The following is a 68,440-nucleotide window of genomic DNA, read 5'->3' as shown; positions in this document are numbered from 1 at the left end:
ACGTCCACCTGGAAGAGTGTTCGTTGTTTTCTGCTCAACAATATAGGTTTTTGTTTAGTTTTACCTCTTGCAGCACGTACGAAGCCTAAACGTTTGGCATAGGAGTAAAGATAGTAGGGAGATGAAATGCGAGGAGGGACACATAGCCTCTGGGTGTTGTTTGGTTTTTCCTCGCCCAGCTAATCCCTACGGCCATTTCCACACACAACTAGCCCCAACACATCAACAGCACACCATCGTGGAATCTCCTTGAGCCAGCTCCATTGAACAGTAACTTTGAACTATGGCTTTTTTTTGTACTGCCACTGCTTTTTTGAAGTCAATTTTAGTATAATAAAAATGTCGTAATTAAGTGCGACTTCAGTTACTTGATTTTTAAGAGATATGCGTGTTCACTCTTCTGTTTCCTGCATTGAATTCCTATTGAAAAGAAGCATTGGACAGGCCAGCAGTTTTGGATCTTTTACAGGCATTGGAAAGGCATTAGTGAGGAAATGTCATCAGTATGCCATGCCTATACAAATGTCAACAACATAGCAGCACTTTAATGACATCGCAGCACTCAATTCATCAATATCTGAAGGATGAAGAGCTGAAGAGAGTGTTTAAACGCCAGAGGAAAGTCTTTTCGTGAAGCAATATTTCCTCTGATTAAGATTCATTGCTGAATTTCTCTTTTGTTTTGCAGGAAGTTGAAAACGTTGTCTTAGATGCATATTTTGGGGCAAAACTGACCAGGAATTCCTACACTTTGAAGCGCATGGAGGGGTATCAGGTGAAGTTCCGGGTGGGCGAGGTGTGGACGCAGGGTACTGCATCCTTAGGCTCTCCAGATGTTTTGGGAAATCACTCCCATCAGCCTTAGCCAGTCCATAGTCAAAGGTGCATGGTAGTCCAGGACATCCTCGGGGCTCTGTTGGAGGGCGCTGCTGTGTTGATGGCTCACAATGTTTAGATTTCTATACCATTTTTCTCTTGTCTTTGTATGGTGCTCTGCTGCACTTGTATTTTCGTGTACACCTAAAAAAAACACAAATAAATAAACTAAAAACGAGCTTGTACTCCTATGCAATGTAAATTCATCACCACAGTTGCCCTCTATCAGGAATCCCAAGCACATTACATTAAGTCACGTTGGAAGCTTACACTCATCGGCTGGGGTTTAACCTTGCCTTCTGCAAATATCTAAAGAACCTTTTAAATGAAGCCAAAAACCTTGCATCCTCTGGGACCTCAAGAGCAGGGTGACCAGATTTTCAAAATAAAAAACTCGTGCAGGGAACTGACCTAGAAGTAGGACTACACTTTCAGTGATGATAAACACAAAAGAAGGACTGAAACACAAACAGGCCTGTTAAAAATGCATTTTATTTTGCAAAGGCAAACTCTGCTTGGTCATTCCCTATTTGCTCCTATAAATAAGTGCACTAATGAACATGCCAGCAGATAGAAGGGGACCCAAGCTGATAGGGAAGATGTGGAATTGCATGAAGTAAAAAGGCATGCCCGAAATGGATGGTCTCTGCTGGGACAAGTGGAGAGCAGCCTTCATCCGTTCCGTAGAGAACAAGATGAGCAATCTCCAAGCTGTCTGTTTTCTTCTTGCTGCTTGATTGTATCCATTAGCAGTGATTTTTGGATACCGAGGCTTGTGGCTCATTAGTCCATCTTCTCGGGTTGAGTGTGTAATCTTGGGTTAGGATTCTTCTTGATCTGTGGGGACTTGTCACAGTAGGGCTGGTTTCACAGGGTCTTCGCCGTGATGGGCCGAATAGCAATCCTTGTGTGCTATGTTCTTTTATAGAGCGGACAGAGTAGTACTGCCAATCAACATTCAACAAGAACCTCAGGATGGTCCACAATGCCTTGCGTTCCATTCCAATGGCGAATATTTAGTGACGAAAAACATTTATGACGGCTATGTTATTTATGTGATGACATATAAGTACAATTGATTTCCACCATGATGGATTTAGGGGATGACAAAAATGAAAAAGGATTAGAACGTTAGATGTACAACGAAAAAGGGAAGGACTCGATGTAAGGGTTAGATTTAGGGTAGAGTCAGCTTTATAGGGTAAGTGAAGGACAAAGGACAGAGGGAGGTGGATGTATGTGGTTTATGGAATAGGGACATTTGAAAAAGTGTGGAAGAATTAAATGCAACAAAAAAAATCACATGAAAAGGGTCAGGAGATGTAGACTAAAATAAGTCATCGTTTGTGCACCATCTATGTATAGAAAAGAACGCAGACGCCCACCTAGGGTGCAGCCAGCCCAGGTATGGCACTGTATCAGGCATTTGGAGAACAAAGGCTGCCCTACCAAATGTTAAGGCCAATTCACAAAGAAGTTACTATGCTTAAACTCTGTCTTACCATTGATTGAAAGCCGTGGAAGGCTATTTGTCAAAGTAGTTACTATTAGTAACTCTGATATAGTCCTGACTTTTTTGTGTAAGTCAGTTGTAAGTCAGCGTTACTGCTAGCAAATAGTTTGAGGCTCAAATAGCCTCTACAGGTTTAAGTAACTATGATTCAGTTCTGATGTGTCTAATGTTCAAGCGATTCCAGGGAGAAGCAGTGACTTATGTCAGAAAACAGATTTAACCTGTAACCCTTTGTCTGCATTGTTGTAAGAGGAGCCCGTTAGTGGGGGCCCTTGTAAACAAGCATTGGTAATGCCAACAGTTTGGGCTTTTGTGTAGTCATGGGAAAGGCACTTGCGGGGCTCAGACGTAGCAGTATTAACTGACCATTGAAGGTAGAATGTGCAAAACGGTGTGAATACCTGGGCGTCTAATAGCAGTGCCAGTGAATGCCTAGCAGAAACTGTTGGCTTTGCCAATGCTTGATATTAACAGGACTTCAGTGAAGGACACACATAATCCTTATAATTCGAGTGGCGGATTTACAGGTTCAATTTAGTCATTATCTCTCAGAAAACTGCTTAGAGGAAACTCTGGCAGGCACTTTGAGTGCAAAGTTTGATGGTAAGGCTTGATTAAAGGTAGCTCAAAGAGTTCCCATGAGGAAGTGTTTTGGGCGGGAAGGGGCAGGATCTGGGCAAGAATGGCCATAGGGTTTTGGGCGGGCCATGACCATGGGCAATCAATGGGTGTGCAAATAAACACGCACACGCACACACACGCACACACCTTGTTTGAGTCTACGTTTAGTATAAACGTACATTTCTAATTGTTCCCATCGCTTACACAATATTATACACACACTCACACCCACCATGACAAATATTTGCGCGCACACACCTTGTTTGAGTCGACTTTTCCAAATGTTCACTCTCTTACAGAATCTTACCCACCCCCACACTTTACGGATTCTCAGAATCCCTTTGCCATTGAGTCCAACTGTCCCTTGCACATGCGCACTCCACACACCGCACGGTTGCGCGCCCTGTTAATATGGAGGCCCGCGCTAACTTCCCATTTGGTCGCACTCTCGCAGAGCTCGTTCACAGGCACATTGTCTCGCGCCTCCGCCACCTCCCTATTACTTCTTCCTCTTTCACATGGCGCCCTTTCTCCAGCCCTCGTGGAAGAGAAGCGCTTCTTATATGTGGCCCATGGCCAGTTTCTCATCCCAGCTTGGCTCTCTCACTACAAGAACAGAAAACAAACACCGAAGAGTGAGAACATCACAACCATCCTCCCCCACCGGCCTGAGAGGCACACAGCCAGGGAGGCGGGTGGTGGGGGCTGCAATGGGCTGACCCTCCCCAACATCGTCTGCCCCACATTTGGAAACCTTGCAGACTACAGGGACCATTTGATCCTGGTCTGGGAGTTAAACTGATTGGTCCCGTCTAATGAGAATTTCCCAGGAACATTCATTAATGTTAGTCTAACCTTTTCGGAGTAGGCTCTCTCGCCAAAATGCACATCTGAAAGCAATCATGCTTCGCCCCGCCTAGCTGGGGAGTAGCCATTCCGAAGAGCAAGCGCAGCACTGTACACGCCGCGTGCTTCCTTGCAGTTCTCACTGGGAAGCAGGCTCCGACTGGGCCAGAACATCGGGCACAAATGAAAAGGTGGCCCACAGTTGCAAATGGCAATTCATTCCTTTTGTGAACACTGAATATTAACCCAGGGGGAGTTTTGTTTATAAAGTGTGGTGCAGGTTGCGCATTTAAAAGAATATTTATTCAGCAAAACTGGGCAAAACCACTAGCCGCAGAGTGAATTAACTCAGAAAGTGGCCCAGAAAGTAGCCCACTTTGACAAATAAAACGGGCCCACACCACCATTTTGTGTTTTTGTTCGACCCTTGGACCATTGCCCTATAGGCCAGTGCCAGCCTCACAAGTCACAGCTCTAAGACACGGGCTTTGGTGGCGTGAATGCCACACGTACTCATTGGCAAGTCTAGATATTACATCAGAGAGCTACCCTGACACTATTGGTGCGTACACTAAAATGTGGAAAATAACACTTATTCCCCGCCCCCAATCCCCTGTTAGCATCATTCTCCCTAAACCATTTTTGGAGTCAGTAGTCCTTACCCACCGGCAATGGCCTGACAACCTGAGTTAAGTGGCACAAGTGTAGCAAGGACATTTAACTAGTGCTTACTGCACTCTTACCGGCTAGTGTGGCGCGCTAACACAAGTACTAATCACATTAGCTTTTGCACAAGAGCAGCTATACCAGTAAGTGTGTAATTCACTGAAATCAAAAGGGAAACTCTTGGCCATTGTAATGGATGCCAGTCTACCCTCTACCATGGGTATTATGAATAGGAGCGCATGTGTTTGTCGAGAGGCAGATGAATACATCATTCATCGCGTCTGACCCTCCCCTGCCTCCATATCGTAGACTCGAGAGGACTACGTCATTCGTGCCACCGGCCCCTTCCCCAGCTTGATACCACAAGTACAAGAAACGCTATTTACTAAGACAACCCTGCCGACCTTGTCCTGGAGCCATAGAAGAAGAAATGGATCTGCAAACTCTAGAAAAAATGAGCACGCTGTAACCGAAGCTGACAAGAACAAGTGGCAGCACTAGTGGCAGCACTACCAAAGTGGCCCACTTAAACCCACTAGACATGAAGTAGATATGCGCTCACCGTCAAGCTACGCAGACACTAGGTCAAACGTCCATTTAGACATGAAGAATGTTGCCTGCACCATATGTATATTAGTAATAAACATAATCAATGTATACACTGCACTGCAAGATGAACAACACACATAAAAATAGCTTGCTAAATGTAGAAACACAACAATAACGAGTGGCCATTTTGGATAAAATCAATGACAAAGCCACGTTAGAATGAATGTGGAAAACCTTGAAGAGGCATCCAAGCTGCAAGAAGATTCAATGTACTGAAATTAGCTAAAATACAAACCTGTGAGGACCAGACAGTGGCATCTCTCCAACCCTAAAATCTCTCCACTGACTCCCGGTTACTGCAAAGATCAAGTTCAAGACCCTCTGCATCATCCACAAGGCTTTCTGGGGCATGGGACCCCGCTACATCCAACTCTCTCTCCCTAAATACCTCCCTGCTGGTGCCTTTCAGTCTTCTAGCTCCAGCTCTCTGGAGATCAGACACTTTTCCAAGCAGAGAGTGGGGGTGTGAAAAACCTGAACGCATCTTCCCACCTAGTCCCCTTCGATCATCCTCTAGCATAGCTAGGGAAAAGCCATAGCTTTTGGATCCTGAGGGTAGAAATGCAAGGGAGGATCTCCTGAGTGGTGGGTCCTTCAGTAGTGGGGAGAGGATATCTTTAGATGAGGCATGGTATCCCCCTTTCCATTGTGACAGCACCCCTACCCTCCCCCTACCTTCAAAAGTTGTTTCCAGTCCTTTCCTTTTATTTCCCCTCAGTCACACCAATCGGTACTGAGACGAGGAAGAAGCCTGGAAACTATTGCATGGGTCAGGCATGTTATGTTATGTTAATCAGTCTTCTATAGCACATGTACACCAGGAGGCATCATGGCGCTAAGAGAGATCCAGTGAGACACAGGTAAAAAAGATTGATGATCACAGTTACTGAAATAAAAAAGTTTTCAACTGCTGACGAAAGGTCGGATGGTCAGATATGCTTTGGAGTTCCAAAGGAAACTGATTCCATAAAGTGGTGGCGGTGACAGAAAAAGCTCTGCTGTCTAACCTAGCTCGACAAATTCTTGCCACTAATGTACAACCGCCCAGAGAAGAGCAGAGTGGACGTGCCGCGATATAGCAACAGAATTTATACTGCAAATAGTCAGTGGGTAGCATTTGCCCCTGGGCAGTGGCGTATGTGCGTTATGATGTATTTGCATACAGTAATAACAATGCGCGATACCTGCATGTGTGAGACAAAAAGAGAAGAGAGCATGCACGTGTTTACACAGTGTGGTGTATATTACAGATCTCTTTGACAATGTCCTTATTTTGCTGTCAGCGGGTGCTTTTTAGTTAAACTTATTTCTCCAATTCTATTGGTAGTTTCTTAATCAAAATAATTGTATTATTCAGGCGTGGGGGCGTATTTGGTCTGTTACCTTGTGACCATAGGGTGGGCTATGGGTGGTTGGTCGTTTGTGTCTTATGGGGTATCTGGTACTTGTGCTGTGTTGTTGTTGTTAGTCGTCATTGCTGAAGCGTTGGCCCTGTTGCTGTAGACATGGGGGCAGGTCTGTGCTTTGTAGGGCTTGATGTCGTGAATGTGTGTCCAAACGTCCTTATTGGACAATTTGACGGCCCTAGGGGCCACCTTCTGGACTGTTTGGGGCCCTGTAAATCTAGGGGCGTTCCACTTTCTCCAATAGTTTTTGTGGCGATCTTTGTCTCCTTCTTTCATTGTCCACTCCGCTCCTGTGCCACATTGGTTGTTGTTTCCTGTTGGTTGTTCTCCGACCCACCCTGCGTCCGTTAAATCTGTTGAGAGATAAAGGTGGCACTAGTAACCAGGGAAGAGACATACTTGTGGATTTCTTCACCGAAAACAGTACTTGTTCCATGACAGTCACTCATTGCCCTTGATGGTGGTGTGAGGGGAAGGCGCATCTGGTGTCTGGTAACCACCTCATGTGGTGTGAGGTGGTGGTCTGAACCTGTTTTATTCCTCAATTCGAACAAAGCCAGAGGAAGGAAATAGAGCCAGCTCTTTTTGGTTGTTTGTTGGGTTTTTATTATCGCTTCTTTCAGGAGGCCATTGAGGCGTTCACAGATGCCATCGACTTGTGGGTGGTATGCAAATTTATGCTTGATTCCTAGAAGGGCACCTACGTGCTGAAATAATGCATTGGCAAAGTGGGGACCGTTGTCTGACCTCAACACTTTGCAATCTCCCCACCTCGGTAAGACCTCCCTTACTAAAAATTTAGCTGCTCTAAATGCATCTCCATAAGAGCACGGGCCGGCCTCAATCCACCTTGAAAATGGGCATACTACTACAGTCATGTATCTGTATCCTTGACATACATTGATCATGTCGACATAGTCAATGTGTAGGTACAAAAAGGGTCCTTCAGGCCGGGGAATTGTACCTTTGTTCACTTGCAGCGTGTGACCGGCCGTGAAATGTTGACATGTGAGGCAATTGCTAATGAAATTTGCAACATGTGAGTTTAGCTCGGGGCAGAACCACGATTCTTTTATTCGTGCTGCAATTACCTCTCTCCCTGTATGGGTGGGGTGGTGTAGTTGGGCCAGAGCTGTTTCCAGTAGGGCCAGGGGCATCACAACTTTCCCTGTATTATTCTGTTGCTATAGTGCATCTGTGGGAGACATGGTGCATCCTCTTTTAACCCACAGTTCCTTTTCTGCCAATGGGGCTGCTGTCTACAGTTCCATAGTCTGTGTCTCTGGGATGTGTGTGTACCCATCCTTCATTTTCATCTGTCTTGAACTCCGCTTATCTTTTTATTTTTCTTGGAGGTCCCATGTCTCGCCAAAGAATGCAGCATATTTTGCATGTGTGTCTGATGTTTCATTATTGCTTGATATTGGATCTTCTCCATTTGTGTGTGCCTGACACGTCACCAGGGCTACCTCTGCTGGGTATGCTATTACTTCTATTAGTTCACCCAGGAGGAGAGCATGTTGCACTGGAGTACCATCTGCTCTCCTGAATCCACTTCTTTGCCAATTTATTAATCCTGAATGTACTGTTGAGGTGACATTTGCGCTATCAGAGTATATTGTTACTCTTTTCACATTGCTTTCTTCTAAAGCTATGATCAGTGCCGCCAACCTTGCTGCTTGTGCTGAGTATTGCTGGGGTAATCTAACACATTTGACCGGAACGTATATCCAATCCTCCCTCAATCGTACTACAGCAGCTCCAGTTCTCCTCACACAATCACTTTGGTCAATTGTTGATGAACCATCAATGTATAAAACCTCACCACCCTCTAGCACATTTTCTTCTACCTTTCTGGTGGATGAGAAAAATTAATTTGCATGTGTGCAGTTGTGTACATATTCTCCCTCGGCCACTTCCTCTGCTATGAACTGCGCTGGGTTGAGATTGCTATACCTTACTATTTTCAATTCAGATCTAGAGAGAATAATCTCATACCCTGTTGCTCTCTGAGTGGTCAGTGTGGATTTTGGTTTGGTTAATATCGCGAAGAGGGCGTGTTCCACAAATAGTGTCGTGGAGCACCCCATAGTAATGAATGATGATTTTTCTACTGCGTAATCTGCTACAGAGCCAAGTGTTGGTCACACGGAAAGTGTCCCATCATTACTGGATCCAAATGGCTGCTGTAAAATGCTACAGGTTTGTGTCCCATGCTTGTCTTTTGTGTTAGCGCTGCTTTCATTACTGCACCATTGCAATGTGAGAATATGTAGAACTCATTATCATAGTTAGGGGTACCCAGAACTGGTGCCATTGAAATGGCCTCTTTTAGTTCATTAAATGCATCAGTCATCTCTCTTGTCCATTCCAAATTTCTCGCCGCCCTCTGTACCTCTTTGAGAGCCTCTAATAGGTGTCCTATATATGTGCTGTAGTCGAAAACCCATGCTCTACAATAGTTGCATAGGCCAAGAAATTGTTGCAGTTCCCTTATCGTTTGTGGCTGTGTTGTGTTCTTTATTGCTTGTGCCCCTTGTGGTGCTATGTTCCTTCCCTTTTGTGAAATGATCTGCCTGATGTATAGTACTTGCTCCTGACAGTACTGCAGTGTCTTCTTGTCAACATTGTATCCTTTCTCAGCCAGCACTGTGAGCATTTTTACAGAGTCCCCCCTGCACTTTTCCACAGTGGCGCTGCAGATGATGATATCTTCCACATATTTTAGCACCATGCTTTCCAGGTCAATATTCCCTAGGTCCATTTGTATTACTCTGTTAAAGATGGATGGTGACTCGCAGTACCCTTGGGGTAGTCTAGTGTGTTTCCACTTTGTGTTGCGGTATGTGAAACTTCTTAAGTCTTGTGCGTCAGGGTGCATTTTTGAGGTTGATCACGGTGAACCGTGAAACCTCTGCTGGTATTCCGCACAGTATTGTGGCTGGGTTAGCTGCTATCGGGTACTCTGCCTCCACAATGTGGTTAAGAGGTCTCAAATCTTGTATGAAACGCCAAGACCCTCCCTTTGCCTTGTGCACGGGGTATACCGCAGTGTTGCACTGGGATTCTGATGGTACCAATATTCCTCCTTCCACTAGGGCACTTATTGTCTCATAAACCCCTTCATCAGCTTCTTTGGACAGTGGGTACTACTTCACCCTGGGCAGCATTACTCCCTTTTTTAACTTTATTTTTACTCTGCCAATGCTTTTTATGCATCCCACATCATAGGGACTAGTAGTCATAGGGAGGCGGGTAGAGCTGCTAAGTCTTCCTCGTATAAGTCTGCTTGTGTGGGAACGGGTGCTTCTAGTGCTATTGCCATTTTCTGTGCTACCTCCTTGTAGGTCACTCTCAACCAAACGTAGATGTTCATCTGGAACACCGTCTGCCCATCTCCTACTTCGTCTGCGAACAGTTCCTCGTCTGACACCTGCATCTTTCAGCCAATGCTATTACTGCCCTCCATGCTTTCCCTTCCCCATCCTTAGCGTGAACTGCAATGTAGTCTTTGGTTGCCACAATACTCTTGAACTCCACTGATATTATTGCCCCTTCTTTCTCACTAGTGGGCATTTCTGGTCTGAACAGGTATGCTGCTGGCCTCCTCCACACCTTGCCCTCAATCCCCGGTAGCCATGCTGTTGCCATGTCTGTTCTGTATTGGAAGATGTCCCCGTCCACTGGTTCTGCCCTTGCCAATGTCTTGCCACAGTAAGCCTGAAGTGTGTGTCGTGCTGTGAGCATGTGTATGCATGGTGTGGAGCACACTATTCCCTTGTCAGTGAAGGAGATAATCATGTTCAATCTGCTCATGATGTCTCTCCCTAGTATACTTAATGGTGATTGTTTTGAGTATAGCAGTGGCAGGGATAGGTCATGATCTCCGACAGATAAGGAGGTGTTATCAGTAAAAGGAACCAGCCCTTGAGCCCCAGAGAATCCTTGAGTGTGCATGGCATCGCCTGACAAGCTGAGCTTCCCTTCCCTAATACAGGATCTAGTGGCCCCTGTGTCAACTAGGAAAGAAAATGTTTTGTCACCTATCGCCACCTTTATGCCTGGTTCCTCCACAGGGTTAGGTGTTACCAACAGGATGGGACAGAACAAGGACGTCTGTGGGCTGTCCTATTGGGGGTATAGTGATTGCCTGTTCCCTATGTATGGGTTTTGACCCAGTATTGTCACTTTCCCCATTTTGTGTCTGTGGTATTGGCGTGCCGTAAGTAGTTGTGTATTGTCTTGTGATTGTGTGAGCTGTTGTACCGTTTGGATGTGTTTTTGTTGTGCCGTCGTCATTTGTTGTTGTGCTTGGTGTTGGGCTGGTTGGTGCTGTATTTGTTGTGCCATGGGTGTCATGTATGTTTGCTCCTGTGGTGTTGTGGCACTTGTTGTGTCAGTCCCTCTTGCTGGTGCATGTGTGTTTCGCCCATTTGTTGTAGCTGTGGTTGTTGGTAGTAATTTTGTCCCCCATTGTAACCCTGTTGCCCTTGCTCTCCCCATCCCGCTTGTGATGGCCTTTCTCTGCATAATGTGCGTAATACGTGTCCTATTAGACCACAAGTCCAGCACGTTGGCAGCTCTCGTGCTTGCCAAGGGTATCCTCCAGTGTTGTCTAAATACCCCTGCTCTCCATACTGGTTATACCCTCAGAACCCTCCCCCTGGCATGTGTCCCGTTGGACCTAATCCCCTCCCTCTTGCTAACCCACCCTTCCCTCTGTAGTTGGTGGTGTAGCCGTTGCCCATTGGTGTGTATCCACCCCCATCAATGGGTTGTATATGTGTTGTGCTGTGTATGGGGGTGGTGGTGGCAATTGCTGTGTTGTAATTGGTACTTGCTGTGACAGTGTTGCTGGTGGTTGAGACTGCTGTGCAGCAACTGGTGTCTGTGGGGCGTGGCTTGTTATCAGTGCACCTTCCAAGGCATATTTTGACAGTTTCTTCTGGACCAGTTTTGCCTCATCTGCCTTTCTATCTTCCTCTTTCTGTTTCACCTTTTCTTGCCATAACCTACAATGGTGTACTATTGTTAGCTGTAGTTCTGGCCATGCTTTTGCTTCCATCCTTACCAATTTTTTTAACTGCCTCTGTACTGGTTCTGGGAGCCCCTGTATCAGTATGTGGTAAAAAATGGCTAATGTTTTGTCCCATTGCTCCTGCACAACTTCTCCTGAATTTCCTGGATGTAATTAACAGGGTCCTCATTCTCACACATTTTGCGTGACGTTATTGCCCCTATGTCTGATGTGTCTGGATATTGTACCCTCAGCGCTTGCCATAGTGCGTGTATGCAATTTGCAAATGGTGCCTCGTCATGTGAAGTGTCTCTGAGGGTCACCCCTGGGAATCCCACCGTCTTCCAAATGTCATCTGCTGCGTCACCCAATATGGAAATTAATAACCCCTTGACATCTCCAACTGCAAACTTGTGTCCTTAAGTTAACTTCTCCATTTCATATATCCATTTTCCCGACCCTACGCTTAAAGATGGTAGCCTGCATTTAATATTCTCCTTGTCTGCATGCTTCCATGGGATGTATTGTGCCCCCCTCTCTAATAATGGCATCTGTGTGTATTCAGTTATTTCCTTTGGCATGCGTCTGTGTAGTGATGTGTGTGTGTGTGTTCACTCTCTTCTTCCATGTCAGAAAATTCTTCGATAAATTCAGTAAGGTATTGTGTAAGCCGTGTGCTATTGTGCTATGCCCTTATGACCTCTCCGTTGACCCGCTTGGTCCTTGTTGTGTGTGGTTGCTGATCCCTTCATTCTGCGTCCTGGGAGGTCTCTAAGACTGTTGACATATGGCGTGTGCTGTGCTGGTGGCGTCATTGTTCGTAGTGTCCCCTCCCTTTGTGAGTGTTTGCCCTCCCGTCCCATTGTTTCTCCTTCTTGTGTCCTACATTCCCATGACGACCCGCAGCCTATGCGTGTGATATATAGTTATATATATCACATGTATATATATGGGTGTATCTCATCAAATTATTTTTCTTCTTTTTTTTACATTTGCCGCAAATATATGTGGGGGGAGGCCCCCTGCAGTTACCCCCAACCTCTCCCTAACTTTATTATGATGATTCCACAAACATATTTGCGTCGGAAAAAATTTGACCAATTCGAATTCGACGAATTGTGCCGTATTAAATCTACCGTTACCGCACAATACCAGTGCTGATACCCACGCTCAATACCAGTGCTGATGCCCACGCTCAATACCAGTGCTGATGCCCGCATTGTGCTCAATACCAGTGCTGATGCCCACATTCTGCTCAATACCAGTGCTGATGCCCGCGTTCTGCTCAATTCTAGTGCTGATGCCCGTGTTCTGCTGAATACCAGTGCTGATGCCTAATATTCTGCTAAATATCATTGCTGATGCCTGTGTTCTGCTCAATACCAGTGCTGATGCCCACATTCTGCTCAATACCAGTGCTTGCTGGAACCCACATTCTGCTCAATACCAGTGTTGATGCCTGCATTCTGCTGAATACCAGTGCTGATGTCTGCGTTCTTCTCAATACCAGTGCTGATGCCCACATTCTGCTCAATACCAGTGCTGATGCCCGCGTTGTGCTCAATACCAGTGCTGATGCCCACATTCTGCTCAATACTAGTGCTGATGCCCGTGTTCTGCTCAATACCAGTGCTGCTGCTCACATTCTGTCCAATGCCAGTGCTGATGCCCACATTCTGCTCAGTACCAGTGCTGGTGCCCACATTATGCTCCATACCAGTGCTAGTGCCTACATTCTGCTCAACACCAGTGCTAATGCCTGCATTCTGCTCAATACCAGTGCTAGTACCCACAGTATGCTCAATACCAGTGCTAGTGCCCGCATTCTGCTCAATACCAGTGCCGGTACCCATATTCTGCTCAATTCCAGTGCGTTCTGCTCACATTCTGCTCTATACCAGTGCTGGTGCCCACATTATGCTAAATACCAGTGCTAGCACCCACATTCAGCTCAATACCAGTTCTGATGCCCGCATTCTGCTCAATACCAGTGCTGCTGCTCACATTCTGCTCCATACAAGTGCTGATGCACACATTCTGCTCAATACCAGTGCTGAAGCCCGCGTTGTGCCCAATACCAGTGATGATGCCCACATTCTGCTCAATACCAGTGCTGATGCCCACGCTCAATACCAGTGCTGATGCCCATGTTGTGCTCAATACCAGTGCTGATGCCCACGTTCTGCTCAATACCAGTGCTGCTGCTCACATTCTGCTCAATACCAGTGCTGATGCCCACATTCTGCTCAATACCAGTGCTGATGCCCACATTCTGCTCAATACCAGTGTTGATGCCTAATATTCTGCTACATACCATTGCTGATGCCTGTGTTCTGCTCAATACCAGTGCTGATGCCCACATTCTGCTCAATACCAGTGCTGGAACCCACATTCTGCTCAATACCAGTGATGATGCCTGCATTCTGCTGAATACCAGTGCTGATGCCCGCGCTCAATACCATTGCTGATGCCCGTGTTGTGCTCAATACCAGTGCAGATGCCAACATTCTGCTCAATACCAGTGATGCTGCTCATATTCTGCTCAATACTAGTGCTGATGCTTCCATTCTGCTCAATACCACTGCTGATGCCCGCATTCTGCTCAAACCAAGTGCTGATGCCCACGCTCAATACCAGTGCTGATGCCCGCGTTCTGCTCAATACCAGTGCTGATCCCCACGCTCAATACCAGTGCTGATGCCCGCGTTGTGCCCAATACCAGTGCTGATGCCCACATTCTGCTCAATACCAGTGCTGATGCCCGCGTTCTGCTCAATACTGGTGCTGATGCCCGTGTTCTGCTGAATACCAGTGCTGATGTCGAATATTCTTCTAAATACCATTGCTGATGCCTGTGTTCTGCTCAATACCAGTGCCGATGCCCACATTCTGCTCAATACCAGTGCTGGAACCCACATTCTGCTCAATACCAGTGTTGATACCTGCATTCTGCTGAATACCAGTGCTGAGGCCCGCTTTCTTCTCAATACCAGTGCTGATGCCCACATTCTGCTCAATACCAGTGCTGATGCCCGCGTTGTGCTCAATACCAGTGCTGATGCCCACATTCTGCTCAATACTAGTGCTGATGCCCATGTTCTGCTCAATACCAGTCCTGCTGCTCACATTCTGCTCAATACCAGTGCTGATGCCCACATTCTGCTCAATACCAGTGCTGGTGCCCACATTCTGCTCAATTCCAGTGCTGCTGCTCACATTCTGCTCAATACCAGTGCGGGTGGGTGCCCACATTATGCTCAATACCAGTGCTAGTGCCCACATTCAGCTCAATACCACTGCTGGAACCCACATTCTGTTCAATACCAGTGCTGGTGCCCACATTCTGCTCAATACCAGTGCTAGTACCCACATTCTGCTCAATACCAGTGCTGGTGCCCACATTCTGCTCAATTCCAGTGCTGCTGCTCACATTCTGCTCAATACCAGTGCGGGTGCCCACAGTATGCTCAATACCAGTGCTAGTGCCCATATTCTGCTCAATACCACTGCTGGAACCCACATTCTGCTCAATACCAGTGCTGATACCCACATTCTGATCAATACAAGTGCTGCTGCTCACATTCTTCTCAATACCAGTGCGGGTGCCCACAGTATGCTCACTACCAGTGCTAGTGCCCATATTCTGCTCAATACCACTGCTGGAAGCCACATTCTGCTCAATACCAGTGCTGATACCCACATTCTGATCAATACAAGTGCTGGTGCCCACATTCCGCTCAATACCAGTGCAGATGTCCACATTCTGCTCACTTCCAGTGCTGGTGCCCACATTCTGCTCAATACCATTGCTGATGCATGCATTCTGCTAAATACCAGTGCTGATGACCACGTTCTGCTCAATACCAGTGCTGGTGCCCACATTCTGCTCAGTAACAGTGCTGATGCCTGCATTCTGATCAATACCAGTGCCGATGCCCGCATTCTGCTAAATATCAGTGCTGGTCCCACATTCTGCTAAATTCCAATGCTGGTACCCACATTCTGCTCAATTCCAGTGATGCTGCTTACATTCTGCTCAATACCAGTGCTGATGCCCACATTCTGCTCAATACCAGTGCTGATGCCCAGGTTCAATACTAGTGCTGATGCCCACGTTGTGCCCAATACCAGTGCTGATGCCCGCGTTCTGCTCAATACCAGTGCTGATGCCCACGCTCAATACCAGTGCTGATGCCCGTGTTGTGCTCAATACCAGTGCAGATGCCAACATTCTGCTCAATACCAGTGATGCTGCTCATATTCTGCTTAATACTAGTGCTCATGCTTCCATTCTGCTCAATACCAGTGCTGATGCCCGCATTCTGCTCAAACCAAGTGCTGATGCCCACGCTCAATACCAGTGCTGATGCCCACGTTGTGCCCAATAACAGTGCTGATGCCCGCATTCTGCTCAATACCAGTGCTGATGCCCACACTCAATACCAGTGCTGATGCCCACGCTCAATACCAGTGCTGGTGCCCGCGTTGTGCTCAATACCAGTGCTGATGCCCACATTCTGCTCAATACCAGTGCTGATGCCCACGTTCTGCTCAATACTGGTGCTGATGCCCGTGTTCTGCTGAATACCAGTGCTGATGCCTAATATTCTGCTAAATACCATTGCTGATGCCGGTGTTCTGCTCAATACCAGTGCCGATGCCACATTCTGCTCAATACCAGTGCTGGAACCCACATTCTGCTGAATACCAGTGCTGATGCCCGCCTTCTTCTCAATACCAGTGCTGATGCCCACATTCTGCTCAATACCAGTGCTGATGCCCGCGTTGTGCTCAATACCAGTGCTGATGCCCACATTCTGCTCAATACTAGTGCTGATGCCCGTGTTCTGCTCAATACCAGTCCTGTTGCTCACATTCTGCTCAATACCAGTGCTGATGCCCACATTCTCCTCAGTACCAGTGCTGGTGCCCACATTATGCTCCATACCAGTGCTAGTGCCTACATTCTGCTCAATACCAGTGCTGGTGCACACATTCTGCTCTATTCCAGTGCGTTCTGCTCGCATTCTGCTCAATACCAGTGCTAGTGCCCACAGTATGCTCAATACCAGCGCTAGTGCCCGCATTCTGCTCAATACCAGTGCTGGTGCACACATTCTGCTCAATTCCAGTGCGTTCTGCTCACATTCTGCTCTATACCAGTGCTGGTGCCCACATTATGCTAAATACCAGTGCTAGCGCCCACATTCTGCTCAATACCAATGCTGATGCCCGCGTTCTGCTCAATACCAGTTCTGATGCCCGCATTCTGCTCAATACCAGTGCTGCTGCTCACATTCTGCTCAATGCAAGTGCTGATGCACACATTCTGCTCAATACCAGTGCTGATGCCCGCATTGTGCCCAATACCAGTGCTGATGCCCGCATTCTGCTCAATACCAGTGCTGATGCCCACGCTCAATACCAGTGCTGATGCCCGTGTTGTGCTGAATACCAGTGCTGATGCCCACATTCTGCTCAATACCAGTGCTGCTGCTCACATTCTGCTCAATACCAGTGCTGATGCCCACATTCTGCTCAATACCAGTGCTGATGCCGGCGTTCTGCTGAATACCAGTGTTGATGCCAAATATTCTGCTAAATACCTTTGCTGATGCCTGTGTTCTGCTCAATACCAGTGCTGATGCCCACATTCTGCTCAATACCAGTGCTGGAACCAACATTCTGCTCAATACCAGTGCTGATGCCTGCATTCTGCTTAATACCAGTGCTGATGCCCGCATTCTTCTCAATACCAGTGCTGATGCCCACATTCTTCTCAATATCTGTGCTGTTGCTCACATTCTGCTCAATAGCAGTGCTAGTACCCACATTCTGCTCAATACCAGTGCTGGTGCCCACATTCTGCTCAATTCCAGTGCTGCTGCTCACATTCTGCTCAATACCAGTGCGGGTGGGTGCCCACATTATGCTCAATACCAGTACTAGTGCCCACATTCAGCTCAATACCACTGCTGGAACCCACATTCTGTTCAATACCAGTGCTGGTGCCCACATTCTGCTCAATACCAGTGCTAGTAACCACATTCTGCTCAATGCCAGTGCTGGTGCCCACATTCTGTTCAATTCCAGTGCTGCTGCTCACATTCTGCTCAATACAAGTGCGGGTGCCCACAGTATGCTCAATACCAGTGATAGTGCCCACATTCTGCTCAATACCACTGCTGGAACCCACATTCTGCTCAATACCAGTGCTGATACCCACATTCTGATCAATACCAGTGCTGGTGCCCACATTCTGCTCAATACCATTGCTGATGCATGCATTCTGCTAAATACCAGTGCTGACGACCAAGTTCGTCTCAATACCAGTGCTGGTGCCCACATTCTGCTCAGTAACAGTGCTGATGCCTGCATTCTGATCAATACCAGTGCCGATGCCCGCATTCTGCTAAATACCAGTGCTGGTCCCACATTCTGCTAAATTCCAATGCTGGTGCCCACATTCTGCTCAATTCCAGTGCTGGTGCCCACATTCTGCTCAATACAAGTGCTGATGCCCACATTCTGCTCAATTCCAGAGCTGCTGCTTACATTCTGCTCAATACCAGTGCTGATGCCCATATTCTGCTCAATACCAGAGCTGATGCCCATGTTCAATACCAGTGCTGATGCCCACGTTGTGCCCAATACCAGTGCTGATGCCCACGTTCTGCTATATACCAGTGCTGATGCCCACGCTCAATACCAGTGCTGATGCCGTGTTGTGCTCAATACCAGTGCAGATGCCAACATTCTGCTCAATACCAGTGCTGCTGCTCATATTCTGCTCAATACTAGTGCTGATGCTTCCATTCTGCTCAATACCAGTGCTGATGCCCGTATTCTGCTCAAACCAAGTGCTGATGCCCATGCTCAATACCAGTGCTGATGCCCACGTTGTGCCCAATACCAGTGCTGATGCACACACTCAATACCAGTGCTGATGCCCGTGTTGTGCTCAATACCAGTGCTGATGCCCACATTCTGCTCAATACCAGTGCTGCTGCTCACATTCTGCTCAATATCAGGGCTGATGCCCACATTCGGCTCAATACCAGTGCTGATGCCCGCGTTCTGCTGAATACCAGTGCTGATGCCTAATATTCTGCTAAATACAAGTGCTGATGCCCGTATTCTGCTCAATACCAGTGCTGATGCCCACATTCTGCTCAATACCACTGCTGGAACCCACATCCTGCTCAATACCAGTGCTGATGCCCGCGTTCTGCTCAATACCAGTGCTGATGCCCACATTCTGCTCAGTACCTGTGCTGATGCCCACATTCTGCTCAATACCAGTGCTGGTGCTCACATTATGCTCAATACCAATGCTAGTACCCACATTCTGCTCAATACCAGTGCTGGTGCCGACATTCTGCTCAATTCCAGTGCTGCTGCTCACATTCTGCTCAATACCAGTGCTGGTGCCCACATTATGGCCAATAGCATTACTAGAGCCCACATTCTGCTCAATACCACTGCTGGAACCCACATTCTGCTCAATACCAGTGCTGGTGTCCACATTCTGCTCAATTCCAGTGCTGCTGCTCACATTCTGCTCAATACCAGTGCGGGTGGGTGCCCACATTATGCTCAATACCAGTGCTAGTGCCCACATTCAGCTCAATACCACTGCTGGAACCAACATCCTGTTCAATACCAGTGCTGGTGCCCACATTCTGCTCAATTCCAGTGCTAGTGCCCACATTCTGCTCAATACCAGTGCTAGTACCCACATTCTGCTCAATACCAGTGCTGGTGCCCACATTCTGCTCAATTCCAGTGCTGCTGCTCACATTCTGCTCAATACCAGTGCGGGTGCCCACAGTATGCTCAATACCAGTGATAGTGCCCACATTCTGCTCAATACCACTGCTGGAACCCACATTCTGCTCAATACCAGTGCTGATACCCACATTCTGATCAATACCAGTGATGGTGCCCACATTCTGCTCAATACCAGTGCTGATGTCCACATTCTGCTCAATTTCAGTGCTGGTTCCCACATTCTGCTCAATACCATTGCTGATGCATGCATTCTGCTAAATACCAGTGCTGATGACCACGTTCTGCTCAATACCAGTGCTGGTGCCCACATTCTGCTCAGTAACAGTGCTGATGCCTGCATTCTGATCAATACCAGTGCCGATGCCCGCATTCTGCTAAATACCAGTGCTGGTCCCACATTCTGCTAAATTCCAATGCTGGTGCCCACATTCTGCTCAATTCCAGTGCTGGTGCCCACATTCTGCTCAATACAAGTGCTGATGCCCACATTTTGCTCAATTCCAGTGCTGCTGCTTACATTCTGCTCAATACCAGTGCTGATGCCCACATTCTGCTCAATACCAGAGCTGATGCCCATGCTCAATACCAGTGCTGATGCCCACGTTGTGCCCAATAACAGTGCTGATGCCCGTGTTCTGCTATATACCAGTGCTTATGCCCACGCTCAATACCAGTGCTGATGCCCGTGTTGTGCTCAATACCAGTGCATATGCCAACATTCTGCTCAATACCAGTGCTGCTGCTCATATTCTGCTCAATACTAGTGCTGATGCTTCCATTCTGCTCAATACCAGTGCTGATGCCCGTATTCTGCTCAAACCAAGTGCTGATGCCCACGCTCAATACCAGTGCTGATGCCCACGTTGTGCCCAATAACAGTGCTGATGCCCGCGTTCTGCTCAATACCAGTGCTGATGCCCACACTCAATACCAGTGCTGATGCCCGTGTTGTGCTCAATACCAGTGCTGATGCCCACATTCTGCTCAATACCAGTGCTGCTGCTCACATTCTGCTCAATATCAGGGCTGATGCCCACATTCTGCTTAATACCAGTGCTGATGCCCGCGTTCTGCTGAATACCAGTGCTGATGCCTAATATTCTGCTCAATTCCAGTGCTGCTGCTCACATTCTGCTCAATACCAGTGCTGATGCCCACATTCTGCTCAATACCACTGTTGGAACCCACATTCTGCTCAATACCAGTGCTGATGCCCGCGTTCTGCTCAATACCAGTGCTGATGCCCACATTCTGCTCAATACCTGTGCTGATGCCCACATTCTGCTCAATACCAGTGCTGGTGCTCACATTATGCTCAATACCAGTGCTAGTACCCACATTCTGCTCAATACCAGTGCTGGTGCCCACATTCTGCTCAATTCTAGTGCTGCTGCTCACATTCTGCTCAATACCAGTGCTGATGCCCACATTATGACCAATACCATTACTAGAGCCCACATTCTGCTCAATACCACTGCTGGAACCCACATTCTGCTCAATACCAGTGCTGGTGCCCACATTCTGCTCAATTCCAGTGCTGATGCCCACATTCTGCTCAATTCCAGTACTGCTGCTGACATTCTGCTCAATACCAGTGCTGATACCCACATTCTGATCAATAGCAGTGCTGGTGCCCACATTCTGCTCATTAGCAGTGCTGATGTCCACATTCTGCTCAATTCCAGTGTTGGTGCCCACATTCTGCTCAATACCAGTGCTGATGCCCACATTCTGCTCAATTCCAGTGCTGCTGCTTACATTTTGCTCAGTACCAGTGCTGCTGCCCACATTCCGCTCAATACAAGTGCTGGTGCTCACATTCTTCTCAATTCCAATGCTGGTGCCCACATTCTGCTCAATTCCAGTGCTGATGCCTACATTATGCTCAATTCCAGTGCTGCTGCTCACATTCTGCTCAATTCCAATGCTGGTGCCCACATTCTGCTCAATACCAGTGCTGATGCCGGCATTCTGCTCAATACCAGTGCTGATGCCCACATTCTACTCAATTCCAATGCTGGTGCCCACATTCTGCTAAATTCCAGTGCTGGTGCCCACATTTTGCTCAATACCAGTGCTGATGCCCGCATTCTGCTCAATTCCAGTGCTGCTGCTCACATTCTGCTCAATACCACTGCTGATGCCCACATTCTGCTCATTTCCAGTGATGCTGCTCACATTCTGCTCAGTACCAGTGCTGATGCCCACATTCCGGTCAATACCAGTGCTGGTGCGCACATTCTGCTCAATACCACTGCTGGCACCCACATTCTGCTCAATACCAGTGCTGATGCCTATTCTGCTGAATACCACTGTTGATACCCACATTCTGATCAATAGCAGTGCTGGTGCTCACATTCTGCTCATTACCAGTGCTGATGTCCACATTCTGCTCAATTCCAGTGCTGGTGCCCACATTCTGCTCAATACCATTGCTGATGCCTGCATTCTGCTAAATACCAGTGCTGATGACCGCGTCCTGCTCAATACCAGTGCTGGTCCCCACATTCTGCTAAATTCCAATGCTGGTGCCCACATTCTGCTCAATTCCAGTGTTGGTGCCCACATTCTGCTCAATACCAGTACTGATGCCCACATTCCGCTCAATACCAGTGCAGGTGCCCACATTCTGCTCAATTCCAGTGCTGCTGCTCACATTCTGCTCAGTACCAGTGCTGATGCCTATTCTGCTGAATACCACTGTTGATGCCCGCATTCTGCTCAATACCAGTGCTGATGCCCACATTCTGCTTCATACCAGTGCTGTTGACCGCATTCTGCTCAATACCATTGCTGATGCCCGCATTCTGCTCAATTCCAGTGCTGCTGCTCACATTCTGCTCAATGCCAGTGCTGGTGTCCACATTCTGCTCAATACCAGTGGTGCTGCTCATATTCTGCTCAATACCAGTGCCGATGCCTATGTTCTCTTCAATACCAGTGCTGATGCCCACGTTCTACTCATTACGTTTGCTAATGCCTGCATTCTGCTAAATACCAGTGCTCATGCCCACAATCTGCTAAATACCAGTGCTGGTGCCCACATTCTGCTCAATACCAGTGCTGATGCCCACATTCTGGTCAATACCAGTGCTGAGGCCCACATTTTGCTCAATACCAGTGCTGATGCCCGCATTCTGCTCAATTCCAGTGCTGATGCCCACATTCTGCTCAATACCACTGCTGATGCCCACATTCTGCTCAATTCCAGTGCTGCTGCTCACATTCTGCTCAGTACCAGTGCTGATGCCCACATTCCGCTCAATACCAGTGCAGGTGCCCACATTCTGCTCAATACCACTGCTGACACCCACATTCTGCTCAATACCAGTGCTGATGCCTATTCTGCTGAATACCACTGTTGATGCCCGCATTCTGCTCAATACCTGTGTCGATGTGCACATTCTGCTCAATTCCAATGCTGGTGCCCACATTCTGCCTAATTCCAGTGCTGGTGCCCACATTCTGCTCAATTCCAATGCTGGTGCCCACAGTCTGCTAATTTCCAGTGCTGGTGCCCACATTTTGCTCAATACCAGTGCTGATGCCCGCATTCTGCTCAATTCCAGTGCTGCTGCTGCTCACATTCTGCTCAATACCTCTGCTGGTGCCCACATTCTGCTCAATACCAATGCTGCTGCTCACATTATGCTCAGCACCAGTGCTGATGCCGACATTCCGCTCAATACCAGTGCAGGTGCCCACATTCTGCTCAATACCACTGCTGGCACCCACATTCTGCTCAAAACCACTGCTGATGCCTATTCTGATGAATACCACTGTTGATGCCCGCATTCTGCTCAATACCACTGCTGAGGCCCACATTCTGCTCAATACCACTGCTGGCACCCACATTCTGCTCAATACCAGTGCTGATGCCTATTCTGCTGAATACCACTGTTGATGCCCGCATTCTGCTCAATACCATTGCTGATTGCCACATTCTGCTCAATACCAGTGCTGATGCCCGCATTCTGCTCAATTCCAGTGCTGCTGCTCACATTCTGCTCAATACCAGTGCTGATGCCCACATTACATTCCGCTCAATACCAGTGCCGGTGTCCAGATTCTGCTCAATACCACTACTGGCACACACATTCTGCTCAATACCAGTGCTGATGCCTAATATTTTGCTAAATACCAGTGCTGATGCCTGCATTGTGCTCAATACCAGTGCTGATGGCCACATTCTGCTCAATACCAGTGCTGATGCCCACGTTATGCTCAATACCAGTGCTGATGACCGCATTCTACTCAATTCCAATGCTGCTGCTCATATTCTGCTCAATACCAGTGCCGATGCCCACGTTCTTCTCAATACCCGTGTTGATGCCCACTTTTTGGTCAATACCAGTGCTGAGGCCCACATTTTGGTCAATACCAGTGCTGATGCCCACATTCTGCTCAATACCTGTGCAGACGTGAACATTCTGCTCAATACCAGTGCTGGTGCCCACATTCTGCTCAATACCAGTGCTGATGCCCACATTCTTCTGAATTCCAAAGCTGGTGTCCGCATTCTGCTCAATTCCAGCGCTGGTGCCCACATTCTGCTCAATACCAGTGCTGGTGCCGACATTATGGCCAATATCACTGCTGGAACCCACATTCTGCTCAATACCAGTGATGGTGCCCACATTCTGCTCAATACCAGTGCTGATGCCCACATTTTGGTCAATACCAGTGCTGAGGCCCAAATTCTGTTCAATACCAGTGCTGATGCCCACATTCTGCTCAATACCTGTGCAGACGTGAACATTCTGCTCAATACCAGTGCTGGTGCCCACATTCTGCTCAATACCAGTGCCGATGCCCACGTTCTTCTCAATACCCGTGCTGATGTCCACGTTCTGCTCATTACGTTTGCTAATGCCTGCATTCTGCTAAATACCAGTTCTCATGCCCACATTCTGCTAAATACCAGTGCTAGTGCCCACGTTCTGCTATATACCAGTGCTGGTGCCCACATTCTGCTCAATACCAGTGCTGGTGCCCACATTTTGGTCAATACCAGTGCTGAGGGCCAAATTCTGTTCAATACCAGTGCTGATGCCCACATTCTGCTCAATACCTATGCCGACGTGCACATTCTGCTCAATACCAGTGCTGGTGCCCACATTCTGCTCAATGCCAGTGCTGATGCCCACATTATGGCCAATACCACTGCTGGAACCCACATTCTGCTCAATACCAGTGCTGGTGCCCACATTCTGCTCAATTCCAGTGCTGATGCCCACATTCTGTTCAATTCCAGTACTGCTGCTCACATTCTGCTCAATACCAGTGTTGATACCCACATTCTGATCAATAGCAGTGCTGGTGCCCACATTCTGCTCATTACCAGTGCTGATGTCCACATTCTGCTCAATTCCAGTGCTGGTGCCCACATTCTGCTCAATACCATTGCTGATGCCTGCATTCGGCTAAATACCAGTGCTTATGACCGCGTTCAGCTCAATTCCAGTGCTGATGCCCACAGTCTGCTCAATTCCAGTGCTGCTGCTCACATTCTGCTCAATTCCAATGCTGGTGCCCACATTCTGCTCAATACCAGTGCTGATGCCTGCATTCTGCTCAATACCAGGGATGGTGCCCACATTCTACTCAATAATAGTGCTGATGCCCGCATTCTGCTCAATACCAGTGCTGATGCCCATATTCTGCTCAATTCTAATGCTGGTGCCCACATTCTGCTAGATTCCAGTGCTGGTGCCCACATTTTGCTCAATACCAGTGCTGATGCCCGCATTCTGCTCAATTCCAGTGCTGCTGCTCACATTCTGCTCAATACCACTGCTGATGCCCACATTCTGCTCAATTCCAGTGCTGCTGCTCACATTCTACTCAGTACCAGTGCTGATGCCCACATTCCGCTCAATACCAGTTCTGGTGCCCACATTCTGCTCAATACCACTGCTGGCACCCACATTCTGCTCAATACCAGTGCTGATGCCTGTTCTGCAGAATACCACTGTTGATGCCTGCATTCTGCTCAATACCAGTGCTGATGCCCACATTCAGCTTCATACCAGTGCTGATGACCGCATTCTGTCAATACCATTGCTGATGCCCGCATTCTGCTCAATTCCAGTGCTGCTGTTCACATTCTGCTCAATACCAGTGCTGGTGTCCACATTCTGCTCAATACCAGTGCTGATGCCTAATATTCTGCTAAATACCACTGCTGATGCCCGCATTGTGCTCAATACCACTGCTGATGGCCACATTCTGCTCAATACCAGTGCTGATGCCCACATTATGCTCAATACCAGTGCTGATGAACGCATTCTGCTCAATTCCAATGCTGCTGCTCATATTATGCTCAATACCAGTGCCGATGCTCACGTTCTTCTCAATACCCGTGCTGATGCCCACATTCTGCTCATTACGTTTGCTAATGCCTGCATTCTGCTAAATACCAGTAATCATGCCCACATTCTACTAAATACCAGTGCTAGTGCCCACATTCTGCTAAATGCCAGTGCTGGTGCCCACATTCTGCTCAATACCAGTGCTGATGCCCACATTCTGCTCAATAGCAGTGTTGATGCCCACATTTTGGTTGATACCAGTGCTGAGGCCCAAATTCTGTTCAATACCAGTGCTGATGCCCACATTCTGCTCAATACCTGTGCCGACGTGCACATTCTGCTCAATACAAGTGCTGGTGCCTACATTCTGCTCAATACCAGTGCCGATGCCCACGTTCTTCTCAATACCCGTGCTGATGTCCATGTTCTGCTCATTACGTTTGCTAATGCCTGCATTCTGCTAAATACCAGTTCTCATGCCCACATTCTGCTAAATACCAGTGCTAGTGCCACATTCTGCTAAATACCAGTGCTGGTGCCCACATTCTGCTCAATACCAGTGCTGATGCCCACATTTTGGTCAATACCAGTGCTGAGGCCCAAATTCTGTTCAATACCAGTGCTGATGCCCACATTCTGCTCAATACCTATGCCGACGTGCACATTCTGCTCAATATCAGTGCTGGTGTCCACATTCTGCTCAATAGCAGTGCTGATGCCCACATTATGGCCAATACCACTGCTGGAACCCACATTCTGCTCAATACCAGTGCTGGTGCCCACATTCTGCTCAATTCCAGTGCTGATGCCCACATTCTCTTCAATTCCAGTACTGCTGCTCACATTCTGCTCAATACCAGTGTTGATACCCACATTCTGATCAGTAGCAGTGCTGGTGCCCACATTCTGCTCATTACCAGTGCTGATGTCCACATTCTGCTCAATTCCAGTGCTGGTGCCCACATTCTGCTCAATACCATTGCTGATGCCTGCATTCGGCTAAATACCAGTGCTGATGACCGCGTTCAGCTCGATTCCAGTGCTGATGCCCACATTCTGCTCAATTCCAGTGCTGCTGCTCACATTCTGCTCAATTCCAATGCTGGTGCCCATATTCTGCTCAATACCAGTGCTGATGCCTGCATTCTGCTCAATACCAGGGATGGTGCCCACATTCTGCTCATTACCAGTGCTGATGCCCACATTCTGCTCAATTCCAGTGCTGGTGCCCACATTCTTCTCAATACCAGTGCTGATGCCTGTTCTGCAGAATACCACTGTTGATGCCCGCATTCTGCTCAATACCAGTGCTGATGCCCACATTCAGCTTCATACCAGTGCTGATGACCGCATTCTGTCAATACCATTGCTGGTTTCCACATTCTGCTCAATACCAGTGCTGATGCCTAATATTCTGCTAAATACCACTGCTGATGCCCGCATTGTGCTCAATACCACTGCTGATGCCCACAGTATGCTCAATACCAGTGCTGATGCCCGCATTCTGCTCAATTCCAATGCTGCTGCTCATATTCTGCTCAATACCAGTGCTGATGCCTGCATTCTGCTCAATACCAGGGATGGTGCCCACATTCTGCTCATTACCAGTGCTGATGCCCGCATTCTGCTCAATACCAGTGCTGATGCCCACATTCAGCTTCATACCAGTGCTGATGACCGCATTCTGTCAATACCATTGCTGGTTTCCACATTCTGCTCAATACCAGTGCCGATGCCTAATATTCTGCTAAATACCACTGCTGATGCCCGCATTGTGCTCAATACCACTGCTGATGCCCACATTCTTCTCAATACCCGTGCTGATGCCCACATTCTGCTCATTACGTTTGCTAATGCCTGCATTCTGCTAAATACCAGTAATCATGCCCACATTCTACTAAATACCAGTGCTAGTGCCCACATTCTGCTAAATACCAGTGCTGGTGCCCACATTCTGCTCAATACCAGTGCTGATGCCCACATTATGGTGAATACCAGTGCTGAGGCCTACATTCTGTTCAATACCAGTGCTGATGCCCACATTCTGCTCAATACCTGTGCCGACGTGCACATTCTGCTCAATACCAGTGCTGGTGCCCACATTCTGCTCAATTCCAGCGCTGGTGCCCACATTCTGCTCAATACCACTACTGGAACCCACATTCTGCTCAATACCAGTGCCGGTGTCCACATTCTGCTCAATTCCAGTGCTGATGCCCACATTCTGCTCAATACCAGTGCTAATACTCACATTCTGATCAATAGCAGTGCTGATGTCCACATTCTGCTCAATTTCAGTGCTGATGTCCACATTCTGCTCAATACCGGTCCTGGCACCCACATTCTGCTCAATAACAGTGCTGATGCCTGCATTCTGATCAATACCAGTGCTGATTCCCGCATTCTGCTAAATACCAGTGCTGGTCCCCACAATCTGCTAAATTCCAATGCTGGTGCCCACAGTATGCTCAATACCAGCGCTAGTGCCCGCATTCTGCTCAATACCAGTGCTGGTGCACACATTCTGCTCAATTCCAGTGCGTTCTGCTCACATTCTGCTCTATACCAGTGCTGGTGCCCACATTATGCTAAATACCAGTGCTAGCGCCCACATTCTGCTCAATACCAATGCTGATGCCCGCGTTCTGCTCAATACCAGTTCTGATGCCCGCATTCTGCTCAATACCAGTGCTGCTGCTCACATTCTGCTCAATGCAAGTGCTGATGCACACATTCTGCTCAATACCAGTGCTGATGCCCGCATTGTGCCCAATACCAGTGCTGATGCCCGCATTCTGCTCAATACCAGTGCTGATGCCCACGCTCAATACCAGTGCTGATGCCCGTGTTGTGCTGAATACCAGTGCTGATGCCCACATTCTGCTCAATACCAGTGCTGCTGCTCACATTCTGCTCAATACCAGTGCTGATGCCCACATTCTGCTCAATACCAGTGCTGATGCCGGCGTTCTGCTGAATACCAGTGTTGATGCCAAATATTCTGCTAAATACCTTTGCTGATGCCTGTGTTCTGCTCAATACCAGTGCTGATGCCCACATTCTGCTCAATACCAGTGCTGGAACCCACATTCTGCTCAATACCAGTGCTGATGCCTGCATTCTGCTTAATACCAGTGCTGATGCCCGCATTCTTCTCAATACCAGTGCTGATGCCCACATTCTTCTCAATATCTGTGCTGTTGCTCACATTCTGCTCAATAGCAGTGCTAGTACCCACATTCTGCTCAATACCAGTGCTGGTGCCCACATTCTGCTCAATTCCAGTGCTGCTGCTCACATTCTGCTCAATACCAGTGCGGGTGGGTGCCCACATTATGCTCAATACCAGTACTAGTGCCCACATTCAGCTCAATACCACTGCTGGAACCCACATTCTGTTCAATACCAGTGCTGGTGCCCACATTCTGCTCGATACCAGTGCTAGTAACCACATTCTGCTCAATGCCAGTGCTGGTGCCCACATTCTGTTCAATTCCAGTGCTGCTGCTCACATTCTGCTCAATACAAGTGCGGGTGCCCACAGTATGCTCAATACCAGTGATAGTGCCCACATTCTGCTCAATACCACTGCTGGAACCCACATTCTGCTCAATACCAGTGCTGATACCCACATTCTGATCAATACCAGTGCTGGTGCCCACATTCTGCTCAATACCATTGCTGATGCATGCATTCTGCTAAATACCAGTGCTGACGACCAAGTTCGTCTCAATACCAGTGCTGGTGCCCACATTCTGCTCAGTAACAGTGCTGATGCCTGCATTCTGATCAATACCAGTGCCGATGCCCGCATTCTGCTAAATACCAGTGCTGGTCCCACATTCTGCTAAATTCCAATGCTGGTGCCCACATTCTGCTCAATTCCAGTGCTGGTGCCCACATTCTGCTCAATACAAGTGCTGATGCCCACATTCTGCTCAATTCCAGTGCTGCTGCTTACATTCTGCTCAATACCAGTGCTGATGCCCATATTCTGCTCAATACCAGAGCTGATGCCCATGTTCAATACCAGTGCTGATGCCCACGTTGTGCCCAATACCAGTGCTGATGCCCGCGTTCTGCTATATACCAGTGCTGATGCCCACGCTCAATACCAGTGCTGATGCCGTGTTGTGCTCAATACCAGTGCAGATGCCAACATTCTGCTCAATACCAGTGCTGCTGCTCATATTCTGCTCAATACTAGTGCTGATGCTTCCATTCTGCTCAATACCAGTGCTGATGCCCGTATTCTGCTCAAACCAAGTGCTGATGCCCACGCTCAATACCAGTGCTGATGCCCACGTTGTGCCCAATACCAGTGCTGATGCCCACACTCAATACCAGTGCTGATGCCCGTGTTGTGCTCAATACCAGTGCTGATGCCCACATTCTGCTCAATACCAGTGCTGCTGCTCACATTCTGCTCAATATCAGGGCTGATGCCCACATTCGGCTCAATACCAGTGCTGATGCCCGCGTTCTGCTGAATACCAGTGCTGATGCCTAATATTCTGCTAAATACAAGTGCTGATGCCCGTATTCTGCTCAATACCAGTGCTGATGCCCACATTCTGCTCAATACCACTGCTGGAACCCACATCCTGCTCAATACCAGTGCTGATGCCCGCGTTCTGCTCAATACCAGTGCTGATGCCCACATTCTGCTCAGTACCTGTGCTGATGCCCACATTCTGCTCAATACCAGTGCTGGTGCTCACATTATGCTCAATACCAGTGCTAGTACCCACATTCTGCTCAATACCAGTGCTGGTGCCGACATTCTGCTCAATTCCAGTGCTGCTGCTCACATTCTGCTCAATACCAGTGCTGGTGCCCACATTATGGCCAATAGCATTACTAGAGCCCACATTCTGCTCAATACCACTGCTGGAACCCACATTCTGCTCAATACCAGTGCTGGTGTCCACATTCTGCTCAATTCCAGTGCTGCTGCTCACATTCTGCTCAATACCAGTGCGGGTGGGTGCCCACATTATGCTCAATACCAGTGCTAGTGCCCACATTCAGCTCAATACCACTGCTGGAACCAACATCCTGTTCAATACCAGTGCTGGTGCCCACATTCTGCTCAATTCCAGTGCTAGTGCCCACATTCTGCTCAATACCAGTGCTAGTACCCACATTCTGCTCAATACCAGTGCTGGTGCCCACATTCTGCTCAATTCCAGTGCTGCTGCTCACATTCTGCTCAATACCAGTGCGGGTGCCCACAGTATGCTCAATACCAGTGATAGTGCCCACATTCTGCTCAATACCACTGCTGGAACCCACATTCTGCTCAATACCAGTGCTGATACCCACATTCTGATCAATACCAGTGATGGTGCCCACATTCTGCTCAATACCAGTGCTGATGTCCACATTCTGCTCAATTTCAGTGCTGGTTCCCACATTCTGCTCAATACCATTGCTGATGCATGCATTCTGCTAAATACCAGTGCTGATGACCACGTTCTGCTCAATACCAGTGCTGGTGCCCACATTCTGCTCAGTAACAGTGCTGATGCCTGCATTCTGATCAATACCAGTGCCGATGCCCGCATTCTGCTAAATACCAGTGCTGGTCCCACATTCTGCTAAATTCCAATGCTGGTGCCCACATTCTGCTCAATTCCAGTGCTGGTGCCCACATTCTGCTCAATACAAGTGCTGATGCCCACATTTTGCTCAATTCCAGTGCTGCTGCTTACATTCTGCTCAATACCAGTGCTGATGCCCACATTCTGCTCAATACCAGAGCTGATGCCCATGCTCAATACCAGTGCTGATGCCCACGTTGTGCCCAATAACAGTGCTGATGCCCGTGTTCTGCTATATACCAGTGCTTATGCCCACGCTCAATACCAGTGCTGATGCCCGTGTTGTGCTCAATACCAGTGCATATGCCAACATTCTGCTCAATACCAGTGCTGCTGCTCATATTCTGCTCAATACTAGTGCTGATGCTTCCATTCTGCTCAATACCAGTGCTGATGCCCGTATTCTGCTCAAACCAAGTGCTGATGCCCACGCTCAATACCAGTGCTGATGCCCACGTTGTGCCCAATAACAGTGCTGATGCCCGCGTTCTGCTCAATACCAGTGCTGATGCCCACACTCAATACCAGTGCTGATGCCCGTGTTGTGCTCAATACCAGTGCTGATGCCCACATTCTGCTCAATACCAGTGCTGCTGCTCACATTCTGCTCAATATCAGGGCTGATGCCCACATTCTGCTTAATACCAGTGCTGATGCCCGCGTTCTGCTGAATACCAGTGCTGATGCCTAATATTCTGCTCAATTCCAGTGCTGCTGCTCACATTCTGCTCAATACCAGTGCTGATGCCCACATTCTGCTCAATACCACTGTTGGAACCCACATTCTGCTCAATACCAGTGCTGATGCCCGCGTTCTGCTCAATACCAGTGCTGATGCCCACATTCTGCTCAATACCTGTGCTGATGCCCACATTCTGCTCAATACCAGTGCTGGTGCTCACATTATGCTCAATACCAGTGCTAGTACCCACATTCTGCTCAATACCAGTGCTGGTGCCCACATTCTGCTCAATTCTAGTGCTGCTGCTCACATTCTGCTCAATACCAGTGCTGATGCCCACATTATGACCAATACCATTACTAGAGCCCACATTCTGCTCAATACCACTGCTGGAACCCACATTCTGCTCAATACCAGTGCTGGTGCCCACATTCTGCTCAATTCCAGTGCTGATGCCCACATTCTGCTCAATTCCAGTACTGCTGCTGACATTCTGCTCAATACCAGTGCTGATACCCACATTCTGATCAATAGCAGTGCTGGTGCCCACATTCTGCTCATTAGCAGTGCTGATGTCCACATTCTGCTCAATTCCAGTGTTGGTGCCCACATTCTGCTCAATACCAGTGCTGATGCCCACATTCTGCTCAATTCCAGTGCTGCTGCTTACATTTTGCTCAGTACCAGTGCTGCTGCCCACATTCCGCTCAATACAAGTGCTGGTGCTCACATTCTTCTCAATTCCAATGCTGGTGCCCACATTCTGCTCAATTCCAGTGCTGATGCCTACATTATGCTCAATTCCAGTGCTGCTGCTCACATTCTGCTCAATTCCAATGCTGGTGCCCACATTCTGCTCAATACCAGTGCTGATGCCGGCATTCTGCTCAATACCAGTGCTGATGCCCACATTCTACTCAATTCCAATGCTGGTGCCCACATTCTGCTAAATTCCAGTGCTGGTGCCCACATTTTGCTCAATACCAGTGCTGATGCCCGCATTCTGCTCAATTCCAGTGCTGCTGCTCACATTCTGCTCAATACCACTGCTGATGCCCACATTCTGCTCATTTCCAGTGATGCTGCTCACATTCTGCTCAGTACCAGTGCTGATGCCCACATTCCGGTCAATACCAGTGCTGGTGCGCACATTCTGCTCAATACCACTGCTGGCACCCACATTCTGCTCAATACCAGTGCTGATGCCTATTCTGCTGAATACCACTGTTGATACCCACATTCTGATCAATAGCAGTGCTGGTGCTCACATTCTGCTCATTACCAGTGCTGATGTCCACATTCTGCTCAATTCCAGTGCTGGTGCCCACATTCTGCTCAATACCATTGCTGATGCCTGCATTCTGCTAAATACCAGTGCTGATGACCGCGTCCTGCTCAATACCAGTGCTGGTCCCCACATTCTGCTAAATTCCAATGCTGGTGCCCACATTCTGCTCAATTCCAGTGTTGGTGCCCACATTCTGCTCAATACCAGTACTGATGCCCACATTCCGCTCAATACCAGTGCAGGTGCCCACATTCTGCTCAATTCCAGTGCTGCTGCTCACATTCTGCTCAGTACCAGTGCTGATGCCTATTCTGCTGAATACCACTGTTGATGCCCGCATTCTGCTCAATACCAGTGCTGATGCCCACATTCTGCTTCATACCAGTGCTGTTGACCGCATTCTGCTCAATACCATTGCTGATGCCCGCATTCTGCTCAATTCCAGTGCTGCTGCTCACATTCTGCTCAATGCCAGTGCTGGTGTCCACATTCTGCTCAATACCAGTGGTGCTGCTCATATTCTGCTCAATACCAGTGCCGATGCCTATGTTCTCTTCAATACCAGTGCTGATGCCCACGTTCTACTCATTACGTTTGCTAATGCCTGCATTCTGCTAAATACCAGTGCTCATGCCCACAATCTGCTAAATACCAGTGCTGGTGCCCACATTCTGCTCAATACCAGTGCTGATGCCCACATTCTGGTCAATACCAGTGCTGAGGCCCACATTTTGCTCAATACCAGTGCTGATGCCCGCATTCTGCTCAATTCCAGTGCTGATGCCCACATTCTGCTCAATACCACTGCTGATGCCCACATTCTGCTCAATTCCAGTGCTGCTGCTCACATTCTGCTCAGTACCAGTGCTGATGCCCACATTCCGCTCAATACCAGTGCAGGTGCCCACATTCTGCTCAATACCACTGCTGACACCCACATTCTGCTCAATACCAGTGCTGATGCCTATTCTGCTGAATACCACTGTTGATGCCCGCATTCTGCTAAATACCTGTGTCGATGTGCACATTCTGCTCAATTCCAATGCTGGTGCCCACATTCTGCCTAATTCCAGTGCTGGTGCCCACATTCTGCTCAATTCCAATGCTGGTGCCCACAGTCTGCTAATTTCCAGTGCTGGTGCCCACATTTTGCTCAATACCAGTGCTGATGCCCGCATTCTGCTCAATTCCAGTGCTGCTGCTGCTCACATTCTGCTCAATACCTCTGCTGGTGCCCACATTCTGCTCAATACCAATGCTGCTGCTCACATTATGCTCAGCACCAGTGCTGATGCCGACATTCCGCTCAATACCAGTGCAGGTGCCCACATTCTGCTCAATACCACTGCTGGCACCCACATTCTGCTCAAAACCACTGCTGATGCCTATTCTGATGAATACCACTGTTGATGCCCGCATTCTGCTCAATACCACTGCTGAGGCCCACATTCTGCTCAATACCACTGCTGGCACCCACATTCTGCTCAATACCAGTGCTGATGCCTATTCTGCTGAATACCACTGTTGATGCCCGCATTCTGCTCAATACCATTGCTGATTGCCACATTCTGCTCAATACCAGTGCTGATGCCCGCATTCTGCTCAATTCCAGTGCTGCTGCTCACATTCTGCTCAATACCAGTGCTGATGCCCACATTACATTCCGCTCAATACCAGTGCCGGTGTCCAGATTCTGCTCAATACCACTACTGGCACACACATTCTGCTCAATACCAGTGCTGATGCCTAATATTTTGCTAAATACCAGTGCTGATGCCTGCATTGTGCTCAATACCAGTGCTGATGGCCACATTCTGCTCAATACCAGTGCTGATGCCCACGTTATGCTCAATACCAGTGCTGATGACCGCATTCTACTCAATTCCAATGCTGCTGCTCATATTCTGCTCAATACCAGTGCCGATGCCCACGTTCTTCTCAATACCCGTGTTGATGCCCACTTTTTGGTCAATACCAGTGCTGAGGCCCACATTTTGGTCAATACCAGTGCTGATGCCCACATTCTGCTCAATACCTGTGCAGACGTGAACATTCTGCTCAATACCAGTGCTGGTGCCCACATTCTGCTCAATACCAGTGCTGATGCCCACATTCTTCTGAATTCCAAAGCTGGTGTCCGCATTCTGCTCAATTCCAGCGCTGGTGCCCACATTCTGCTCAATACCAGTGCTGGTGCCGACATTATGGCCAATATCACTGCTGGAACCCACATTCTGCTCAATACCAGTGATGGTGCCCACATTCTGCTCAATACCAGTGCTGATGCCCACATTTTGGTCAATACCAGTGCTGAGGCCCAAATTCTGTTCAATACCAGTGCTGATGCCCACATTCTGCTCAATACCTGTGCAGACGTGAACATTCTGCTCAATACCAGTGCTGGTGCCCACATTCTGCTCAATACCAGTGCCGATGCCCACGTTCTTCTCAATACCCGTGCTGATGTCCACGTTCTGCTCATTACGTTTGCTAATGCCTGCATTCTGCTAAATACCAGTTCTCATGCCCACATTCTGCTAAATACCAGTGCTAGTGCCCACGTTCTGCTATATACCAGTGCTGGTGCCCACATTCTGCTCAATACCAGTGCTGGTGCCCACATTTTGGTCAATACCAGTGCTGAGGGCCAAATTCTGTTCAATACCAGTGCTGATGCCCACATTCTGCTCAATACCTATGCCGACGTGCACATTCTGCTCAATACCAGTGCTGGTGCCCACATTCTGCTCAATGCCAGTGCTGATGCCCACATTATGGCCAATACCACTGCTGGAACCCACATTCTGCTCAATACCAGTGCTGGTGCCCACATTCTGCTCAATTCCAGTGCTGATGCCCACATTCTGTTCAATTCCAGTACTGCTGCTCACATTCTGCTCAATACCAGTGTTGATACCCACATTCTGATCAATAGCAGTGCTGGTGCCCACATTCTGCTCATTACCAGTGCTGATGTCCACATTCTGCTCAATTCCAGTGCTGGTGCCCACATTCTGCTCAATACCATTGCTGATGCCTGCATTCGGCTAAATACCAGTGCTTATGACCGCGTTCAGCTCAATTCCAGTGCTGATGCCCACAGTCTGCTCAATTCCAGTGCTGCTGCTCACATTCTGCTCAATTCCAATGCTGGTGCCCACATTCTGCTCAATACCAGTGCTGATGCCTGCATTCTGCTCAATACCAGGGATGGTGCCCACATTCTACTCAATAATAGTGCTGATGCCCGCATTCTGCTCAATACCAGTGCTGATGCCCATATTCTGCTCAATTCTAATGCTGGTGCCCACATTCTGCTAGATTCCAGTGCTGGTGCCCACATTTTGCTCAATACCAGTGCTGATGCCCGCATTCTGCTCAATTCCAGTGCTGCTGCTCACATTCTGCTCAATACCACTGCTGATGCCCACATTCTGCTCAATTCCAGTGCTGCTGCTCACATTCTACTCAGTACCAGTGCTGATGCCCACATTCCGCTCAATACCAGTTCTGGTGCCCACATTCTGCTCAATACCACTGCTGGCACCCACATTCTGCTCAATACCAGTGCTGATGCCTGTTCTGCAGAATACCACTGTTGATGCCTGCATTCTGCTCAATACCAGTGCTGATGCCCACATTCAGCTTCATACCAGTGCTGATGACCGCATTCTGTCAATACCATTGCTGATGCCCGCATTCTGCTCAATTCCAGTGCTGCTGTTCACATTCTGCTCAATACCAGTGCTGGTGTCCATATTCTGCTCAATACCAGTGCTGATGCCTAATATTCTGCTAAATACCACTGCTGATGCCCGCATTGTGCTCAATACCACTGCTGATGGCCACATTCTGCTCAATACCAGTGCTGATGCCCACATTATGCTCAATACCAGTGCTGATGAACGCATTCTGCTCAATTCCAATGCTGCTGCTCATATTATGCTCAATACCAGTGCCGATGCTCACGTTCTTCTCAATACCCGTGCTGATGCCCACATTCTGCTCATTACGTTTGCTAATGCCTGCATTCTGCTAAATACCAGTAATCATGCCCACATTCTACTAAATACCAGTGCTAGTGCCCACATTCTGCTAAATGCCAGTGCTGGTGCCCACATTCTGCTCAATACCAGTGCTGATGCCCACATTCTGCTCAATAGCAGTGTTGATGCCCACATTTTGGTTGATACCAGTGCTGAGGCCCAAATTCTGTTCAATACCAGTGCTGATGCCCACATTCTGCTCAATACCTGTGCCGACGTGCACATTCTGCTCAATACAAGTGCTGGTGCCTACATTCTGCTCAATACCAGTGCCGATGCCCACGTTCTTCTCAATACCCGTGCTGATGTCCATGTTCTGCTCATTACGTTTGCTAATGCCTGCATTCTGCTAAATACCAGTTCTCATGCCCACATTCTGCTAAATACCAGTGCTAGTGCCACATTCTGCTAAATACCAGTGCTGGTGCCCACATTCTGCTCAATACCAGTGCTGATGCCCACATTTTGGTCAATACCAGTGCTGAGGCCCAAATTCTGTTCAATACCAGTGCTGATGCCCACATTCTGCTCAATACCTATGCCGACGTGCACATTCTGCTCAATATCAGTGCTGGTGTCCACATTCTGCTCAATAGCAGTGCTGATGCCCACATTATGGCCAATACCACTGCTGGAACCCACATTCTGCTCAATACCAGTGCTGGTGCCCACATTCTGCTCAATTCCAGTGCTGATGCCCACATTCTCTTCAATTCCAGTACTGCTGCTCACATTCTGCTCAATACCAGTGTTGATACCCACATTCTGATCAGTAGCAGTGCTGGTGCCCACATTCTGCTCATTACCAGTGCTGATGTCCACATTCTGCTCAATTCCAGTGCTGGTGCCCACATTCTGCTCAATACCATTGCTGATGCCTGCATTCGGCTAAATACCAGTGCTGATGACCGCGTTCAGCTCGATTCCAGTGCTGATGCCCACATTCTGCTCAATTCCAGTGCTGCTGCTCACATTCTGCTCAATTCCAATGCTGGTGCCCATATTCTGCTCAATACCAGTGCTGATGCCTGCATTCTGCTCAATACCAGGGATGGTGCCCACATTCTGCTCATTACCAGTGCTGATGCCCACATTCTGCTCAATTCCAGTGCTGGTGCCCACATTCTTCTCAATACCAGTGCTGATGCCTGTTCTGCAGAATACCACTGTTGATGCCCGCATTCTGCTCAATACCAGTGCTGATGCCCACATTCAGCTTCATACCAGTGCTGATGACCGCATTCTGTCAATACCATTGCTGGTTTCCACATTCTGCTCAATACCAGTGCTGATGCCTAATATTCTGCTAAATACCACTGCTGATGCCCGCATTGTGCTCAATACCACTGCTGATGCCCACAGTATGCTCAATACCAGTGCTGATGCCCGCATTCTGCTCAATTCCAATGCTGCTGCTCATATTCTGCTCAATACCAGTGCTGATGCCTGCATTCTGCTCAATACCAGGGATGGTGCCCACATTCTGCTCATTACCAGTGCTGATGCCCGCATTCTGCTCAATACCAGTGCTGATGCCCACATTCAGCTTCATACCAGTGCTGATGACCGCATTCTGTCAATACCATTGCTGGTTTCCACATTCTGCTCAATACCAGTGCCGATGCCTAATATTCTGCTAAATACCACTGCTGATGCCCGCATTGTGCTCAATACCACTGCTGATGCCCACGTTCTTCTCAATACCCGTGCTGATGCCCACATTCTGCTCATTACGTTTGCTAATGCCTGCATTCTGCTAAATACCAGTAATCATGCCCACATTCTACTAAATACCAGTGCTAGTGCCCACATTCTGCTAAATACCAGTGCTGGTGCCCACATTCTGCTCAATACCAGTGCTGATGCCCACATTATGGTGAATACCAGTGCTGAGGCCTACATTCTGTTCAATACCAGTGCTGATGCCCACATTCTGCTCAATACCTGTGCCGACGTGCACATTCTGCTCAATACCAGTGCTGGTGCCCACATTCTGCTCAATTCCAGCGCTGGTGCCCACATTCTGCTCAATACCACTACTGGAACCCACATTCTGCTCAATACCAGTGCCGGTGTCCACATTCTGCTCAATTCCAGTGCTGATGCCCACATTCTGCTCAATACCAGTGCTAATACTCACATTCTGATCAATAGCAGTGCTGATGTCCACATTCTGCTCAATTTCAGTGCTGATGTCCACATTCTGCTCAATACCGGTCCTGGCACCCACATTCTGCTCAATAACAGTGCTGATGCCTGCATTCTGATCAATACCAGTGCTGATTCCCGCATTCTGCTAAATACCAGTGCTGGTCCCCACAATCTGCTAAATTCCAATGCTGGTGCCCACATTCTGCTCAATTCCAGTGCTGGTGCCCACATTCTGCTCAATACCAGTGCTGATGCCCACATTCTGCTCAATACCAGTGCTGGTGCTCACATTCTGCTCAATTCCAGTGCTGCTGCTCACATTCTGCTCAATACCAGTGCTGATGCCCACATTCCGCTCAATACCAGTGCTGGTGCCCACATTCTGCTCATTACCACTGCTGGCACCCACATTCTGCTCAATACCAGTGCTGATGCCTGTTCTGCTGAATACCACTGTTGATGCCCGCATTCTGCTCAATACCAGTGCTGATGCCCACATTCTGCTTCATACCAGTGCTGATGACCACATTCTGCTCAATACCAATGCTGATGCCCGCATTCTGCTCAATTCCAGTGCTGCTGCTCACATTCTGCTCAATATCAGTGCTGGTGTCCACATTCTGCTCAATACCAGTGCTGATGCCTAATATTCTGCTAAATACCAGTGCTGATACCCACATTATGCTCAATACCAGTGCTGATGCCCGCATTCTGCTCAATTCCAATGCTGCTGCTCATATTCTGCTCAATACCAGTGCCGATGCCCACGTTCTTCTAAATACCCGTGCTGATGCCCACGTTCTGCTCATTACGTTTGCTAATGCCTGCATTCTGCTAAATACAAGTGCTCATGCCCACATTCTGCTAAATACCAGTGCTGGTGCCCACATTCTGCTCAATACCAGTGCTGGTGCCCACATTCTGCTCAATGCCAGTGCTGATGCCCACATTCTTCTGAATTCCAAAGCTGGTGCCACATTCTGCTCAATTCCAGCGCTGGTGCCCACATTCTGCTCAATACCAGTGCTGATGCCCACATTCTTCTGAATTCCAAAGCTGGTGCCGCATTGTGCTCAATTCCAGCGCTGGTGCCCACATTCTGCTCAATACCAGTGCTGATGCCCACATTATGGCCAATACCACTGCTGGAACCCACATTCTGCTCAATACCAGTGCTGGTGCCCACATTCTGCTCAATTCCAGTGCTGATGCCCACATTCTGTTCAATTCCAGTACTGCTGCTCACATTCTGCTCAATACCAGTGTTGATACCCACATTCTGATCAATAGCAGTGCTGGTGCCCACATTCTGCTCATTACCAGTGCTGATGTCCACATTCTGCTCAATACCAGTGTTGATACCCACATTCTGATCAATAGCAGTGCTGGTGCCCACATTCTGCTCAATACCATTGCTGATGCCTGCATTCTGCTAAATACCAGTGCTGATGACCGCGTTCAGCTCAATTCCAGTGCTGATGCCCACATTCTGCTCAATTCCAGTGCTGCTGCTCACATTCTGCTCAATTCCAATGCTGGTGCCCACATTCTGCTCAATACCAGTGCTGATGCCTGCATTCTGCTCAATACCAGGGATGGTGCCCACATTCTACTCAATAATAGTGCTGATGCCCGCATTCTGCTCAATACCAGTGCTGATGCCCACATTCTGCTCAATTCTAATGCTGGTGCCCACATTCTGCTAAATTCCAGTGCTGGTGCCCACATTTTGCTCAATACCAGTGCTGATGCCCGCATTCTGCTCAATTCCAGTGCTGCTGCTCACATTCTGCTCAATACCAGTGCTGATGCCCACATTCTGCTCAATTCCAGTGCTGCTGCTCACATTCTACTCAGTACCAGTGCTGATGCCCACATTCCGCTCAATACCAGTTCTGGTGCCCACATTCTTCTCAATACCACTGCTGGCACCCACATTCTGCTCAATACCAGTGCTGATGCCTGTTCTGCAGAATACCACTGTTGATGCCCACATTCTGCTCAATACCAGTGCTGATGCCCACATTCAGCTTCATACCAGTGCTGATGACCGCATTCTGTCAATACCATTGCTGATGCCCGCATTCTGCTCAATTCCAGTGCTGCTGTTCACATTCTGCTCAATACCAGTGCTGGTGTCCACATTCTGCTCAATACCAGTGCTGATGCCTAATATTCTGCTAAATACCACTGCTGATGCCCGCATTGTGCTCAATACCACTGCTGATGCCCACATTATGCTCAATACCAGTGCTGATGCCCGCATTCTGCACAATTCCAATGCTGCTGCTCATATTCTGCTCAATTCCAGTGCCGATGCCCACGTTCTTCTCAATACCCGTGCTGATGCCCACATTCTGCTCATTACGTTTGCTAATGCCTGCATTCTGCTAAATACCAGTAATCATGCCCACATTCTACTAAATACCAGTGCTAGTGCCCACATTCTGCTAAATGCCAGTGCTGATGCCCACATTCTGCTCAATACCAGTGCTGATGCCCACATTATGGTGAATACCAGTGCTGAGGCCTACATTCTGTTCAATACCAGTGCTGATGCCCACATTCTGCTCAATACCTGTGCCGACGTGCACATTCTGCTCAATACCAGTGCTGGTGCCCACATTATGGCCAATAGCATTGCTAGAGCCCACATTCTGCTCAATACCACTGCTGGAACCCACATTCTGCTCAATTCCAGCGCTGGTGCCCACATTCTGCTCAATACCAGTGCTGCTGCTCACATTCTGCTCAATATCAGTGCTGGTGCCCACATTATGGCCAATAGCATTGCTAGAGCCCACATTCTGCTCAATACCACTGCTGGAACCCACATTCTGCTCAATACCAGTGCCGGTGTCCACATTCTGCTCAATTCCAGTGCTGATGCCCACATTCTGCTCAATACCAGTGCTGATACTCACATTCTGATCAATAGCAGTGCTGGTGCCCACATTCTGCTCATTACCAGCGCTGATGTCCACATTCTGCTCAATTTCAGCGCTGGTGCCCACATTCTGCTCAATACCATTGGTGATGCCTGCATTCTGCTAAATACCAGTGATGATGACCACGTTCTGCTCAATACCGGTGCTGGCGCCCACATTCTGCTCAATAACAGTGCTGATGCCTGCATTCTGATCAATACCAGTGCTGATTCCCACATTCTGCTAAATACCAGTGCTGGTCCCCACATCCTGCTAAATTCCAATGCTGGTGCCCACATTCTGCTCAATTCCAGTGCTGGTGCCCACATTCTGCTCAATACCAGTGCTGATGCCCACATTCTGCTCAATACCAGTGCTGGTGCTCACATTCTGCTCAATTCCAGTGCTGCTGCTCACATTCTACTGAGTACCAGTGCTGATGCCCACATTCCGCTGAATACCAGTGCTGGTGCCCACATTCTGCTCATTACCACTGCTGGCACCCACATTCTGCTCAATACCAGTGCTGATGCCTGTTCTGCTGAATACCACTGTTGATGCCCGCATTCTGCTCAATACCAGTGCTGATGCCCACATTCTGCTTCATACCAGTGCTGATGACCACATTCTGCTCAATACCAATGCTGATGCCCGCATTCTGCTCAATTCCAGTGCTGCTGCTCACATTCTGCTCAATATCAGTGCTGGTGTTCACATTCTGCTCAATACCAGTGCTGATGCCTAATATTCTGCTAAATACCAGTGCTGATGCCCACATTATGCTCAATACCAGTGCTGATGCCCGGATTCTGCTCAATTCCAATGCTGCTGCTCATATTCTGCTCAATACCAGTGCCGATGCCCACGTTCTTCTAAATACCCGTGCTGATGCCCACGTTCTGCTCATTACGTTTGCTAATGCCTGCATTCTGCTAAATACCAGTGCTCATGCCCACATTCTGCTAAATACCAGTGCTGGTGCCCACATTCTGCTCAATACCAGTGCTGGTGCCCACATTCTGCTCAATGCCAGTGCTGATGCCCACATTCTTCTGAATTCCAAAGCTGGTGCCACATTCTGCTCAATTCCAGCGCTGGTGCCCACATTCTGCTCAATACCAGTGCTGATGCCCACATTCTTCTGAATTCCAAAGCTGGTGCCGCATTGTGCTCAATTCCAGCGCTGGTGCCCACATTCTGCTCAATACCAGTGCTGGTGCCCACAGTCTGCTCAATTCCAATGCTGATGGCCACATTCTGCTCAATACCAGTGCTGATGCCCACATTATGCTCAATACCAGTGCTGATGCCCACATTCTGCTCAATACCAGTGCTGGTGCTCACATTCTGCTCAATTCCAGTGCTGCTGCTCACATTCTACTGAGTACCAGTGCTGATGCCCACATTCCGCTGAATACCAGTGCTGGTGCCCACATTCTGCTCATTACCACTGCTGGCACCCACATTCTGCTCAATACCAGTGCTGATGCCTGTTCTGCTGAATACCACTGTTGATGCCCGCATTCTGCTCAATACCAGTGCTGATGCCCACATTCTGCTTCATACCAGTGCTGATGACCACATTCTGCTCAATACCAATGCTGATGCCCGCATTCTGCTCAATTCCAGTGCTGCTGCTCACATTCTGCTCAATATCAGTGCTGGTGTTCACATTCTGCTCAATACCAGTGCTGATGCCTAATATTCTGCTAAATACCAGTGCTGATGCCCACATTATGCTCAATACCAGTGCTGATGCCCGCATTCTGCTCAATTCCAATGCTGCTGCTCATATTCTGCTCAATACCAGTGCCGATGCCCACGTTCTTCTAAATACCCGTGCTGATGCCCACGTTCTGCTCATTACGTTTGCTAATGCCTGCATTCTGCTAAATACCAGTGCTCATGCCCACATTCTGCTAAATACCAGTGCTGGTGCCCACATTCTGCTCAATACCAGTGCTGGTGCCCACATTCTGCTCAATGCCAGTGCTGATGCCCACATTCTTCTGAATTCCAAAGCTGGTGCCACATTCTGCTCAATTCCAGCGCTGGTGCCCACATTCTGCTCAATACCAGTGCTGATGCCCACATTCTTCTGAATTCCAAAGCTGGTGCCGCATTGTGCTCAATTCCAGCGCTGGTGCCCACATTCTGCTCAATACCAGTGCTGGTGCCCACAGTCTGCTCAATTCCAATGCTGATGGCCACATTCTGCTCAATACCAGTGCTGATGCCCACATTATGCTCAATACCAGTGCTGATGAACGCATTCTGCTCAATTCCAATGCTGCTGCTCATATTATGCTCAATACCAGTGCCGATGCTCACGTTCTTCTCAATACCCGTGCTGATGCCCACATTCTGCTCATTACGTTTGCTAATGCCTGCATTCTGCTAAATACCAGTAATCATGCCCACATTCTACTAAATACCAGTGCTAGTGCCCACATTCTGCTAAATGCCAGTGCTGGTGCCCACATTCTGCTCAATACCATTGCTGATGCCCACATTCTGCTCAATAGCAGTGTTGATGCCCACATTTTGGTTGATACCAGTGCTGAGGCCCAAATTCTGTTCAATACCAGTGCTGATGCCCACATTCTGCTCAATACCTGTGCCGACGTGCACATTCTGCTCAATACAAGTGCTGGTGCCTACATTCTGCTCAATACCAGTGCCGATGCCCACGTTCTTCTCAATACCCGTGCTGATGTCCATGTTCTGCTCATTACGTTTGCTAATGCCTGCATTCTGCTAAATACCAGTTCTCATGCCCACATTCTGCTAAATACCAGTGCTAGTGCCACATTCTGCTAAATACCAGTGCTGGTGCCCACATTCTGCTCAATACCAGTGCTGATGCCCACATTTTGGTCAATACCAGTGCTGAGGCCCAAATTCTGTTCAATACCAGTGCTGATGCCCACATTCTGCTCAATACCTATGCCGACGTGCACATTCTGCTCAATATCAGTGCTGGTGTCCACATTCTGCTCAATAGCAGTGCTGATGCCCACATTATGGCCAATACCACTGCTGGAACCCACATTCTGCTCAATACCAGTGCTGGTGCCCACATTCTGCTCAATTCCAGTGCTGATGCCCACATTCTCTTCAATTCCAGTACTGCTGCTCACATTCTGCTCAATACCAGTGTTGATACCCACATTCTGATCAGTAGCAGTGCTGGTGCCCACATTCTGCTCATTACCAGTGCTGATGTCCACATTCTGCTCAATTCCAGTGCTGGTGCCCACATTCTGCTCAATACCATTGCTGATGCCTGCATTCGGCTAAATACCAGTGCTGATGACCGCGTTCAGCTCGATTCCAGTGCTGATGCCCACATTCTGCTCAATTCCAGTGCTGCTGCTCACATTCTGCTCAATTCCAATGCTGGTGCCCATATTCTGCTCAATACCAGTGCTGATGCCTGCATTCTGCTCAATACCAGGGATGGTGCCCACATTCTGCTCATTACCAGTGCTGATGCCCACATTCTGCTCAATTCCAGTGCTGGTGCCCACATTCTTCTCAATACCAGTGCTGATGCCTGTTCTGCAGAATACCACTGTTGATGCCCGCATTCTGCTCAATACCAGTGCTGATGCCCACATTCAGCTTCATACCAGTGCTGATGACCGCATTCTGTCAATACCATTGCTGGTTTCCACATTCTGCTCAATACCAGTGCTGATGCCTAATATTCTGCTAAATACCACTGCTGATGCCCGCATTGTGCTCAATACCACTGCTGATGCCCACATTATGCTCAATACCAGTGCTGATGCCCGCATTCTGCTCAATTCCAATGCTGCTGCTCATATTCTGCTCAATACCAGTGCCGATGCCCACGTTCTTCTCAATACCCGTGCTGATGCCCACATTCTGCTCATTACGTTTGCTAATGCCTGCATTCTGCTAAATACCAGTAGTCATGCCCACATTCTACTAAATACCAGTGCTAGTGCCCACATTCTGCTAAATACCAGTGCTGGTGCCCACATTCTGCTCAATACCAGTGCTGATGCCCACATTATGGTGAATACCAGTGCTGAGGCCTACATTCTGTTCAATACCAGTGCTGATGCCCACATTCTGCTCAATACCTGTGCCGACGTGCACATTCTGCTCAATACCAGTGCTGGTGCCCACATTCTGCTCAATTCCAGCGCTGGTGCCCACATTCTGCTCAATACCACTACTGGAACCCACATTCTGCTCAATACCAGTGCCGGTGTCCACATTCTGCTCAATTCCAGTGCTGATGCCCACATTCTGCTCAATACCAGTGCTAATACTCACATTCTGATCAATAGCAGTGCTGATGTCCACATTCTGCTCAATTTCAGTGCTGATGTCCACATTCTGCTCAATACCGGTCCTGGCACCCACATTCTGCTCAATAACAGTGCTGATGCCTGCATTCTGATCAATACCAGTGCTGATTCCCGCATTCTGCTAAATACCAGTGCTGGTCCCCACAATCTGCTAAATTCCAATGCTGGTGCCCACATTCTGCTCAATTCCAGTGCTGGTGCCCACATTCTGCTCAATACCAGTGCTGATGCCCACATTCTGCTCAATACCAGTGCTGGTGCTCACATTCTGCTCAATTCCAGTGCTGCTGCTCACATTCTGCTCAATACCAGTGCTGATGCCCACATTCCGCTCAATACCAGTGCTGGTGCCCACATTCTGCTCATTACCACTGCTGGCACCCACATTCTGCTCAATACCAGTGCTGATGCCTGTTCTGCTGAATACCACTGTTGATGCCCGCATTCTGCTCAATACCAGTGCTGATGCCCACATTCTGCTTCATACCAGTGCTGATGACCACATTCTGCTCAATACCAATGCTGATGCCCGCATTCTGCTCAATTCCAGTGCTGCTGCTCACATTCTGCTCAATATCAGTGCTGGTGTCCACATTCTGCTCAATACCAGTGCTGATGCCTAATATTCTGCTAAATACCAGTGCTGATACCCACATTATGCTCAATACCAGTGCTGATGCCCGCATTCTGCTCAATTCCAATGCTGCTGCTCATATTCTGCTCAATACCAGTGCCGATGCCCACGTTCTTCTAAATACCCGTGCTGATGCCCACGTTCTGCTCATTACGTTTGCTAATGCCTGCATTCTGCTAAATACAAGTGCTCATGCCCACATTCTGCTAAATACCAGTGCTGGTGCCCACATTCTGCTCAATACCAGTGCTGGCGCCCACATTCTGCTCAATGCCAGTGCTGATGCCCACATTCTTCTGAATTCCAAAGCTGGTGCCACATTCTGCTCAATTCCAGCGCTGGTGCCCACATTCTGCTCAATACCAGTGCTGATGCCCACATTCTTCTGAATTCCAAAGCTGGTGCCGCATTGTGCTCAATTCCAGCGCTGGTGCCCACATTCTGCTCAATACCAGTGCTGATGCCCACATTATGGCCAATACCACTGCTGGAACCCACATTCTGCTCAATACCAGTGCTGGTGCCCACATTCTGCTCAATTCCAGTGCTGATGCCCACATTCTGTTCAATTCCAGTACTGCTGCTCACATTCTGCTCAATACCAGTGTTGATACCCACATTCTGATCAATAGCAGTGCTGGTGCCCACATTCTGCTCATTACCAGTGCTGATGTCCACATTCTGCTCAATACCAGTGTTGATACCCACATTCTGATCAATAGCAGTGCTGGTGCCCACATTCTGCTCAATACCATTGCTGATGCCTGCATTCTGCTAAATACCAGTGCTGATGACCGCGTTCAGCTCAATTCCAGTGCTGATGCCCACATTCTGCTCAATTCCAGTGCTGCTGCTCACATTCTGCTCAATTCCAATGCTGGTGCCCACATTCTGCTCAATACCAGTGCTGATGCCTGCATTCTGCTCAATACCAGGGATGGTGCCCACATTCTACTCAATAATAGTGCTGATGCCCGCATTCTGCTCAATACCAGTGCTGATGCCCACATTCTGCTCAATTCTAATGCTGGTGCCCACATTCTGCTAAATTCCAGTGCTGGTGCCCACATTTTGCTCAATACCAGTGCTGATGCCCGCATTCTGCTCAATTCCAGTGCTGCTGCTCACATTCTGCTCAATACCAGTGCTGATGCCCACATTCTGCTCAATTCCAATGCTGCTGCTCACATTCTACTCAGTACCAGTGCTGATGCCCACATTCCGCTCAATACCAGTTCTGGTGCCCACATTCTGCTCAATACCACTGCTGGCACCCACATTCTGCTCAATACCAGTGCTGATGCCTGTTCTGCAGAATACCACTGTTGATGCCCGCATTCTGCTCAATACCAGTGCTGATGCCCACATTCAGCTTCATACCAGTGCTGATGACCGCATTCTGTCAATACCATTGCTGATGCCCGCATTCTGCTCAATTCCAGTGCTGCTGTTCACATTCTGCTCAATACCAGTGCTGGTGTCCACATTCTGCTCAATACCAGTGCTGATGCCTAATATTCTGCTAAATACCACTGCTGATGCCCGCATTGTGCTCAATACCACTGCTGATGCCCACATTATGCTCAATACCAGTGCTGATGCCCGCATTCTGCACAATTCCAATGCTGCTGCTCATATTCTGCTCAATTCCAGTGCCGATGCCCACGTTCTTCTCAATACCCGTGCTGATGCCCACATTCTGCTCATTACGTTTGCTAATGCCTGCATTCTGCTAAATACCAGTAATCATGCCCACATTCTACTAAATACCAGTGCTAGTGCCCACATTCTGCTAAATGCCAGTGCTGATGCCCACATTCTGCTCAATACCAGTGCTGATGCCCACATTATGGTGAATACCAGTGCTGAGGCCTACATTCTGTTCAATACCAGTGCTGATGCCCACATTCTGCTCAATACCTGTGCCGACGTGCACATTCTGCTCAATACCAGTGCTGGTGCCCACATTCTGCTCAATACCAGTGCTGATGCCCACATTCTTCTGAATTCCAAAGCTGGTGCCCGCATTCTGCTCAATTCCAGCGCTGGTGCCCACATTCTGCTCAATACCAGTGCTGCTGCTCACATTCTGCTCAATATCAGTGCTGGTGCCCACATTATGGCCAATAGCATTGCTAGAGCCCACATTCTGCTCAATACCACTGCTGGAACCCACATTCTGCTCAATACCAGTGCCGGTGTCCACATTCTGCTCAATTCCAGTGCTGATGCCCACATTCTGCTCAATACCAGTGCTGATACTCACATTCTGATCAATAGCAGTGCTGGTGCCCACATTCTGCTCATTACCAGCGCTGATGTCCACATTCTGCTCAATTTCAGCGCTGGTGCCCACATTCTGCTCAATACCATTGGTGATGCCTGCATTCTGCTAAATACCAGTGATGATGACCACGTTCTGCTCAATACCGGTGCTGGCGCCCACATTCTGCTCAATAACAGTGCTGATGCCTGCATTCTGATCAATACCAGTGCTGATTCCCACATTCTGCTAAATACCAGTGCTGGTCCCCACATCCTGCTAAATTCCAATGCTGGTGCCCACATTCTGCTCAATTCCAGTGCTGGTGCCCACATTCTGCTCAATACCAGTGCTGATGCCCACATTCTGCTCAATACCAGTGCTGGTGCTCACATTCTGCTCAATTCCAGTGCTGCTGCTCACATTCTACTGAGTACCAGTGCTGATGCCCACATTCCGCTGAATACCAGTGCTGGTGCCCACATTCTGCTCATTACCACTGCTGGCACCCACATTCTGCTCAATACCAGTGCTGATGCCTGTTCTGCTGAATACCACTGTTGATGCCCGCATTCTGCTCAATACCAGTGCTGATGCCCACATTCTGCTTCATACCAGTGCTGATGACCACATTCTGCTCAATACCAATGCTGATGCCCGCATTCTGCTCAATTCCAGTGCTGCTGCTCACATTCTGCTCAATATCAGTGCTGGTGTTCACATTCTGCTCAATACCAGTGCTGATGCCTAATATTCTGCTAAATACCAGTGCTGATGCCCACATTATGCTCAATACCAGTGCTGATGCCCGCATTCTGCTCAATTCCAATGCTGCTGCTCATATTCTGCTCAATACCAGTGCCGATGCCCACATTCTTCTAAATACCCGTGCTGATGCCCACGTTCTGCTCATTACGTTTGCTAATGCCTGCATTCTGCTAAATACCAGTGCTCATGCCCACATTCTGCTAAATACCAGTGCTGGTGCCCACATTCTGCTCAATACCAGTGCTGGTGCCCACATTCTGCTCAATGCCAGTGCTGATGCCCACATTCTTCTGAATTCCAAAGCTGGTGCCACATTCTGCTCAATTCCAGCGCTGGTGCCCACATTCTGCTCAATACCAGTGCTGATGCCCACATTCTTCTGAATTCCAAAGCTGGTGCCGCATTGTGCTCAATTCCAGCGCTGGTGCCCACATTCTGCTCAATACCAGTGCTGGTGCCCACAGTCTGCTCAATTCCAATGCTGGTGCCCACATTCTGCCTAATTCCAGTGCTGGTGCCCACATTCTGCTCAATTCCAATGCTGTTGCCCACATTCTGCTAAATTCCAGTGCTGGTGCCCACATTTTGCTCAATACCAATGCTGCTGCTCACATTCTGCTCAGTACCAGTGCTGATGCCGACATTCCGCTCAATACCAGTGCTGGTGCCCACCTTCTGCTCAATACCACTGCTGGCACCCACATTCTGCTCAATACCACTGCTGATGCCTATTCTGCTGAATGCCACTGTCGATGCCCGCATTCTGCTCAATACCACTGCTGATGCCCACATTCTGCTCAATACCACTGCTGGCGCCCACATTCTGCTCAATACCAGTGCTGATGCCTATTCGGCTGAATACCACTGTTGATTCCCGCATTCTGCTCATTGCCACTGCTGATGCCCGCATTCTGCTTAATTCCAGTGCTGCTGCTCACATTCTGCTCAATACCAAGTGCTGATGCCCCCATTACATTCCGCTCAATACCAGTGCTGGTGTCCACATTCTGCTCAATACCACTACTGGCACCGACATTCTGCTCAATACCAGTGCTGATGCCTAATATTCTGCTAAATACCAGTGCTGCTGCCCGCATTGTGCTCAATACCAGTTCTGATGGCCACATTCTGCTCACTACCAGTGCTGATGCCCACATTATGCTCAACACCAGTGCTGATGCCCGCAATCTGCTCAATTCCAATGCTGCTGCTCATATTCTGCTCAATACCAGTGCCGATGCCCACGTTCTTCTCAATACCCGTGCTGATGCCCACGTTCTGCTCATTACGTTTGCTAATGCCTGCATTCTGATAAATACCAGTGCTCATGCCCACATTCTGCTAAATACCAGTGCTAGTGCCCACATTCTGCTAAATACCAGTACTGGTGCCCACATTCTGCTCAATACCAGTGCTGATGCCCACATTCTGGTCAATACCAGTGCTGAGGCCCACATTCTGTTCAATACCAGTGCTAATACCCACATTCTGCTCAATACCAGTGCTGATGCCCACATTCTTCTGAATTCCAAAGCTGGTGCCCGCATTCTGCTCAATTCCAGCGCTGGTGCCCACATTCTGCTCAATACCAGTGCTGATGTCCACATTCTGCTCAATACCAGTGATGATGCCCACATTCTGCTCAATACCAGTGCTGATGCCCACATTCTTCTGAATTCCAAAGCTGGTGCCCGCATTCTGCTCAATTCCAGCGCTGGTGCCTACATTCTGCTCAATACCAGTGCTGATGTTCACATTCTGCTCAATACCAGTGATGATGCCCACATTCTGCTCAATACCAGTGCTGGTGCCCACATTCTGCTCAATTCCAATGCTGGTGCCCACATTCTGCCTAATTCCAGTGCTGGTGCCCACATTCTGCTCAATTCCAATGCTGGTGCCCACATTCTGCTCAATACCAGTGCTGATGCCCACATTCTGCTCAATAACAGTGATGGTGCCCACATTCTGCTCAATACCTGTGCTGGTGCCCACATTCTGCTCAATACCAATGCTGCTGCTCACATTCTGCTCAATACCAGTGCCGGTGCCCACATTCCGCTCAATACCAGTGCTGGTGCCCACATTCTGTTCAATATCACTGCTGGCACCCACATTCTGCTCAATACCACTGTTGATGCCTATTCTGTTGAATACCAGTGTTTATGCCCGCATTCTGCTCAATACCACTGCTGATGCCCACATTCTGCTTAATACCACTGCTGATGCCCGTATTCTGCTCAATTCCAGTGCTGATGCCCGCATTCTGCTCAATTCCAGTGCTGATGCCCACATTCTGCTCAATACCAGTGCTGATGCCCGCATTCTGCTCAATTCCAGTGCTGCTGCTCACATTCTGCTCAACACCAGTGCTGATGCCCACATTCCGCTCAATACCATTGCTGGTGTCCACATTCTGCTCAATACCAGTGCTGATGCCTAATATTCTGCTAAATACCAGTGCTGATGCTCGCATTCTGCTCAATACCAGTCCTGATGCCCACTTTATGCTCAATACAGTGCTGATGCCCGCATTCTGCTTAATTCCAGTGCTGCTGCTCATGTTCTCCTCAATACCAGTGCTGATGCCCATGTTCTTCTCAATACCAGTGCGGATGCCAACGTTCTGCTCATTACGAGTGCTAATGCCTGCATTCTGCTAAATACCAGTGCTCATGCCCACATTCTGCTAAATACCAGTGCTGGTGCCCACATTCTGCTTAATACCAGTGCTGATGCCCACATTCTGGTCAATACCAGTGCTGAGGCCCACATTCTGTTCAATACAAGTGCTGATGCCCACATTCTGCTCAATTCCAGTGCTGCTGCTTACATTCTGCTCAATACCAGTGCTGATGCCCACATTCTGCTCAATACCAGAGCTGATGCCCATGATCAATACCAGTGCTGATGCCCACGTTGTGCCCAATACCAGTGCTGATGCCCGCGTTCTGCTATATACCAGTGCTGATGCCCACGCTCAATACCAGTGCTGATGCCCGTGTTGTGCTCAATACCAGTGCAGATGCCAACATTCTGCTCAATACCAGTGCTGCTGCTCATATTCTGCTCAATACTAGTGCTGTTGCTTCTATTCTGCTCAATACCAGTGCTGATGCCCGTATTCTGCTCAAACCAAGTGCTGATGCCCACGCTCAATACCAGTGCTGATGCCCACGTTGTGCCCAATAACAGTGCTGATGCCCGCGTTCTGCTCAATACCATTGCTGATGCCCACACTCAATACCAGTGCTGATGCCCGTGTTGTGCTCAATACCAGTGCTGATGCCCACATTCTGCTCAATACCAGTGCTGCTGCTCACATTCTGCTCAATATCAGTGCTGATGCCCACATTCTGCTCAATACCAGTGCTGATGCCCGCGTTCTGCTGAACACCAGTGCTGATGCCTAATATTCTGCTAAATACAAGTGCTGATGCCTGTATTCTGCTCAATACCAGTGCTGATGCCCACATTCTGCTCAATACCACTGCTGGAACCCACATTCTGCTCAATACCAGTGCTGATGCCCGCGTTCTGCTCAATACCAGTGCTGATGCCCACATTCTGCTCAATACCTTTGCTGATGCCCACATTCTGCTCAATACCAGCGCTGGTGCTCACATTATGCTCAATACCAGTGCTAGTACCCACATTCTGCTCAATAACAGTGCTGGTGCCCACATTCTGCTCAATTCCAGTGCTGCTGCTCACATTCTGCTCAATACCAGTGCTGGTGCCCACAATATGGCCAATACCATTACTAGAGCCCACATTCTGCTCAATACCACTCCTGGAACCCACATTCTGCTCAATACCAGTGCTGGTGCCCACATTCTGCTCAATTCCAGTGCTGATGCCCACATTCTGCTCAATTCCAGTACTGCTGCTCACATTCTGCTCAATACCAGTGCTGATACCCACATTCTGATCAATAGCAGTGCTGGTGCCCACATTCTGCTCATTAGCAGTGCTGATGTCCACATTCTGCTCAATTCCAGTGCTGGTGCCCACATTATGCTCATTACCATTGCTGATGTCCACATTCTGCTCAATTCCAGTGTTGGTGCCCACATTCTGCTCAATACCAGTGCTGATGCCCACGTTCTGCTCAATTCCAGTGCTGCTGCTTACATTCTGCTCAGTACCAGTGCTGCTGCCCACATTCCGCTCAATACAAGTGCTGGTGCTCACATTCTTCTCAATTCCAATGCTGGTGCCCATATTCTGCTCAATTCCAGTGCTGATGCCTACATTCTGCTCAATTCCAGTGCTGCTGCTCACATTCTGCTCAATTCCAATGCTGGTGCCCACATTCTGCTCAATACCAGTGCTGATGCCGGCATTCTGCTCAATACCAGTGCTGATGCCCACATTCTACTGAATTCCAATGCTGGTGCCCACATTCTGCTAAATTCCAGTGCTGGTGCCCACATTTTGCTCAATACCAGTGCTGATGACACCATTCTGCTCAATTCCAGTGCTGCTGCTCACATTCTGCTCAATACCACTGCTGATGCCCGCATTCTGCTCAATTCCAGTGCTGCTGCTCACATTCTGCTCAGTACCAGTGCTGATGCCCACATTCCGGTCAATACCAGTGCTGGTGCCCACATTCTGCTCAATACCACTGCTGGCACCCACATTCTGCTCAATACCAGTGCTGATGCCTATTCTGCTGAATACCACTGTTGATACCCACATTCTGATCAATAGTAGTGCTGGTGCCCACACTCTGCTCATTACCAGTGCTGATGTCCACCTTCTGCTCAATTCCAGTGCTGGTGCCCACATTCTGCTCAATACCATTGCTGATGCCTGCATTCTGCTAAATACCAGTGCTGATGACCGCGCCCTGCTCAATACCAGTGCTGGTCCCCACATTTTGCTAAATTCCAATGCTGGTGCCCACATTCTGCTCAATTCCAGTGCTGATGCCTACATTCTGCTCAATTCCAGTGCTGCTGCTCACATTCTGCTCAATTTCAATGCTGGTTCCCACATTCTGCTCAATACCAGTGCTGATGCCGGCATTCTGCTCAATACCAGGGATGGTGCCCACATTCTACTCAATACTAGTGCTGATGCCCGCATTCTGCTCAATACCAGTGCTGATGCCCACATTCTGCTCAATTCCAATGCTGATTCCCACATTCTGCTAAATTCCAGTGCTGGTGCCCACATTTTGCTCAATACCAGTGCTGATGCCCGCATTCTGCTCAATTCCACTGCTGATGCCCACATTCTGCTCAGTTCCAGTGCTGCTGCTCACATTCTGCTCAGTACCAGTGCTGATGCCCACATTCCGCTGAATACCAGTGCAGGTGCCCACATTCTGCTCAATACCACTGCTGACACCCACATTCTGCTAAATACCAGTGCTGATGCCTATTCTGCTGAATACCACTGTTGATGCCCGCATTCTGCTCAATACCAGTGCTGATGCCCACATTCTGCTTCATACCAGTGCTGTTGACCGCATTCTGCTCAATACCATTGCTGATGCCCGCATTCTTCTCAATTCCAGTGCTGCTGCTCACATTCTGCTCAATACCAGTGCTGGTGTCCACATTCTGCTCAATACCAGTGGTGCTGCTCATATTCTGCTCAATACCAGTGCCGATGCCTAGGTTCTTCTCAATACCAGTGCTGATGTCCACGTTCTACTCATTACATTTGCTAATGCCTGCATTCTGCTAAATACCATTGCTCATGCCCACAATCTACTAAATACCAGTGCTGATGCCCACATTCTGGTCAATACCAGTGATGAGGCCCACATTCTGGTCAATACCAGTGCTGATGCCCACATTCTGCTCAATCCCTGTGTCAATGTGCACATTCTGCTCAATACCAGTGCTGATGCCCACATTCTGCTCAATACCAGTGCTGATGCCCACATTCTTCTGAATTCCAAAGCTGCTGCCCACATTCTGCTCAATTCCAATGCTGGTGCCCACATTCTGCCTAATCCCAGTGCTGGTGCCCACATTCTGCTCAATTCCAATGCTGGTGCCCACAGTCTGCTAAATTCCAGTGCTGGTGCCCACATTTTGCTCAATACCAGAGCTGATGCCCGATTTCTGCTCAATTCCAGTGCTGCTGCTCACATTCCGCTCAATACCTCTGCTGGTGCCCACATTCTGCTCAATACCAATGCTGCTGCTCACATTCTGCTCAGCACCAGTGCTGATGCCCACATTCCGCTCAATACCAGTTCTGGTGCCCACATTCTGCTCAATACCACTGCTGGCACCCACATTCTGCTCAATACCAGTGCTGATGCCTGTTCTGCAGAATACGACTGTTGATGCCCGCATTCTGCTCAATACCAGTGTTGATGCCCGCATTCTGCTCAATTCCAGTGCTGCTGTTCACATTCTGCTCAATACCAGTGCTGGTGTCCACATTCTGCTCAATACCAGTGCTGATGCCTAATATTCTGCTAAATACCACTGCTGATGGTGCTCAATACCACTGCTGATGGCCACATTCTGCTCAATACCAGTGCTGATGCCCACATTATGCTCAATACCAGTGCTGATGCCCGCATTCTGCTCAATTCCAATGCTGCTGCTCATATTCTGCTCAATACCAGTGCCGATGCCCACATTCTTCTCAATACCCGTGCTGATGCCCACATTCTGCTCATTACGTTTGCTAATGCCTGCATTCTGCTAAATACCAGTAATCATGCCCACATTCTACTAAATACCAGTGCTAGTGCCCACATTCTGCTAAATGCCAGTGCTGGTGCCCACATTCTGCTCAATACCAGTGCTGATGCCCACATTATGGTGAATACCAGTGCCGAGGCCCGCATTCTGTTCAATACCAGTGCTGATGCCCACATTCTGCTCAATACCTGTGCCGACGTGCACATTCTGCTCAATACCAGTGCTGGTGCCCACATTCTGCTCAATACCAGTGCTGATGCCCACATTCTTCTGAATTCCAAAGCTGGTGCCCGCATTCTGCTCAATTCCAGCGCTGGTGCCCACATTCTGCTCAATACCACTACTGGAACCCACATTCTGCTCAATACCAGTGCCGGTGTCCACATTCTGCTCAATTCCAGTGCTGATGCCCACATTCTGCTCAATACCAGTGCTAATACTCACATTCTGATCAATAGCAGTGCTGATGTCCACATTCTGCTCAATTTCAGTGCTGATGTCCACATTCTGCTCAATTTCAGTGCTGGTGCCCACCTTCTGCTCAATACCATTGCTGATGCCTGCATTCTGCTAAATACCAGTGATGATGACCACGTTCTGCTCAATACCGGTCCTGGCGCCCACATTCTGCTCAATAACAGTGCTGATGCCTGCATTCTGATCAATACCAGTGCTGGTCCCCACATCCTGCTAAATTCCAATGCTGGTGCCCACATTCTGCTCAATTCCAGTGCTGGTGCCCACATTCTGCTCAATACCAGTGCTGATGCCCACATTCTGCTCAATACCAGTGCTGGTGCTCACATTCTGCTCAATTCCAGTGCTGCTGCTCACATTCTGCTCAATACCAGTGCTGATGCCCACATTCCGCTCAATACCAGTGCTGGTGCCCACATTCTGCTCATTACCACTGCTGGCACCCACATTCTGCTCAATACCAGTGCTGATGCCTGTTCTGCTGAATACCACTGTTGATGCCCGCATTCTGCTCAATACCAGTGCTGATGCCCACATTCTGCTTCATACCAGTGCTGATGACCACATTCTGCTCAATACCAATGCTGATGCCCGCATTCTGCTCAATTCCAGTGCTGCTGCTCACATTCTGCTCAATATCAGTGCTGGTGTCCACATTCTGCTCAATACCAGTGCTGATGCCTAATATTCTGCTAAATACCAGTGCTGATGCCCACATTATGCTCAATACCAGTGCTGATGCCCGCATTCTGCTCAATTCCAATGCTGCTGCTCATATTCTGCTCAATACCAGTGCCGATGCCCACGTTCTTCTAAATACCCGTGCTGATGCCCACGTTCTGCTCATTACGTTTGCTAATGCCTGCATTCTGCTAAATACCAGTAATCATGCCCACATTCTACTAAATACCAGTGCTGATGCCCACATTCCGCTGAATACCAGTGCAGGTGCCCACATTCTGCTCAATACCACTGCTGACACCCACATTCTGCTAAATACCAGTGCTGATGCCTATTCTGCTGAATACCACTGTTGATGCCCGCATTCTGCTCAATACCAGTGCTGATGCCCACATTCTGCTTCATACCAGTGCTGTTGACCGCATTCTGCTCAATACCATTGCTGATGCCCGCATTCTTCTCAATTCCAGTGCTGCTGCTCACATTCTGCTCAATACCAGTGCTGGTGTCCACATTCTGCTCAATACCAGTGGTGCTGCTCATATTCTGCTCAATACCAGTGCCTATGCCTAGGTTCTTCTCAATACCAGTGCTGATGTCCACGTTCTACTCATTACATTTGCTAATGCCTGCATTCTGCTAAATACCATTGCTCATGCCCACAATCTACTAAATACCAGTGCTGATGCCCACATTCTGGTCAATACCAGTGATGAGGCCCACATTCTGGTCAATACCAGTGCTGATGCCCACATTCTGCTCAATCCCTGTGTCAATGTGCACATTCTGCTCAATACCAGTGCTGATGCCCACATTCTGCTCAATACCAGTGCTGATGCCCACATTCTTCTGAATTCCAAAGCTGCTGCCCACATTCTGCTCAATTCCAATGCTGGTGCCCACATTCTGCCTAATCCCAGTGCTGGTGCCCACATTCTGCTCAATTCCAATGCTGGTGCCCACAGTCTGATAAATTCCAGTGCTGGTGCCCACATTTTGCTCAATACCAGAGCTGATGCCCGATTTCTGCTCAATTCCAGTGCTGCTGCTCACATTCCGCTCAATACCTCTGCTGGTGCCCACATTCTGCTCAATACCAATGCTGCTGCTCACATTCTGCTCAGCACCAGTGCTGATGCCCACATTCCGCTCAATACCAGTTCTGGTGCCCACATTCTGCTCAATACCACTGCTGGCACCCACATTCTGCTCAATACCAGTGCTGATGCCTGTTCTGCAGAATACGACTGTTGATGCCCGCATTCTGCTCAATACCAGTGTTGATGCCCGCATTCTGCTCAATTCCAGTGCTGCTGTTCACATTCTGCTCAATACCAGTGCTGGTGTCCACATTCTGCTCAATACCAGTGCTGATGCCTAATATTCTGCTAAATACCACTGCTGATGGTGCTCAATACCACTGCTGATGGCCACATTCTGCTCAATACCAGTGCTGATGCCCACATTATGCTCAATACCAGTGCTGATGCCCGCATTCTGCTCAATTCCAATGCTGCTGCTCATATTCTGCTCAATACCAGTGCCGATGCCCACATTCTTCTCAATACCCGTGCTGATGCCCACATTCTGCTCATTACGTTTGCTAATGCCTGCATTCTGCTAAATACCAGTAATCATGCCCACATTCTACTAAATACCAGTGCTAGTGCCCACATTCTGCTAAATGCCAGTGCTGGTGCCCACATTCTGCTCAATACCAGTGCTGATGCCCACATTATGGTGAATACCAGTGCCGAGGCCCGCATTCTGTTCAATACCAGTGCTGATGCCCACATTCTGCTCAATACCTGTGCCGACGTGCACATTCTGCTCAATACCAGTGCTGGTGCCCACATTCTGCTCAATACCAGTGCTGATGCCCACATTCTTCTGAATTCCAAAGCTGGTGCCCGCATTCTGCTCAATTCCAGCGCTGGTGCCCACATTCTGCTCAATACCACTACTGGAACCCACATTCTGCTCAATACCAGTGCCGGTGTCCACATTCTGCTCAATTCCAGTGCTGATGCCCACATTCTGCTCAATACCAGTGCTAATACTCACATTCTGATCAATAGCAGTGCTGATGTCCACATTCTGCTCAATTTCAGTGCTGATGTCCACATTCTGCTCAATTTCAGTGCTGGTGCCCACCTTCTGCTCAATACCATTGCTGATGCCTGCATTCTGCTAAATACCAGTGATGATGACCACGTTCTGCTCAATACCGGTCCTGGCGCCCACATTCTGCTCAATAACAGTGCTGATGCCTGCATTCTGATCAATACCAGTGCTGGTCCCCACATCCTGCTAAATTCCAATGCTGGTGCCCACATTCTGCTCAATTCCAGTGCTGGTGCCCACATTCTGCTCAATACCAGTGCTGATGCCAACATTCTGCTCAATACCAGTGCTGGTGCTCACATTCTGCTCAATTCCAGTGCTGCTGCTCACATTCTGCTCAATACCAGTGCTGATGCCCACATTCCGCTCAATACCAGTGCTGGTGCCCACATTCTGCTCATTACCACTGCTGGCACCCACATTCTGCTCAATACCAGTGCTGATGCCTGTTCTGCTGAATACCACTGTTGATGCCCGCATTCTGCTCAATACCAGTGCTGATGCCCACATTCTGCTTCATACCAGTGCTGATGACCACATTCTGCTCAATACCAATGCTGATGCCCGCATTCTGCTCAATTCCAGTGCTGCTGCTCACATTCTGCTCAATATCAGTGCTGGTGTCCACATTCTGCTCAATACCAGTGCTGATGCCTAATATTCTGCTAAATACCAGTGCTGATGCCCACATTATGCTCAATACCAGTGCTGATGCCCGCATTCTGCTCAATTCCAATGCTGCTGCTCATATTCTGCTCAATACCAGTGCCGATGCCCACGTTCTTCTAAATACCCGTGCTGATGCCCACGTTCTGCTCATTACGTTTGCTAATGCCTGCATTCTGCTAAATACCAGTGCTCATGCCCACATTCTGCTAAATACCAGTGCTGGTGCCCACATTCTGCTCAATACCAGTGCTGGTGCCCACATTCTGCTCAATGCCAGTGCTGATGCCCACATTCTTCTGAATTCCAAAGCTGGTGCCACATTCTGCTCAATTCCAGCGCTGGTGCCCACATTCTGCTCAATACCAGTGCTGATGCCCACATTCTTCTGAATTCCAAAGATGGTGCCGCATTGTGCTCAATTCCAGCGCTGGTGCCCACATTCTGCTCAATACCAGTGCTGGTGCCCACAGTCTGCTCAATTCCAATGCTGGTGCCCACATTCTGCCTAATTCCAGTGCTGGTGCCCACATTCTGCTCAATTCCAATGCTGTTGCCCACATTCTGCTAAATTCCAGTGCTGGTGCCCACATTTTGCTCAATACCAATGCTGCTGCTCACATTCTGCTCAGTACCAGTGCTGATGCCGACATTCCGCTCAATACCAGTGCTGGTGCCCACCTTCTGCTCAATACCACTGCTGGCACCCACATTCTGCTCAATACCACTGCTGATGCCTATTCTGCTGAATGCCACTGTCGATGCCCGCATTCTGCTCAATACCACTGCTGATGCCCACATTCTGCTCAATACCACTGCTGGCGCCCACATTCTGCTCAATACCAGTGCTGATGCCTATTCGGCTGAATACCACTGTTGATTCCCGCATTCTGCTCAATACCATTGCTGATTGCCACATTCTGCTCAATGCCACTGCTGATGCCCGCATTCTGCTTAATTCCAGTGCTGCTGCTCACATTCTGCTCAATACCAAGTGCTGATGCCCCCATTACATTCCGCTCAATACCAGTGCTGGTGTCCACATTCTGCTCAATACCACTACTGGCACCGACATTCTGCTCAATACCAGTGCTGATGCCTAATATTCTGCTAAATACCAGTGCTGCTGCCCGCATTGTGCTCAATACCAGTTCTGATGGCCACATTCTGCTCACTACCAGTGCTGATGCCCACATTATGCTCAACACCAGTGCTGATGCCCGCAATCTGCTCAATTCCAATGCTGCTGCTCATATTCTGCTCAATACCAGTGCCGATGCCCACGTTCTTCTCAATACCCGTGCTGATGCCCACGTTCTGCTCATTACGTTTGCTAATGCCTGCATTCTGATAAATACCAGTGCTCATGCCCACATTCTGCTAAATACCAGTGCTAGTGCCCACATTCTGCTAAATACCAGTACTGGTGCCCACATTCTGCTCAATACCAGTGCTGATGCCCACATTCTGCTCAATACCAGTGCTGATGCCCACATTCTACTGAATTCCAAAGCTGGTGCCCGCATTCTGCTCAATTCCAGCGCTGGTGCCTACATTCTGCTCAATACCAGTGCTGATGCCCACATTATGGTGAATACCAGTGCCGAGGCCCGCATTCTGTTCAATACCAGTGCTGATGCCCACATTCTGCTCAATACCTGTGCCGACGTGCACATTCTGCTCAATACCAGTGCTGGTGCCCACATTCTGCTCAATACCAGTGCTGAAGCCCACATTCTTCTGAATTCCAAAGCTGGTGCCCGCATTCTGCTCAATTCCAGCGCTGGTGCCCACATTCTGCTCAATACCACTACTGGAACCCACATTCTGCTCAATACCAGTGCCCTTGTCCACATTCTGCTCAATTCCAGTGCTGATGCCCACATTCTGCTCAATACCAGTGCTAATACTCACATTCTGATCAATAGCAGTGCTGATGTTCACATTCTGCTCAATTTCAGTGCTGATGTCCACATTCTGCTCAATTTCAGTGCTGGTGCCCACCTTCTGCTCAATACCATTGCTGATGCCTGCATTCTGCTAAATACCAGTGATGATGACCACGTTCTGCTCAATACCGGTCCTGGCGCCCACATTCTGCTCAATAACAGTGCTGATGCCTGCATTCTGATCAATACCAGTGCTGGTCCCCACATCCTGCTAAATTCCAATGCTGGTGCCCACATTCTGCTCAATTCCAGTGCTGGTGCCCACATTCTGCTCAATACCAGTGCTGATGCCCACATTCTGCTCAATACCAGTGCTGGTGCTCACATTCTGCTCAATTCCAGTGCTGCTGCTCACATTCTGCTCAATACCAGTGCTGATGCCCACATTCCGCTCAATACCAGTGCTGGTGCCCACATTCTGCTCATTACCACTGCTGGCACCCACATTCTGCTCAATACCAGTGCTGATGCCTGTTCTGCTGAATACCACTGTTGATGCCCGCATTCTGCTCAATACCAGTGCTGATGCCCACATTCTGCTTCATACCAGTGCTGATGACCACATTCTGCTCAATACCAATGCTGATGCCCGCATTCTGCTCAATTCCAGTGCTGCTGCTCACATTCTGCTCAATATCAGTGCTGGTGTCCACATTCTGCTCAATACCAGTGCTGATGCCTAATATTCTGCTAAATACCAGTGCTGATGCCCACATTATGCTCAATACCAGTGCTGATGCCCGCATTCTGCTCAATTCCAATGCTGCTGCTCATATTCTGCTCAATACCAGTGCCGATGCCCACGTTCTTCTAAATACCCGTGCTGATGCCCACGTTCTGCTCATTACGTTTGCTAATGCCTGCATTCTGCTAAATACCAGTGCTCATGCCCACATTCTGCTAAATACCAGTGCTGGTGCCCACATTCTGCTCAATACCAGTGCTGGTGCCCACATTCTGCTCAATGCCAGTGCTGATGCCCACATTCTTCTGAATTCCAAAGCTGGTGCCACATTCTGCTCAATTCCAGCGCTGGTGCCCACATTCTGCTCAATACCAGTGCTGATGCCCACATTCTTCTGAATTCCAAAGCTGGTGCCGCATTGTGCTCAATTCCAGCGCTGGTGCCCACATTCTGCTCAATACCAGTGCTGGTGCCCACAGTCTGCTCAATTCCAATGCTGGTGCCCACATTCTGCCTAATTCCAGTGCTGGTGCCCACATTCTGCTCAATTCCAATGCTGTTGCCCACATTCTGCTAAATTCCAGTGCTGGTGCCCACATTTTGCTCAATACCAATGCTGCTGCTCACATTCTGCTCAGTACCAGTGCTGATGCCGACATTCCGCTCAATACCAGTGCTGGTGCCCACCTTCTGCTCAATACCACTGCTGGCACCCACATTCTGCTCAATACCACTGCTGATGCCTATTCTGCTGAATGCCACTGTCGATGCCCGCATTCTGCTCAATACCACTGCTGATGCCCACATTCTGCTCAATACCACTGCTGGCGCCCACATTCTGCTCAATACCAGTGCTGATGCCTATTCGGCTGAATACCACTGTTGATTCCCGCATTCTGCTCAATACCATTGCTGATTGCCACATTCTGCTCAATGCCACTGCTGATGCCCGCATTCTGCTTAATTCCAGTGCTGCTGCTCACATTCTGCTCAATACCAAGTGCTGATGCCCCCATTACATTCCGCTTAATACCAGTGCTGGTGTCCACATTCTGCTCAATACCACTACTGGCACCGACATTCTGCTCAATACCAGTGCTGATGCCTAATATTCTGCTAAATACCAGTGCTGCTGCCCGCATTGTGCTCAATACCAGTTCTGATGGCCACATTCTGCTCACTACCAGTGCTGATGCCCACATTATGCTCAACACCAGTGCTGATGCCCGCAATCTGCTCAATTCCAATGCTGCTGCTCATATTCTGCTCAATACCAGTGCCGATGCCCACGTTCTTCTCAATACCCGTGCTGATGCCCACGTTCTGCTCATTACGTTTGCTAATGCCTGCATTCTGATAAATACCAGTGCTCATGCCCACATTCTGCTAAATACCAGTGCTAGTGCCCACATTCTGCTAAATACCAGTACTGGTGCCCACATTCTGCTCAATACCAGTGCTGATGCCCACATTCTGCTCAATACCAGTGCTGATGCCCACATTCTACTGAATTCCAAAGCTGGTGCCCGCATTCTGCTCAATTCCAGCGCTGGTGCCTACATTCTGCTCAATACCAGTGCTGATGTTCACATTCTGCTCAATACCAGTGATGATGCCCACATTCTGCTCAATACCAGTGCTGGTGCCCACATTCTGCTCAATTCCAATGCTGGTGCCCACATTCTGCCTAATTCCAGTGCTGGTGCCCACATTCTGCTCAATTCCAATGCTGGTGCCCACATTCTGCTCAATACCAGTGCTGATGCCCACATTCTGCTCAATAACAGTGATGGTGCCCACTTTCTGCTCAATACCTGTGCTGGTGCCCACATTCTGCTCAATACCAATGCTGCTGCTCACATTCTGCTCAATACCAGTGCCGGTGCCCACATTCCGCTCAATACCAGTGCTGGTGCCCACATTCTGTTCAATATCACTGCTGGCACCCACATTCTGCTCAATACCACTGTTGATGCCTATTCTGTTGAATACCAGTGTTTATGCCCGCATTCTGCTCAATACCACTGCTGATGCCCACATTCTGCTTAATACCACTGCTGATGCCCGTATTCTGCTCAATTCCAGTGCTGATGCCCGCATTCTGCTCAATTCCAGTGCTGATGCCCACATTCTGCTCAATACCAGTGCTGATGCCCGCATTCTGCTCAATTCCAGTGCTGCTGCTCACATTCTGCTCAACACCAGTGCTGATGCCCACATTCCGCTCAATACCATTGCTGGTGTCCACATTCTGCTCAATACCAGTGCTGATGCCTAATATTCTGCTAAATACCAGTGCTGATGCTCGCATTCTGCTCAATACCAGTCCTGATGCCCACATTATGCTCAATACAGTGCTGATGCCCGCATTCTGCTTAATTCCAGTGCTGCTGCTCATGTTCTCCTCAATACCAGTGCTGATGCCCATGTTCTTCTCAATACCAGTGCGGATGCCAACGTTCTGCTCATTACGAGTGCTAATGCCTGCATTCTGCTAAATACCAGTGCTCATGCCCACATTCTGCTAAATACCAGTGCTGGTGCCCACATTCTGCTTAATACCAGTGCTGATGCCCACATTCTGGTCAATACCAGTGCTGAGGCCCACATTCTGTTCAATACAAGTGCTGATGCCCACATTCTGCTCAATTCCAGTGCTGCTGCTTACATTCTGCTCAATACCAGTGCTGATGCCCACATTCTGCTCAATACCAGAGCTGATGCCCATGATCAATACCAGTGCTGATGCCCACGTTGTGCCCAATACCTGTGCTGATGCCCGCGTTCTGCTATATACCAGTGCTGATGCCCACGCTCAATACCAGTGCTGATGCCCGTGTTGTGCTCAATACCAGTGCAGATGCCAACATTCTGCTCAATACCAGTGCTGCTGCTCATATTCTGCTCAATACTAGTGCTGTTGCTTCTATTCTGCTCAATACCAGTGCTGATGCCCGTATTCTGCTCAAACCAAGTGCTGATGCCCACGCTCAATACCAGTGCTGATGCCCACGTTGTGCCCAATAACAGTGCTGATGCCCGCGTTCTGCTCAATACCATTGCTGATGCCCACACTCAATACCAGTGCTGATGCCCGTGTTGTGCTCAATACCAGTGCTGATGCCCACATTCTGCTCAATACCAGTGCTGCTGCTCACATTCTGCTCAATATCAGTGCTGATGCCCACATTCTGCTCAATACCAGTGCTGATGCCCGCGTTCTGCTGAACACCAGTGCTGATGCCTAATATTCTGCTAAATACAAGTGCTGATGCCTGTATTCTGCTCAATACCAGTGCTGATGCCCACATTCTGCTCAATACCACTGCTGGAACCCACATTCTGCTCAATACCAGTGCTGATGCCCGCGTTCTGCTCAATACCAGTGCTGATGCCCACATTCTGCTCAATACCTGTGCTGATGCCCACATTCTGCTCAATACCAGCGCTGGTGCTCACATTATGCTCAATACCAGTGCTAGTACCCACATTCTGCTCAATAGCAGTGCTGGTGCCCACATTCTGCTCAATTCCAGTGCTGCTGCTCACATTCTGCTCAATACCAGTGCTGGTGCCCACATTATGGCCAATACCATTACTAGAGCCCACATTCTGCTCAATACCACTCCTGGAACCCACATTCTGCTCAATACCAGTGCTGGTGCTCACATTCTGCTCAATTCCAGTGCTGATGCCCACATTCTGCTCAATTCCAGTACTGCTGCTCACATTCTGCTCAATACCAGTGCTGATACCCACATTCTGATCAATAGCAGTGCTGGTGCCCACATTCTGCTCATTAGCAGTGCAGATGTCCACATTCTGCTCAATTCCAGTGCTGGTGCCCACATTATGCTCATTACCATTGCTGATGTCTACATTCTGCTCAATTCCAGTGTTGGTGCCCACATTCTGCTCAATACCAGTGCTGATGCCCACATTCTGCTCAATTCCAGTGCTGCTGCTTACATTCTGCTCAGTACCAGTGCTGCTGCCCACATTCCGCTCAATACAAGTGCTGGTGCTCACATTCTTCTCAATTCCAATGCTGGTGCCCACATTCTGCTCAATTCCAGTGCTGATGCCTACATTCTGCTCAATTCCAGTGCTGCTGCTCACATTCTACTCATTTCCAATGCTGGTGCCCACATTCTGCTCAATACCAGTGCTGATGCCGGCATTCTGCTCAATACCAGTGCTGATGCCCACATTCTACTGAATTCCAATGCTGGTGCCCACATTCTGCTAAATTCCAGTGCTGGTGCCCACATTTTGCTCAATACCAGTGCTGATGACACCATTCTGCTCAATTCCAGTGCTGCTGCTCACATTCTGCTCAATACCACTGCTGATGCCCACATGCTGCTCAATTCCAGTGCTGCTGCTCACATTCTGCTCAGTACCAGTGCTGATGCCCACATTCCGGTCAATACCAGTGCTGGTGCCCACATTCTGCTCAATACCACTGCTGGCACCCACATTCTGCTCAATACCAGTGATGATGCCTATTCTGCTGAATACCACTGTTGATACCCACATTCTGATCAATAGTAGTGCTGGTGCCCACATTCTGCTCAATACCATTGCTGATGCCTGCATTCTGCTAAATACCAGTGCTGATGACCGCGCCCTGCTCAATACCAGTGCTGGTCCCCACATTTTGCTAAATTCCAATGCTGGTGCCCACATTCTGCTCAATTCCAGTGCTGCTGCTTACATTCTGCTCAGTACCAGTGCTGCTGCCCACATTCTGCTCAATACAAGTGCTGGTGCTCACATTCCTCTCCATTCCAATGCTGGTGCCCACATTCTGCTCAATT

At 48.7% G+C, this 68,440-nt stretch overlaps 12 protein-coding genes across 12 annotated transcripts; all 12 read right to left on the bottom strand.

Annotated features, from left to right (window-relative positions):
- Positions 1-12,960: 12,960 nt before the first annotated feature.
- On the bottom strand, positions 12,961-13,407 carry LOC138448073 (putative per-hexamer repeat protein 5). The gene has a single exon (XM_069604613.1). The coding sequence runs from the start codon at positions 13,405-13,407 to the stop codon at positions 12,961-12,963; it is 447 nt and encodes a 148-aa protein (XP_069460714.1).
- Positions 13,408-14,386: 979 nt separating this feature from the next.
- Positions 14,387-16,581, bottom strand: LOC138448072 (putative per-hexamer repeat protein 5). The gene is made up of 3 exons (XM_069604612.1): positions 16,069-16,581; positions 14,865-15,377; positions 14,387-14,773 (listed from the first exon to the last, which is right to left on the bottom strand). The coding sequence occupies exons 1-3, from the start codon at positions 16,579-16,581 to the stop codon at positions 14,387-14,389; spliced, it is 1,413 nt and encodes a 470-aa protein (XP_069460713.1).
- Positions 16,582-18,665: 2,084 nt separating this feature from the next.
- LOC138448071 (putative per-hexamer repeat protein 5) lies at positions 18,666-21,673 on the bottom strand. The gene is made up of 4 exons (XM_069604611.1): positions 21,464-21,673; positions 20,594-21,286; positions 19,324-19,596; positions 18,666-19,112 (listed from the first exon to the last, which is right to left on the bottom strand). Exons 1-4 carry the CDS (start codon positions 21,671-21,673, stop codon positions 18,666-18,668), a joined length of 1,623 nt encoding a protein of 540 aa, XP_069460712.1.
- Positions 21,674-23,595: 1,922 nt separating this feature from the next.
- On the bottom strand, positions 23,596-26,080 carry LOC138448069 (putative per-hexamer repeat protein 5). Its single transcript, XM_069604610.1, has 5 exons — positions 25,841-26,080; positions 25,525-25,753; positions 24,313-24,758; positions 23,953-24,225; positions 23,596-23,835 (listed from the first exon to the last, which is right to left on the bottom strand). The coding sequence occupies exons 1-5, from the start codon at positions 26,078-26,080 to the stop codon at positions 23,596-23,598; spliced, it is 1,428 nt and encodes a 475-aa protein (XP_069460711.1).
- Positions 26,081-28,961: 2,881 nt separating this feature from the next.
- LOC138448068 (uncharacterized) lies at positions 28,962-29,677 on the bottom strand. Its single transcript, XM_069604609.1, has 2 exons — positions 29,618-29,677; positions 28,962-29,351 (listed from the first exon to the last, which is right to left on the bottom strand). The coding sequence occupies exons 1-2, from the start codon at positions 29,675-29,677 to the stop codon at positions 28,962-28,964; spliced, it is 450 nt and encodes a 149-aa protein (XP_069460710.1).
- A 496-nt stretch (positions 29,678-30,173) lies between these two features.
- Positions 30,174-33,181, bottom strand: LOC138448067 (putative per-hexamer repeat protein 5). Its single transcript, XM_069604608.1, has 4 exons — positions 32,972-33,181; positions 32,102-32,794; positions 30,832-31,104; positions 30,174-30,620 (listed from the first exon to the last, which is right to left on the bottom strand). Exons 1-4 carry the CDS (start codon positions 33,179-33,181, stop codon positions 30,174-30,176), a joined length of 1,623 nt encoding a protein of 540 aa, XP_069460709.1.
- A 3,843-nt stretch (positions 33,182-37,024) lies between these two features.
- Positions 37,025-37,588, bottom strand: LOC138448066 (uncharacterized). Its single transcript, XM_069604607.1, has 2 exons — positions 37,349-37,588; positions 37,025-37,261 (listed from the first exon to the last, which is right to left on the bottom strand). Exons 1-2 carry the CDS (start codon positions 37,586-37,588, stop codon positions 37,025-37,027), a joined length of 477 nt encoding a protein of 158 aa, XP_069460708.1.
- Positions 37,589-37,683: 95 nt separating this feature from the next.
- Positions 37,684-41,632, bottom strand: LOC138448065 (putative per-hexamer repeat protein 5). The gene is made up of 5 exons (XM_069604606.1): positions 41,465-41,632; positions 40,464-40,855; positions 39,878-40,077; positions 39,340-39,531; positions 37,684-38,153 (listed from the first exon to the last, which is right to left on the bottom strand). Exons 1-5 carry the CDS (start codon positions 41,630-41,632, stop codon positions 37,684-37,686), a joined length of 1,422 nt encoding a protein of 473 aa, XP_069460707.1.
- Positions 41,633-45,169: 3,537 nt separating this feature from the next.
- Positions 45,170-49,838, bottom strand: LOC138448064 (putative per-hexamer repeat protein 5). Its single transcript, XM_069604605.1, has 10 exons — positions 49,821-49,838; positions 49,387-49,719; positions 48,907-49,059; positions 48,711-48,818; positions 47,710-48,101; positions 47,096-47,323; positions 46,662-46,800; positions 46,362-46,544; positions 46,076-46,274; positions 45,170-45,639 (listed from the first exon to the last, which is right to left on the bottom strand). Exons 1-10 carry the CDS (start codon positions 49,836-49,838, stop codon positions 45,170-45,172), a joined length of 2,223 nt encoding a protein of 740 aa, XP_069460706.1.
- Positions 49,839-58,865: 9,027 nt separating this feature from the next.
- Positions 58,866-59,459, bottom strand: LOC138448063 (uncharacterized). Its single transcript, XM_069604604.1, has 2 exons — positions 59,100-59,459; positions 58,866-59,012 (listed from the first exon to the last, which is right to left on the bottom strand). Exons 1-2 carry the CDS (start codon positions 59,457-59,459, stop codon positions 58,866-58,868), a joined length of 507 nt encoding a protein of 168 aa, XP_069460705.1.
- A 3,024-nt stretch (positions 59,460-62,483) lies between these two features.
- LOC138448062 (uncharacterized) lies at positions 62,484-63,202 on the bottom strand. Its single transcript, XM_069604602.1, has 3 exons — positions 63,125-63,202; positions 62,825-63,023; positions 62,484-62,644 (listed from the first exon to the last, which is right to left on the bottom strand). Exons 1-3 carry the CDS (start codon positions 63,200-63,202, stop codon positions 62,484-62,486), a joined length of 438 nt encoding a protein of 145 aa, XP_069460703.1.
- A 1,921-nt stretch (positions 63,203-65,123) lies between these two features.
- On the bottom strand, positions 65,124-68,159 carry LOC138448061 (putative per-hexamer repeat protein 5). The gene is made up of 6 exons (XM_069604601.1): positions 67,950-68,159; positions 67,350-67,742; positions 67,020-67,262; positions 66,388-66,581; positions 65,361-65,601; positions 65,124-65,243 (listed from the first exon to the last, which is right to left on the bottom strand). Exons 1-6 carry the CDS (start codon positions 68,157-68,159, stop codon positions 65,124-65,126), a joined length of 1,401 nt encoding a protein of 466 aa, XP_069460702.1.
- Between the last annotated feature and the right edge of the window lie 281 nt (positions 68,160-68,440).

The sequence above is a fragment of the Ambystoma mexicanum genome, chromosome 3q (genome assembly GCF_040938575.1).
Source record: "Ambystoma mexicanum isolate Mex_15411 chromosome 3q, UKY_AmexF1_1, whole genome shotgun sequence".
NCBI classification, from domain to species: domain Eukaryota; kingdom Metazoa; phylum Chordata; class Amphibia; order Caudata; family Ambystomatidae; genus Ambystoma; species Ambystoma mexicanum.
Note: the sequence above shows the minus strand (reverse complement) of the source record. Positions and strands in the feature narration are given on the sequence as shown.

Excerpts from the sequence above, each read along its gene's own strand:
- LOC138448073 (XM_069604613.1), bottom strand. The coding sequence starts at position 13,407 with ATGGGTACCGGCACTGGTATTGAGCAGAATGCGGGCACTAGCACTGGT.
- LOC138448072 (XM_069604612.1), bottom strand. The coding sequence starts at position 16,581 with ATGCGAGCAGAACGCACTGGAATAGAGCAGAATGTGTGCACCAGCACT. Across the intron at positions 15,378-16,068 it reads GCACTGGTATTGAGCAGAAT|AATGCATGCATCAGCAATGG; the intron begins GTGGGCATCAGC and ends GGTATTTAGCAG. Across the intron at positions 14,774-14,864 it reads GCACTGGTATTGAACAGAAT|AATGTGAGCAGCAGCACTGG; the intron begins GTGGGTTCCAGC and ends GGTATTGAGCAG.
- LOC138448071 (XM_069604611.1), bottom strand. The coding sequence starts at position 21,673 with ATGTGGGTATCAACAGTGGTATTCAGCAGAATAGGCATCAGCACTGGT. Across the intron at positions 19,597-20,593 it reads GCACAGGTATTGAGCAGAAT|AATGCATGCATCAGCAATGG; the intron begins GTGGGCATCAGC and ends GGTATTTAGCAG. Across the intron at positions 19,113-19,323 it reads GCACTGGAATTGAGCAGAAT|AATGTGAGCAGCAGCACTGG; the intron begins GTGGGCACCAGC and ends GGTATTGAGCAG.
- LOC138448069 (XM_069604610.1), bottom strand. The coding sequence starts at position 26,080 with ATGGACATCAGCACGGGTATTGAGAAGAACGTGGGCATCGGCACTGGT. Across the intron at positions 25,754-25,840 it reads GCACTGGTATTGAGCAGAAT|AATGCAGGCATTAGCAAACG; the intron begins GTGGGCACCAGC and ends GGTATTTAGCAG. Across the intron at positions 24,759-25,524 it reads CAATGCGGGCATCAGCAGTG|GCATCAGCAATGGTATTGAG; the intron begins GTATTTAGCAGA and ends AGCCGAATGCAG.
- LOC138448068 (XM_069604609.1), bottom strand. The coding sequence starts at position 29,677 with ATGGGCATCAGCTCTGGTATTGAGCAGAATATGGGCATCAGCACTGGT. Across the intron at positions 29,352-29,617 it reads GCACTGGTATTGAGCAGAAT|AATGCATGCATCAGCAATGG; the intron begins GTAAGCAGCAGC and ends GGTATTTAGCAG.
- LOC138448067 (XM_069604608.1), bottom strand. The coding sequence starts at position 33,181 with ATGTGGGTATCAACAGTGGTATTCAGCAGAATAGGCATCAGCACTGGT. Across the intron at positions 32,795-32,971 it reads GCAGTGGTATTGAGCAGAAT|AATGTGGGCACCAGCATTGG; the intron begins GTGAGCAGCAGC and ends GGTATTGAGCAG. Across the intron at positions 30,621-30,831 it reads GCACTGGAATTGAGCAGAAT|AATGTGAGCAGCAGCACTGG; the intron begins GTGGGCACCAGC and ends GGTATTGAGCAG.
- LOC138448066 (XM_069604607.1), bottom strand. The coding sequence starts at position 37,588 with ATGGACATCAGCACGGGTATTGAGAAGAACGTGGGCATCGGCACTGGT. Across the intron at positions 37,262-37,348 it reads GCACTGGTATTGAGCAGAAT|AATGCAGGCATTAGCAAACG; the intron begins GTGGGCACCAGC and ends GGTATTTAGCAG.
- LOC138448065 (XM_069604606.1), bottom strand. The coding sequence starts at position 41,632 with ATGCGGGCATCAGCAGTGGTATTTAGCAGAATATTAGGCATCAGCACT. Across the intron at positions 40,078-40,463 it reads GCTTTGGAATTCAGAAGAAT|AATATTAGGCATCAGCACTG; the intron begins GTGGGCATCAGC and ends GGTATTTAGCAG. Across the intron at positions 38,154-39,339 it reads GAATGTGGACACCGGCACTG|GCATCAGCAATGGTATTGAG; the intron begins GTATTGAGCAGA and ends AGCCGAATGCAG.
- LOC138448064 (XM_069604605.1), bottom strand. Across the intron at positions 46,545-46,661 it reads GCACTGCTATTGATCAGAAT|AATGTGGGCACCAGCGCTGG; the intron begins GTGAGTATTAGC and ends GGTATTGAGCAG. Across the intron at positions 45,640-46,075 it reads CAATGCGGGCATCAGCAGTG|GCATCAGCAATGGTATTGAG; the intron begins GTATTTAGCAGA and ends AGCCGAATGCAG.
- LOC138448063 (XM_069604604.1), bottom strand. The coding sequence starts at position 59,459 with ATGCGGGCATCAACAGTCGTATTCTGCAGAACAGGCATCAGCACTGGT. Across the intron at positions 59,013-59,099 it reads GCACTGGGATTAGGCAGAAT|AATGTGGGCATCAGCACTGG; the intron begins GTGGGCACCAGC and ends GGTATTGAGCAG.
- LOC138448062 (XM_069604602.1), bottom strand. The coding sequence starts at position 63,202 with ATGTGGGCACCAGCACTGGAATTGAGCAGAATGTGGGCACCAGCATTG. Across the intron at positions 63,024-63,124 it reads GGATGTGGGGACCAGCACTG|AATGCAGGCATCAGCAATGG; the intron begins GTATTGATCAGA and ends GGTATTTAGCAG. Across the intron at positions 62,645-62,824 it reads GAATGTGGACAAGGGCACTG|GTATTGAGCAGAATGTGGGC; the intron begins GTATTGAGCAGA and ends ACGTCGGCACAG.
- LOC138448061 (XM_069604601.1), bottom strand. The coding sequence starts at position 68,159 with ATGTGGGTATCAACAGTGGTATTCAGCAGAATAGGCATCATCACTGGT. Across the intron at positions 67,743-67,949 it reads GCAGTGGTATTGAGCAGAAT|AATGTGAGCAGCAGCACTGG; the intron begins GTGAGCAGCAGC and ends GGAAATGAGTAG. Across the intron at positions 67,263-67,349 it reads GCACTGGTATTGAGCAGAAT|AATGTGGGTTCCAGGAGTGG; the intron begins GTGAGCAGCAGT and ends GGTATTGAGCAG.